This window comes from the organism of the source record quoted next, unplaced genomic scaffold, assembly GCF_019419815.1.
Source record: "Pyrus x bretschneideri cultivar Hongxiangsu unplaced genomic scaffold, Pyrus_bretschneideri_v1 Contig56, whole genome shotgun sequence".
Taxonomy (NCBI): domain Eukaryota; kingdom Viridiplantae; phylum Streptophyta; class Magnoliopsida; order Rosales; family Rosaceae; genus Pyrus; species Pyrus x bretschneideri.
In genome coordinates this window covers 901968-974056 of record NW_025999794.1, presented here as the reverse complement: position 1 = coordinate 974056, position 72089 = coordinate 901968, and the positions used below count along the sequence as shown (strand labels likewise).

The 72089-nt window shown below is 38.4% G+C and overlaps 2 protein-coding genes across 3 annotated transcripts; both read left to right on the top strand.

Annotated features, from left to right (window-relative positions):
• Nucleotides 1–25849: 25849 nt before the first annotated feature.
• Nucleotides 25850–30459, top strand: LOC103937052 (UDP-rhamnose/UDP-galactose transporter 4). Of its 2 annotated transcripts, none has more exons than XM_048570961.1 (6): nt 25850–26052; nt 26446–26702; nt 27702–27886; nt 27984–28184; nt 28560–28721; nt 29858–30459. In XM_048570961.1, the coding sequence occupies exons 2-6, from the start codon at nt 26573–26575 to the stop codon at nt 30176–30178; spliced, it is 999 nt and encodes a 332-aa protein (XP_048426918.1). In that variant the 5' UTR covers nt 25850–26052; nt 26446–26572; the 3' UTR covers nt 30179–30459. The 2 variants fall into 2 exon arrangements, with proteins under 2 accessions (XP_048426918.1, XP_009345238.1); XM_009346963.3 differs by having other exon boundaries at nt 25851–26052; nt 26485–26702.
• A 16149-nt stretch (nt 30460–46608) lies between these two features.
• Nucleotides 46609–50924, top strand: LOC103945246 (systemin receptor SR160-like). Its single transcript, XM_009355786.3, is given in 5 exon segments — nt 46609–48409; nt 48411–48431; nt 48433–48981; nt 48983–49645; nt 49647–50924. Coding segments are annotated over 5 exon segments (3582 nt in total). The 5' UTR covers nt 46609–47095; the 3' UTR covers nt 50682–50924.
• Nucleotides 50925–72089: the final 21165 nt, after the last annotated feature.

The window sequence follows — 72089 nt, the reverse complement described above, 5'->3', positions numbered from 1 at the left end:
AGATTAGAATCGTCATCGGTTCAATTTCTGGTCTGTTGGTGGACCAGCGGACTGGTCAGAACAAGGTATGGTCTAGTGGTTGTCGACTGTGGAGCCAAAAATCATAGAGCTGACACGTGGATTATTTTCCAACAAAGATAAGACTACCTCTATTAAATGAACAAGGAGCACCATATGTAGCTGAAGTCGAGCAGGCAGAGATCAACGACTGCTCAAGGCACCCCTGCCCATAGGAAAAGTCAAAGGTATTTATGACAGAATAATCCCTTATTCTTATCATAAATACATTCCTAATCAGAGAAGACCTCTTTCAAGCAAGTAATCATAATCCCATTTATTTAGGATATTTACCTAATTATTCTAAGATATTTATTTATAAAAATATCTTAGAATATTCTCACCCAAATTCAGTAAGCTTTAGCTACACTATAAATATCTTAGAATATCCTAGAGGGCTGGCCCATCTCCTCATTTTCTCCTATAAATACTCCATTTATCTCCAAAATTCAGTAAGCTTTAGCTACCCCTAAATAGGTCTTTTGCTACCCACAATCACTCAAACACATTCTTTACAGAATTCTAACTTTGGCATTGGAGATCCTTCAGCCAAAGCCTACCCCCCAATCATCGTGGGCGCATGAGGCTTTTGGCCTTAATCTTAGGTGTTATTATTTTGCAGGTGCAGATTCATCAATCAAGTAGAGGCAAAATTTTGCATCCACAAATTAATGCTTTCATTTAAAGTTCTAATCTGAAGACTCGAAGAAGACTCTCGGTTTCAACTTCCTTCGCTCGTAGATCCACGACTACGTTGGTAGGAATTTCATAAACCACAACCAATGGGACCTCTTACGTTGAAGGATATGGACTAACTGATGAAGATCGCGACGTAGCTCTATGCGTCACTCCTCGAGGCTTACCATGGCAAAGACTATACCTTTGCCACCACGAGGTATCGTGGCCATGCTATTAGTGACAATCACCGCTGAAGTGGCCCACAGGGTAACCTCTACTCAGCGCGACAAAACCCTAGGGCAAGAGGCCCATGACTCAAGCAGCCAGCAAACACAAACCCAAGTAGCTGATCACCCTTGGCAGTAGCCTTTGGTCATTGCCATATTCACTTGGATGCGAGCTACCCAAACCAAGGTAGCCTAGGCCACACCAACCGACCTGCTCCCACAGCTCTCCAGATGGTCCAGCATAATCCTAGACCAGTTCAACTAGCCTAGATCCAGATCCCAAGGTCGACGGTTAAACCAAGGGTATTTTCACCCCACCTTACTACAGATATGATCCATCATTTCTCAAACTTCGCACCCAGAGTCCATTACACTTCCATAACTCAAAGCAAACGTCTACCGTCTTATCTCTTCCACTCCAAATGGTGAACAAAAAACCTATCTCGTCAGGTTGCCAAACTGACAAGAGTCCTCGCGCAACAAACTACCTTGGTGAATTAGCTCCTGCAGCGGACCGAGATGCAGCATGCCCTAGATAAGGTGTCCTAAAGCAGGACAAGGGCAGACGATGACTTTTTTCTCTAACTACGTCCTGGTAAGAAACCCTTCGACCAGCCATGACCCAATCGTTCTGGCAGCGTAAACTTTTGCCTAGGCCCCTGAGATAGCATAGACTCTCATCTTAGCGCGCGGAGGAGCGTGCACTTTTGGTTAAGCCTTTGGACAAGCATACATTCACAGTTAAGGCCATACTCCGATAATCAACATGGACAACCTTCTAGGCGAAATGTTCATACGCGGCTAGGCAAAAAGCATCATCTACCTCACATCGGATTAGGCAGCACTGGGGACGGGGAGAAATAGTCGCACAATCCAGCTCAAGTTCAACTGGCAACCTACGAGTAATCCATTCGCCTGCCAAGAACGTACTACATGCACAGCACCCACAACATAGATGAGTTGAGCATAGGGAAGAACAGTCGAGACCAACAGGTCATGATCGGGGGCAGCCGGAATCCCCATTACCACGATAGAGGTAAATTCAGGAAGAAGTTAAGAGGTTTCTAACTGAAGATTGCAAGGATTCCAGCGCATCAAGATGACAAACGAAGCCATTCGCAAGGATGAGATCGAGCAGACAGAGCCCCCGCGTAAGTTCAATACACCATATTTCACCCTATTCAAGGAAGATTGAAACCCAGAAAGGCACTTGAAGCACTACCGCAGCGCGATGGTCCTTTACAGGGCAAACAATGCCTTAATGTGCAAGATATTCACCATTACTTTGCAGGGCAAGACGCATGATTGGGTCCATATCCTACTGTCACAGTCTATCTGGAGTTTTGATGAGCTTTTCGTAGTTTGCACTAAAGAGTACTCATCTTACTGCTCGATCAATAAAAAGTTCGATCATCTCTTCAACATTAAGAAGAATCCAAAGAGATGATTGGCTGCAAGGCGGAGAAGGCGGAAATAGTCAGTTGCAACAACTCAATCGTTAATGCAACCTTCTAAAAGGGACTCCTAGCAGATCATCCCCTATTTGGAGAATTGATCATGAAAGAAGACCTGACTCTGATAGACTCATTCACTTTGGCAGAGAAGCATGCGCTTTAGGATGAGGCCTAACAGGCAATTAAGGCACCTGAGCAGCCTCAGAAGGAGTACGAGGTAGCCCAAAAGAAAGTGGACAAAAAGCAGTCCAAGCGTAGAGACAAGTCCCTGGCAAGAGAAGGCCAAGCCACCAAGAACTATACTAAGTTCTCGATCCTAGTCAACCAAATCCTTGATAGGAGCATCTTTAGGCGACTTACTTAGCTTGTTTTCGTGCATCTATGTTGTTAATTCATAGTTGTTTTAGTAGTTTAAGCTATTTTCGTTTGTTTTTAGGTCCTCATGGCAAAGGGAGCAAGAAAGTGCATTTTGAGGCTATTTGGAGCATTTTTGGGCATGGATTGGATAGCTTAATCATGGAGCAAAGAGGATGGACGAAATTGAAGCCTTGTATGCTCTTTGGGACATAAAACAAAGGGCCTAGCCCAATCAAACAATCCTTTGAGCCATGCAAAACCTCTAGCCCAATCAAACAATCCATCAAAGCCATGCAAAACCACCATTCACACACACTTCACATAAACAACAAATCATTGCCGTGCCTTCCTCCACCATTCCAGCCACATTCTTCCACTTCCCACTTCATCATTGCACCACATTCTCCCTCTTTAATCCACATGCATTCATCATCATTTACCCTAGTTTTAATTCACATGCAAAGAACCATCCATTCCATCAAAAACACCCTTTGTCGTGGCTCCTCTCCCATTTCCAGCTTTTCCCTTTGCATTTCCCTTTCATTTCAGCCACATGTATTCATCATTGCAGCCACATTCTTCCATTCCCACCTCAATCATTCACCCTAGCTTTAATTCACATGCATTCCTTTCATTAATTCAGCCAACACATGCACCCATCACCTAACACAAATCCTTGGCCGTGCATTTCCATCAATTCCAGCACCTACACACCTTGCCACATGCTTTCCAGCTTTCCACCTTCATCATTAAGCCACATTCACTCCCATTTCTATCCCATTAATCCCTTAGCCGTGCATCACACTTCCATTTTCCATATTTTCCCCCATCTTGGCAGCAACACATCCACTCAATTCCAGCACATCCATTCACTCTTCATGATGGCAGCAACATTCTCTCCCTAGCTGTCATTCCACATGCAACTCTTCATCATTGCAGCCACAATCCCTTTCTCCCATCCATTCTCTCCCTATAAAAACATTCATTCCCATAGACACATTGATTCATTCCACACCTCCATTCATACACAACACAACACAAACACATTCTGAAATCTTGTGCCGTGCACTTCCACTTCCATTTCCTGCATCTTCTCTTCCATTTCCATCACTTCCCAACCCTCCAAAACACTATCCAACCATTCCTCCATACAAACACCAATCCAAAACACTATCCTTAGACCTTGTGCCGCAACAAAGAGGAGGAGAAGGGCCTAAATGTTCATACAATTCAAGTTTGAGTTGTTGGAATTTTTAGGTGTTTTCTTTTCCTTGATTTCAATGATTAAATTTACGTATCTTTGTTGTGTACGTATAAGGAACTAAACCCCCCATAGCTAGGGGGTGATTCGAAACCATGTTTACGCTTGCAATATGAATTGATTACCTTTGGTTGGCATTTCATGAGTTGTGGATTCAATTTGTTTAACTGTTTAATTGATAACCTATTTATGTATGTTTATTGAGAGTGCACGCTTAATTTTCATGCATGAATATGACGCTAGAATATGACGCTAGAATATAAGTGAGTTTCACCTAATAGTTATGAACTTATATTCACAAGTAGTGGAGGTTGCTTATAAACAATCACGTTAAGTAAATTCTTGGCATAAGTTTCATGCAATTCATAGTAACGAATGCCTCGTCAACACTTATAGTTTTCATGATGCTTAATGATTCTTGCTTGTATCTCTATTATGCAATTCATGTAGGGAACTTGTGGGGAATGCTTTGGGTTGTCATATGCAATCATCCAATTCATTAACTTAAGGAAAACTTGACGGTTAATTTAAGCGGACCTAATTAACCCGGGGTGTTGAGTTTGATAATTCATCAAAAGACCAACCGAAAATCATCTTGTATGTAAGTGTAACATGTGTGGAGAAGAACCTTCTAGCTAGCATTCATCCATATTTTCATCACATTCATATTTACATTTTGCCCTTAATTACAATCTGTTTAATTTCGTCAAAACCTCATCCCCCCCCCCCCATATTTTGTTTAGTCTTAATCTATCTTATTTTGTGTTTTTAAGTCTTTGGAGTCTTGTGGACTGATTTTGAGTTTTCGTTAAGTGAATTAAGTGTTTAAAGATTAGTTTTATTTATTTGAGTCAAGTGTTTAGCACCCCTAGTTAATCCCCGGTTAGAACGATCCCTACTTACATCATTACTACAATTATCACAAATAGGGTTTAATTTATGTGTCACATTCGTTTCGCATCAATCCTCCACGACCTTAAGAGTGAGCCTTGGTTCAAGCTGCCAAGATAATCCAGATGAGACACCTCCAAGCTGGATCACACCAAGTACTGCACGTTCCACCGATGTCTGACCAACACTTTCTATACCAAGAGGGAATACCTAAAAAAGCTGGTGAATGAGGGTAAATGTTACAGATACCTGGACAAGCCAGCTGCGCAACCTAGGAGGGACGCAGATGTAGATAAGGAGCCCTTTACCAAGACCATCATAATCAACTACATATTCGCTATGTCCAAATACTTGGGGGCCACAAACAACTCCAAGAAGAGGAAGATCCAATAGACTATAGCAATCTCTTAGGTTCAGGCAGCCTAAGCCAAACCTGGACCTATTGTTGGTTTCACCAAGCAGGATGCTGAGGGAGTTGACTTCCCACACGATGATGCTTTGGTAGTGTCCGTTCAACTGGCACACGTTATAGTCGACAGAGTAATGGTGGACAATGACATCATAGTAAATCTACTTTAGCTATCCATTATTCAAAAGATGGGCCTAGAAAGCACAATAATACGTCGAGCAAAGGTACTCACCGGATTCAACTAACACCTTGACTGTTATTGGCAACATAACACTCGATGTGAAAAAACCACCAGTAGTCTCAAAACAGACGTTCATTATAATCAGCGACCCATCTCCCTATAACAGGATTGTAAGAAAGCCATAGCTAGTGAAACTAGGTGCCATAACCTCCGTCGAGTACCAGAAATCCAAGTCTGCATCCCAGGAGGAGGAGTCAGATAAATCAAGTTTGACTAGGCCGCATCTTCATAATGCATGGTGCAAATGCTTAAGGAGTCAAAGAAGAAGTCCTTCACCCCCGTAGAAGCTACCGAGGTTCAAAAAGACAAGTTTGCTACCACATAGCAACCACAATAGGAGGATCAAGATGATGGAGTTTAGAAAGACACACCGAAAGAAGGACAGAAGCCCGAAAAGGATGCCGAATACATCATCCTTGATCTCCAGTAGTCAAAGAAGACGAATAAAATTGGCTCACAATTGAACCCAACCGCCCTTAATCGTTTCTTCTCGTGCTCATTCAAAAAGGCGCAAAGAGACAAGTGGGACGACAAGTGCGAGAAAGCATTTCAAGACTTCAAGAGATATATGACATCCCCTCTACTACTATCCAAGCTGAAAGTAGCTGAGGAAATATACATCTACTTGGCAGTCTCAGATGTAGCAGTAAACTCTGCCCTCATACGAGAAGTGTTAGGCATCTAACTACTAATATTTTACACTTTTAAAGCTCTCCTTGATGCGGAAACAAGATACCTGAGGATCGAAAAGCTAATTTTGGCACCACTTGTTGCAGCTTGGAAGCTCAAACCATACTTTCAGGCACGTAATGTCGTCATTTTGACTCAGTATCCCTTACAATTTATCCTACATGGTCTAGACACTTCTCAACGAGTGATGAAGTGGGCGTTAAAACTTGGCCAATACGACTTGGTTTACCGACCCTGCACAGCGATAAAAGCTCAGGCCTTGGTAGACTTTGTAGCAGAGTTCACTCCCAGCCTGAAAAACGTAACGACACAGCCTAAGACGCATTCGAGCACGCCTTAGCTGAACTAAGACAAGGACTTTTAGCGCCTGCATGTTGACGATTCATCCAACTATAAGGGTTCTAAAGCAAGCTTGGTTCTCATCACCCTAGATGGCTCGATGCTTAAGCTGGCAATCACTCTAGGCTTTAAGGCATCAAACAACAAAATAAAGTACGAGGCCTTAATGGCAGGCCTCCAAATGGCACAAGATCTGGCTATCAAGAAGCTCATAATCCATTTTGATTCTCAGTTTATCACTGGCCAGACTACGAAGGAGTATGCAGTAAAGTATCCACGGATGACACTATACCTCAAGAAGGTACAAAAGCAACTTGAGGTGTCTCAAACTTACACCCTCACACAGGTGCCACGGGCAAAAAACGTTTATGTAGACGCTCTGGAGCTTTAGGCTCCGGTTTGGACTACCAGTTCAGATGCTCTATCTCGATCAAGTATTTGGGAAAACCGAGTATAGAAGAAGAACCAGCAGCCGAGATGTTACAAGTTAATACAACCACAAGCTGGCAAGATCCCATCATCGATTACCTAGCCAATGGGGCATTTCTTGCAGAAAGATTGGAAGCTAGGAAGCTCCAAATAAAGACAGCACACTACTACATGTGGAACAGCATTCTCATCCGAAGGTCTTTTTTAGGCCCACATCTCCACCGCATAGCACTTCCTGACGACTTAAAAATTTTGAGCTTGATCCATGAAGAAGTTTATGGAAACCATGCAAGAGGCCAATCTTTAGCATAGAAGGTCTTTAACATCGGCTACTACTGGCCCACCGTACATCAAGAAACTAAGGAATTTGTTCAAAAGTGCGACAGCTGCCAACGTTTCAAGCCTGTACCCGCACTGTCTGCCAGTGAGCTTCACCCGCAGACAAGCCCCTAGCCATTGATGTAGTAGGCAATCGACCTAGTAGGGCTTGCTACTGAGGGGCAGGAGCATGATGATTGTGGCTACCGACTACTTTACTAAGTGGGTAGAAGCCAAGCCCATGACCACCACTACTCAAACAAATATAGAGAGCTTCATATAGAGGAACATCATTTGTTGATTTAGCATTCCACAATCTATCATCATTGACAACGGGTCGCAATTCGTGGGCAAAGACTTGGAAAAATTCTTCCAGAAATATGGCATCAAGCAGCACATGTCTACACCTAGATATCCCCAAGGCAACGGGTAGGCGAAGGCATCCAACAAGACAATCCTAGATTGCCTCAAGAAATCCCTCGCAGACAAGCAGGGGAAGTGGCCAAATGAACTTCTCGGTGTCCTATGGGCGTATCGCACAACGAAGCGACGAGCAACCGATGACCAAGACAGCCAATTTCGAGCCGTGACAATTTAGCGTCAAGAAAGGTAACATTCTTTTTGTCTCATCAATAAGTATGATTTTCGTTTTTTAATCACTTGATTTTGTTGAGTATTGAAGAAGTTATGAACGTTTAAAATTTACCTAGTTTTTGGCAAGTTTTCCAGTTTTCCTGCGGACCAGTCACCTGTCAGGCTATTTTCTAGCCATATCTGGCAACCCTTGGGCTTCCAAACAGGTATAATATTGTTCTACACTTTCCTATCTTCATTTTGATATATTATGGGTCAAATTTGGTTAAGAAACGATTAAGTTACGAAGCTTTGAAAATTGCCCAAACTTTCGGCCAAGAGCTCCGGGACACTTAATGCAATTTTTAATAGAATGATCAAAATAATGGATGGTGGACAATCTCAAGGACCATTTCTATTGATTTTCAATCTCAAAGACCAAGGTGATGTGTTATGCAAATCTCAGGTACCATTTTGGCTTAAAATGCTTATTTTTTGTTGTACATAACTTGCTAACACTCCCAATATCATTGCATGAAATTTAAATATTGAATGTTGTTGCAAGTGGTGAATTGCCTTAGTTGTTATGTTATTTTTCTTCAACCATTGCTTTACGTGAGTTAGATATCTATAAACTAGCTAGAGCAAGGGAAAAGAAGACAAGGGACCTAAACCAAGTGAGGTGCATTAAGAATGAGGATGGACAGGTTCTTGCTTCAGAGAACGCAATCAAAGACAGATGGAAAGGTTATTTTCATAATCTTTTCAATGAAGGACAAGAAATGAGTACTTCTTTGGGGGAGTTGAGTAACTCAGAAGAGTGTAGAAACTACTCCTTTTACCGCTGAATCAGGAGGGAAGAAGTGGTTATAGCTTTGAAAAAGATGAAGCATAGAAAAGCAGTGAGCCCAGATGATATACCGATCGAAGTATGGAAAATCTTGGGAGAGATGGGTATAACATGGCTCACAGACCTTTTCAATAGGATTTTGAAAATGAAGAAGATGCCAAATGAGTGGCAAAAGAGCACTTTGGTGCCTATCTACAAGAATAAGGGCGACGTACAAAATTGCATGAACTATAGGGGTATTAAGCTAATGAGTCATACAATAAAGCTCTGGGAGAGAGTCATTGAGCATAGATTGAGGCAAGAGACACAGGTTTTGGCCAACCAATTCGGGTTTATGCCAGGGCACTCAACAATGGAGGCAATCTATCTCTTACGAAGATTGATGGAAAGATATAGAGATAGAAAAAAGGATTTACACATGGTTTTTATAGATTTGGAAAAAGCGTATCATAGGGTCCCAATAGACATTCTTTGGAGGATTTTAAAGAAGAAGGGAGTACCAGTAGCATATATCCAAGCTATAAAAGATATGTATGATGGAGCAAAGACTGCCGTAAGAACTCATGAAGGACAAACCGAAAGCTTCCCCATAACTGTAGGGTTACATCAAGTATCATCCTTAAGTCCTTACCTTTTTGCATTGGTAATGGATGCGTTAACGGGGCATAGTCAAGATGATATTCCTTGGTGTATGCCTTTCGCAGACGATATAGTGTTGATAGATGAAACTCACGAAGGGGTAAACGTGAAGCTTAACCTTTGGAGAGAAGTGTTGGTATCTAAAGGTCTTCGCCTAAGCCGATCAAAGACAAAATATATGGAGTGCAAGTTCAGTGCCAATAGAGGCCAAAATGAGTTAGAGTTAAGGATCGGAGATCAGGAAGTACCAAAGAGCGACCGCTTTCGCTACCTAGGATCTATCTTGCAAAAGAACGGAGAATTAGATGGAGACCTCAACCATAGAATACAAGCTGGATGGATGAAGTCGAAGAGTGCATCTGGCGTATTGTGTGACCGCCGTATGCCACTGAAGCTCAAGCGAAAGTTTTATAGGCCGGCGATGCTGTATGGCATGAAATGTTGGGCGGTGAAGCATCAACACGTACATAAAATGGGTGTAGCGGAGATGAGGATGCTTCGTTGGATGTGTGGGCACACGAGAAAGGATAAGCTTAGGAATGAGGATATCCAAGGTAAAGTAGGAGTAGCTGAAATTGAAGAAAAGATGAGAGAAAATCAGTTACGGTGGTTTGGACAAGTGCAAAGAAAGCCTACTGATGCTCCGGTTAGAAGATGCGACTACGGGAAAGAGGTCCAAGGCCGAAGGGGTAGAGGAAGACCTAGGAAAACTTTGGAAGAGACTCTAAGAAAAGACTTCGAGTACTTGGATCTAACGGAGGACATGACACAGAACCGAGCGCAATGGCGTTCTAGGATTCATATAGCCAACCCCACTTAGTAGGAAAAGACTTTGTTGTTGTTGTTGTTGTATTGCTTTACGCGTTCAAACTATCTCCCCTCTTCTTCGTATAAACTAGTGTAAAATATGTCAGACGTTGCTTTTATTTTATTTTTTGTTTATTTATTTTAGGTTGGGAACGTTGCTCCTCTTGCACATGGATGTTATTGTTAATGGTGAAAGCCACTGAGAGAGTATGCAAAGCAAAAGGGCAGCACGTTGAGGGAGGGAGTGTCTGCTGCCTCGCCAACGGCAACGACTGACTGCTTTTCACGTCACTTGAAACCCTTCTATAAAAGGGAAACACCTCAATTCGCTTTTCTCTTTGTAACTAATTAAGGATCAGTCAGTTTGGTACTTAAAAAAGAGTGTTGATATCTCTACCCCTGTGTCTTATTTTTCCATCCATCTTTTAATAAAGATTTTATTCACAAGTTTGTCGCTGACAAAATGATGTATAAGGTCTTAGAAGCTTGGCCGAGTGCAACATTTTGATTTTTACTGCTCCAAAGAACTACTTTGCTCTCTCCAGCTCCTTTTTTCCTCGTCTCCCTCACAGTATTATCCTCCATTTCTATTTTGATACGGTCATTTATCCTGATGCAAACTTTCTTTCAAGCCACAGAGAGTTCAATACCAAATCTCCCAACAATCTAACCCTCGTCTGAAACCATGAGCCTGCTGACGGCGGCACTGACTGTCCAGATTGAAGGCTTGATTAAGTGGTATGATGGATGAGTTAGGTTTTAGTTTAATTTCCAATTTCAATTCATTTAGTATTATAACTTGATTTAGGATTAAGTTTAATTTTCAATTTCAATTTCCAAAGGATCGCTTTTGGATATATGCACTGATTGGAAATCCTTAGTTAAAATATTGATTAGTCCTTGTCCAATAGTTGTGATTTATGTCCTCAGAACCCCTTTCAGCTCAGATGGCGAATTGAGATGATAATTAGAGAGATGATTTGTTAGAATACGAGTCTTTTAGTTTCAAGCCATAACTTCATAACCAATATGTATAATGAACTTGAAGATTTTAGAGTTTTTGAGTTACTATGACACAGGGTTATCTTAGGAATAATAGTGGGTGGGGATAGGGTTTTAATTTTTTACTTTTGGTGGTGGGTGGGGTGGGAAAATAAGACATTTGAATGGGTCTAGTAGCACTTTTAAAAAATGGACCATTGGGAAATATACATATAATTTGGTATATGTGTTTTGCTAGGAAATTAAAAACGTAAATTTTTAAACAATAAATTGCTGACTTGGTCTTTGCATTATAAATTGTGTCATTTCACTCATTAAAATTTGTCAATTTTATCCTTACTATTAGATTTAAAGCTATTACATGCAATTTTTTTTATTAATTTAAATCTCATCACTTGTATGTGATACATTTTGGAAATTAATACTGTCATTTTCTCGTTTATAAGCTCCTAAGGATGCATATAGGTTGCAAATTTAATTGCCGATTTATCGTCCAAAGTTAATTTCAATCACCAATTTTTTTTTCTAAATGTTTTTAAACTCATTAAATATGCCGATCAACCTTCTAAAGCGTATCACAAGCAAGACGTGAGTTAAATTGCGACAAAAAATTGATTGTAATACATACTAATTTTGTAGTAGGGATAAAACAAATAATTTTAATGAATTTGATGACTTAATTTTTCTGAAAAAAATAGTTAAAGACATAGTTTTTACTTGGATAATAATTCATAATTCATGGATCCGCACATTACGCTCTTAATCCATAACATTAAATCCATTTTGTTCAAGCTTTTGAGTAGAGAAAATACGTTCAAATGTGGCAAAATAGAAGAAAGAAAGGGAAAAATATTCAACATTTGAAATTTAATCCATAACGTTACAATTTCAGAAAGCCAAAAAGTGCATAAAATTCCTGAAGTAGAGCACAAAGTCTAAGGAATTGTCTTGCTTTACAATGACTTAGTTGGCAATTTTAGAGTGACAGCTTGTGTTTTGAAAAAACAAGTCCAACAAGAAAATAAAAAAATCTTACAACATAAATTACACGCTATTTGTGATGAGTTAGCTATCTAATTATGGCTAGATCCGTTACGGTGGTGCAAAGAAAAAAAAAGTTAGTACATATGAGGAGAAAGAAGGAGAAGATTTTTTTTTGAGGAAATGGTACGATATTCATTGATTAAATTGAAAATTTACAAAATTTGAGAGTAGATTTCAACCTGATTTAAGAGAAAAAGAGCGTCCGGCACAAAAGACTACAAACAACAATTATTCCCAAAATTACAATCAACTTAGCCACACTAGGCTTGATTATTTGCAAACAGAGTATCGCGAATTTGTCCGGAGGTTCTTCAAACCAAATTCAAGAGGTCACAAAGGTCAATCCAAGTGTTATTTTTGTTAGGCAAATATCCAATCTTTCATAAGGATAAAGACGCAATTAGGCACCAAATGAATGGACCCAAAGAAAAGTATCTTTCATAACCACGCACATATTTATGTCAAAACTGTGTTGAAAGTTCAACTTGGTCCATCATCATTCAGCCCAAATTTCGGGTTTTCACGAAACTCATTTCTATCACCACATCAACAACAATGACTTTTAGTGGCACAAACCAACAAAGAAAATGACACTCATATGCCCCCATACCCTTTCCAAATAATTGTGCTCATATTAAATTTCAATTCAATCCCACCCGCAAGATTCATTGTTTCATACATGACCCTTCAATGATATTATGCTAATTCCTAGCAACATTGACAAATATCAACTCACTTGAGTCACACGGTACTAACCTACTTATAATCTAGTCATATTTTTCTTTTCAATACGTTCTAGGTTTCAAATTCGAATTGTGGTTTTATAATTCATAAAATGAAAAGTGTATTGATGCCAAGGCTCTAAAAGACGTTAGGCGCTAATTGGGCGACGGGTTAGGGCCTAGCGCCTAGACGGTTAGGTGGGGGCTTAGGCAGATTTAAGCAAATTTATTATCTAACTTATAAATAGGTGTATGCTTATATTAAAAACATACATAATTGTATTGGGATACACAGGGACGAAGCCAGAAATTTAACTAAGAGGGGGCACGACACACCCCAACCGAAATCAAGGCATGCTGGCCGTCACGTGAGGGTATGTAGCCATGTGCACAGTGCGGAAGCAAAAGATAATAATAAAAGTACAAATAAATAAAAACCAAACTACTAAGTAAACTAGTTAACGTACAAGTGCAAGTGTAAGTGTGAAAAACAATATTCAAAGCACAGAAAGCCTATTGCAATCCAGAGGAACAAACACTAACTAAACACACCCAGAGGTGGTCCTACACTGGTGATAATCTATCAGATATGCAATGGATTCTCGTAAGCCACCAAAAGAGCAAACCAAACTAGAACCTGGAAGGGCGCAAAACAAAAAGTGTGAGTTGGCAAAAACAAAGCTTTCCAAAATCATTTCATTATCAAAAGTTCTAACCCCTTGCCGTAAAACCTGTATGGTTTCCTAGAAAATAGAATATACACGTATATCAAAAACATGTTCAGAAATATGCCATGTCGAATGCCTCCACATAAAATGTAAGTAACCCAAGTAATGTCAATCAATGCAAGTAACATGTCAGCCGGAGTCACCTAACGTGACCTGTACGGCTGAATCTAGAGCTCAAATCCCCAACTCACTAACTATACCTGCACACAAGTTGGAACCACCTAAAGTGGTCTGTACGACAGGACTGGATGTAAATAAATACGCTCAAATGCTACGATCATGTGAAGACTGGGTGAATAATCGCGGGTCACCTACGAGTCGGAACCACCTATAGTGGTCTGTAAGATAGGACTGTGCACCTAACTTGGATCCAAGATAAGCGTGTGGTGCGGGAGGTGAACATCATGTGAAGGATTGTGCCCTACTCTGGGCGGGAGCACTAACACTGGGGGTGCAAGTTATGAGCTCTTTATGCATCTCACATAACCACTAATTCACAATCATAAGCCATAAACTCACTTGGCACTTACATATGCGTTTACAGCACTAAACATACATATATGCACTACTAATGCATAAATAAATAGGCAAACGCTATGCATGGCATTTAAAACATATAAACATTTCATTTCATTTTGTGGGAAAAACCACAAGTATATAGGTATATATGGAAAACCAAAAGCCCACTCACTGATATGTGGAAGGGTCGTAACCCCCTTGTCTCGAGTGACTGCGCTCGTCCTCAGGATAGGTTTCACCTATATGCGAAACAACTATAAAAACATCAATTTAAAGCACATAACCAAAACTAGGTAATAACTTCTCATACAATGCTCAAATGCGGTGTTTGGATATACCAACGTGATCTACTCAACCTCACGAACATCCCCATATTTTTAAAATAATTTTTTGACCTCCCACGCACCTCCACGCGCCGCCCAAGGCACGGCCAGACGTGCTAGCCACACGCGGGCACATGCTTGGCACAATTGGGGTAACCCTAACGGTGTTAAGGAATATTCTGTCCAAAAATGGAATATATCGTTATATATACCTGACGCCGTTAGTAACGCTGTTAGTATATTTCGTCAAAGTTGACGGAATATTCCTTGGCTTGTCCAGTGAGTCTCGTCGGCCGCCACCATCAGCCCCGCCATCTGCAACTTGAATTCTTTCCAGAAACTGGAAAATTTTCAAAACTTCATGTCTTCTTTATTTCTCAACCAAATTCCATGAAATTGGTACCAAAATGAAGCTTACAACAAGTAGAACAAAACCTAACCACTTTCAAGCCCTAAAATTCACGGAATCTCGCAGAAGAAACCACGAAATTCCAGCCAAACCTGCAACTCGCCATTCCTGGCCTTCCAGACGTCCAATTTCTTCCACAATGCTTCTCCGAGCTTTGTGAGAGTATTGTAAAGCTTCCTATGACCTTAAAAATTTCTAAAACCTCCATGATCACGTGTGCATGAACAGAGCACAAAATCGGGGTTCCCTGGTTCTTAGGTTTTCGAGGGTTTCAGGTCTAAAAACTGGTATAGATGAGTTCGTGATGACGAGATAAAGGTGATGGTACTAAACACGAGCTCGATCTGCAAAGAAATTGGTTGGTTTGGTGTTGTCCGTACGACTTGTACGGACGTTGCAAAAAATCAAAAGAAGGAGGAGAGAGAGAGAGAGAAGGCACGGAAGTGTGGTATAGGTGTGTGTGTGTGTGGGTGTGTGGTCCTAGATGAGTTAACAACCAAAAGAAACAACTAAAAAACACCCCACAATACAATTAACATCCAAGGGCATTTTAATCTTTTCACACCTTCAGTACAAATAATTCGGGGCGGGCTGTCACAACCTACCCCCTTAAGAAAATTTCATCCTGAAATTACACAACAATACCAACCAAACACTAGTAACCATAAAACAAGCAGGGATACAAATCTCTCATCCGGTCTTCCGTCTCCTAAGTAGCCTCTTCTACTGAGTGATTCATCCACAAAACTTTCACTAAACTCACAGTCTTGTTCCTCAGAACCTTTTCCTTCCAATCCAGAATCATTACTGGTTCCTCATCATATGTCAAATCTGGATTAATTTCCAATGGTTAAGGAAATATCACATGCGACAGATCCGCAATGTAATGACGAAGCATGGACACATGAAAAACATTATGCACTTTAGCCAGCTTAGAAGGCAACTCAAGCCTGTAAGCCACTTCACCAACTCGCTCAGTGATCAAATATAGTTCGATATACCTGGGACCTAACTTACCTTTTTTTCTGAATCGTACTACACCTCTCCTTGGTGAAAGCTTCAGAAACACCCAATCACTAACTTTATACACCCTGTCAATGGCATACATGTCTGCTAAGCTCTTTTGTCAATCCTGGGCCGCTTTCAATTAGACTTAATTACCTGAACATTCTGAGTAGTCTCGTCTACAATCTCGGGGCCCACCAAAACTCTTTCTCTGACCTCTGACCAACATAGGGGTGTACGACAAGATTTATCATACAATGCCTCAAATGGTGACATGCCTAAACTCGAATGAAAGCTATTGTTGTAGGCAAATTCCATTAAATCCAACCGCTTGTGCCAAGCATCGTCAAACTGCAACACCGAAGATCTCAACATATCCTCCAACATCTGAATGGTCTTCTCTGATTGTCCATCTGTCAGAGGATGATATGATGTACTGTAGAGTAATCTCGTACCCAAAGCTTCCTGAAAAGCCACCCAAAATTTAGAAGTAAATCTTGGGTCACGATCCGAGACAATACTCACTGGAACACCATGGTACTTCACAATCTTCAATATGAATAATTCAGCTAATCGGCCCAAAGAATGCTTTTCCCTCACTGGAATAAAATGCGCGGACTTAGTAAACTGATCAACTATCACCCAAATGCCGTCAAAACCATTATGTGTACGTGGAAGCTTGTAAACAAAATCCATCATAATATTTTCCCATTTCCACTCTGGAACGGGAAGCGGCTGCAACAACCCAAACGGCTTCTTCCTTTCAGCTTTAACTTATTGGCAAATGGCACACTTACTCACATACTCAGCTATCTCTCTTTTCATACCCGGCCAATAATAAAATGGTCGAATGGTATGATACATTTTAGTAGCTCCTAGATGCAACGCATAAGCTGAGATATGCGCTTCATCAAAAATTGCTTTCTTTAATTCCAAATTATTTAGCACAAACATTCTACTCTCCTGCATAAGCATGCCATCCGATTCTCAAACTCTGAAGTCTTTCCTTTTCCCCTGATTCCTTGCATGAATTATTTCCTGGGTCTCTTCATCAACCATCTAGGCTTCAAGTACACGATCAATTAAAATCAGCCTAACTTGAAAATTAGCAGGTAAGGCTACCTCCTGATCTTCTACCTCTACCACATTCGCACGACCAGGGTGATAATCAATCATGCAATCATAATCACTAAGCAGTTCCAACCATCTCCGTTAACGAAGATTAAGGTCTCTCTAAGTGAAAAGATATTGAAGACTCTTATGATCCGTAAAGGTCTTACATTTTTCCCCATAAAGATAATGTCTCCACATCTTCAAAGGAAAGATAATGGCCGCTAACTCCAAATCATGCATAGGGTAATTCAACTCATGAGGCTTTGATTGTCCTGAAGCATAAGCAATCACCCTACCATGTTGCATCGGCACACATCCCAGACCATTCAAGGAAGCATCACTGTAGACTTCGAAATTACCACTATCATCTAGGAATGCCAAAACAAGTGCATGAGTGAGACAATACTTCAATTGGTGGAAACTCTGCTCACAATTATCATCCCACTCAAATTTAACATCCTTCCTTGTTAACCTCGTCAATGGTAAAGCAATCGCGGAAAAATCCTTTACAAACCGTCGGTAATATCCTGCTAAGCCAAAAAAACTCCTCACCTCAGTGACGGTCCGTGGCTGCTCCCAATTCTCCACTGCTGCTACCCTTTGAGGATCCAAAAATACCTTGAGCAGATATGATGTGTCCCAAAAATGGCACTTGATTTAACCAAAATTGTCACTTGCTAAACTTAGCATACAGTTGGTGTTCCCTCAACCTTTTCAACACCAAAGTAAGATGTCGAACATGCTCAGATTTAGACTTAGAGTATACTAGGATATCGTCGATAAGACAATGACAAACCTATCCAAATACGGCTGGAATACTTGGTTCATCAAATCCATAAAAGTTGCTGGTGCATTCGTCAATCCAAATGGCATTACCAGAAACTCGTAATGACCATAACGAGTCCTGAAAGCTGTCTTAGGGACATCCTCACTACTGATCTTCAACTGATAATAACCAGACCTCAAATCAATCTTGGAAAATACACAAGCACCTCGAAGCTGATCAAACAAATCATCTATTCGCGGTAATGGATAACGGTTTTTAATTGTTACCCAATTCAATTGTCGGTAATCAATGCATAGCCTCAAAGTCCTGTCTTTCTTCCTCACAAACAACATTAAAGCTCCCCAGGGTGAAGTACTAGGCTGAATAAAACCTTGATCCACTAATTCCTGCAACTAGATTTTCAATTCCCTCAACTCAACAGGAGCCATTAGATAAGGAGTCAAGGATACAGGATTAGTACCTGGAAGCAAATCAATGGTAAACTCCATATCTCAGTCTGGCCGCAATCCAGGTAAATCGTCAGGGAATACATCAGGAAAATGCCTGACTACCCTTACGTCCTCCACGCTACTAGGAGCAACATCATTCAACACTACATGAGCTAAGTATCCCTAGCACCCTTTTGATAATAACCTTTTTGCTCTCACAGCAAAAATAACGCCATGTCTCACCCCACTCTGCTTACCCACAAAAGTAACCATAGGTAATCCAGGAAGATGGAAGGTAACTGTTTTCCCGTAGCAATCAATATTGACACGATTAAAATGCAACCAATCTGTGCCCAAAATCACATCAAAAGCAACAATATCTAACGGGATAAGGTTAGCTGGCATAACAACATCTTTCACCATCACTGGACATCCTGGATACACACAATCGACATAACATATCTCCCCTTTAGGCATAGCAAACTCTAATTCATACCCTAGAGGTGTAGGGCGAGGTTGCATCACTAGAGCAAATGTATGAGAAATAATAGAACGTGTCGCACCACAATCAATCAATACTCTAGCAAAATAATCAAGGATATTTAACATACCCATAATCAAGTCAAGATTATTTTGAGCATCCTGCAGAGAAATATTGTGGATGCGCCCCTGGGTCTGCTGTCGTCCACCACGACCTCTACTAGTCTGACCACCTCAACCCTGCACATTACGCCCCTGACTAAGCTAACCAGACTTCCTTGAAGATCCCACACTACTAGTAGCAATCTATCCCTACTGAGGTTGTCCTCCCTGGTACCACTAAGATCCACCCGCTAAAATGGGAAGATACAGCATATAAGCTCCGGAGTATTGAGGATACCCACTCTGAGAATAAGGATCTTGGGGATACGGATATTGTCCTAGAGCATAAGGAACGGCATCACCCTGATAATAGTAGGCACCACCATGACCTATCTAACCATAACTACCAGGCTCTGGAACCTGCTGAATTGGCGCAGGTGGTGGTAAGAAAGACTGTTGCGGCCTCTGCTGATTCTGGGGACAATTTGCAGCTCTATGTCCCATCTGCCCACAAGTGAAAGAACCACTACTGCCTCTCTTACACTTTCCAAAATGCCGATTGTTACACCTGCAGCACAATGGAGCTCTTCCTCTACCAGTATAGCCCTGTCTCTAGCCTCTAGGACCCTGAGAAAATCTACCACCTCTTCCCTGACCAGTGGCACTAAAACCTCCACTGGAAGAACTGGAACTAGTCCCACCTCGCTTAAAGCTTTGGGTCATGCGAGGTCCTAGAGATGCTTGACCTTTGCCTTTGTCATCTTTCCTTTATTGCCATCTTTTTCCTCTTCCTCACTCTCGCTAGGCATGTTCTCAGAATCCTCAATCCTCAATAGAATCTTATAGAACTCCTGATAAGAGTCACAAGGAGTAATGGCCGCCATAGAATGCCACTTATTCTTAGTACCCAATCAAAAACAACGAAGCATCTCACCCAGATTGGCAGCAACCTCCGGATAATAACGAAATAAATCAGTGAACCTCCGATAATACTCATTGGCCATCAATTTCCCTTGCCTCAACTCAGTAAATTCTTGCTTCTTACGATCAATGTACTCAGGAGGCACAAACATTTTCCTAAACAAATGCTTAAACACTTCCTAGTCAGCCCTTTCCTCTGGGGTCAAATGACGGACCTCCTGTTCCCACCAGGATGGCGATTCCTTACCCAAGAACCTTGAAGTCATCTCTACCCACCTTTTAATAAGAAGATTCCCCTAATGATGCAACACTCGAAAAGTCTTTTCGATATGCTCTAGCCACCACTCAACTCCCTCAAAACCTTCGTGGCCCTCAAACTTATCCAGCTTCAAATTATACATGGTCTCTAGAGGAGTCCTCTGGGGAGGGCAGAGGGCAAACTGAATAGCGGTAGCAATAGCTTCCCCCAATTAAGCAACATCGGGGAAACTAGGCTTAGCAGAGCGACGTGGTTCCCTACCAGGCGGCATAGTTCTGACAGAAGACACCAAAACAATTAGAACACTCACAAAATATGCAGGACTGTCAAACCTATACTCTGATACCAAACTGACACACCTCGACCGAAATCAAGGCGTGCTAGCCGTCACATGAGGGTGATGCAGCCATGTGCACAGTGCAGAAGCAAAAGATAATAATAAAAGTACGAATAAATAAAAACCAAACTACTAAGTAAACTAGTTAACGTACAAGTGCAAGTGTAAGTGTGAAAAACAATATTCAGAGCACAAAAAGCCTATTGCAATCCAGAGGAACAAACACTAACTAAACACACCCAGAGGTGGTCCTACACTGGTGATAATTTATCAGATATGTCATGGATTCCTCGTAAGCCACCAAAAGAGCAAACCAAACTAGAACCTGGAGGGGCACAAAACAGAAAGTATGAGTGGGCAAAAACAAAGCTTTTCAATATCATTTCATTATCAAAAGTTCTAACCCCTCGCCGTAAACCTATATAGTTTCCCAGAAAATAGAATATACACATATATCAAAAACATGTTCAGAAATATGCCATGTCGAATGCCTCCACATAAAATGTAAGTAACCCAGGTAATGTTAAGCAATGCAAGTAACATGTCAACCGAAGTCACCTAACGTGACCTGTACGGCTGAATCTAGAGCTCAAATTCCCAACTTACTAACTATACCTGCACACGAGTCGGAACCACCTAAAGTGGTATGTACGACAGGACTGGGTGTAAATAAATACGCTCAAGTGCTAGGATCACGTGAAGACTGGGCGAATAATTGCGGGTCACCTACGAGTCGGAACCACCTATAGTGGTCTGTACGACAGGACTGTGCACCTAACTTCGATCCAAGATGAGCGTGTAGTGCGGGAGGTGAACATCACGTGAAGGACTGTGCCCTACTCTGGGCAGGAGTACTAACACCGGGGGTGCAGGTTATGAGCTCTCTATGCATCTCACATAACCACTAATTCACAACCATAAGCCATAAACTCATCTAGCACTTACCTGTGCGTCCGCAGCACTAAACATATGCACTACTAATGCATAAATAAATAGGCAAACGTTATGTATGGCATTTAAAACATATAAACATTCCATTTCATTTTCTAGGAAAAACCACAAGTATATAGGTATATACAGAAAACCAAAAGCCCACTCACTGATATGTGGAAGGGTCGTAACCCACTTGTCTCGAGTGACTGCGCTCGTCCTCAAGATAAGTCTAACCTATATACGAAACAAGTATAAAAACGTCAATTTAAAGCACATAACCAAAACTAGGTAATAACTTCTTATAGAATGCTTAAATGGGGTGCTCGGATATACCAATGTGATCTACTCAACCTCACGAACATCCTCATATTTTTAAAATAATTTTCTGACCTCCCATGCGTCGCCACGCGCCGGCCACGTGCAGGCACATGCCTGGCACACGTGTGGTAACCCTAACGGTGTTAGGGAATATTCCGTCCAAAAATGGAATATAGCGTTATATATACCTGATGCCATTAGTATATTCCGTCAAAGTTGATGGAATATTTCTTGTCTTCTTCGGTGAGTCTCGCTGGCCGTCATCGTTAACCTCGCCATCTGCAACTCGAATTCTCGCCAGAAACTGGAAAATTTTCAAAACTTCATAACTTCTTCATTTCTCAACCAAATTCCACGAAATTGATACCAAAATGAAGCTTACAACAAGTAGAACAAAACCTTACCACTTTCAAGCCCTCAAATTCATGGAATCTTGCTGGAGAAACCACGAAATTCCAACCAAACCTGCTACTCGCCACTCGTAGCCTTCGCGACGTCCAATTTCTTCCAAAGTGCTTCTCCAAGCTTCGTGAGAGTATTCTAAAGCTTCCTATGAACTTAAAAACTTCTAAAACCCCATGATCACGTGTGCATGAATAGTGCACAAAATCGGGGTTCCCTGGTTCTTAGGTTTTCGAGGGTTTCACGTCTAAAAACTGGTATAGATGAGTTTGTGATGATGAGATGAAGGTGATGGTACTAAACACGAGCTCGATCTGCACAGAAATGGGTTGGTTTGGTGTTGTCCGTACAACTTATACGGATGTTGCAGAAAATCGAAAAAGGGAGGAGAGAGAGAGATGGCACGGGAGTGTGGTATGGGTGTGTGTGTGGGTGTGTGGTCTTAGATGAGTCAACAACCAAAAGAAACAACTAAACAACACCCCACAACACCAATTAACATCCAAGGGCATTTTAGCCTTTTCGCACCTACGGTAAGTATAAATAATTCGGACAGGCTGTCACAAGGCACCTTAAAAAATTTGAGCTCATTTTTTGGACAAATAAAGCTAGTTCTTTTACAAATGCTGAAAAAATTAATTACAAAATGCCTAATTTTATTACTCTATTGTCTAATTTTGTCTTTAATTGTTGACAATCTAATGCTCATTTGTACTAATTAACCAAATACATGGAACTCAACAAGGTTTAGACATTAGTGCAAGAGAAAAATATACAAGATGGAGGGGCATTTAAAAACTAAAAGAAGATTTTTATTATTTTAATATGATTAATTGAATAATTTGCAAAGCAAAAAAAAATGAGAATGATTAATTGAATAATTTGTAATGAAAAAAAAAGGGATGAGAGGGGGCATGTGCCCCCATTGGGCCTTACCTCCCTCCATCCATGGGGATACATAAATTGTAAAATAAAATAACATATAGAATATAAAGTATTAGAACATATTGAAAACATGAGGCCAAGTATATAATGAGTGTTATCCAATTATTCAACAAGTATCTTAAAATAATGTAAAAAAAAAAAAAAAAACAAAATGAAAAATGTAAGTTATCTAATTTTTGTCTAAGTGAGACTCGACCTAGGTGGGTGACTAAGCAGGTCTAGACGCCATTTGTCACATCCCGGGCCTGTTCCACCACCGTAGCACGATATTATTCACTTTGGGCCCCGACCACGCCTTCATAGTTTTGTTTCTAGGAACTCACACAAGAACTTCCTGGTGGGTTACCCATCATAGGAATGCTCTCAGCCCCAACTCACTTAACTTCGGAGTTCTGACAGAACCTGAAGTCAATGAGCTCCCAAAAGGCCTCATGTTAGGTAGAGATTGGAATATACATATAAAGGTTTACATGATTCACTCCTCAGGGCAATGTGAGATGTTACAATCCACACCCCTTAGGGGCCCAACGTCCTCGTCGGCACATCACAGCCAGGGCTAGGCTCTGATACCAAATTGTCACATCCCGGCCCGGGCCCCTACCACATCCTGGGCCCGCTCCACCACCGTAGCACGATATTGTTCACTTTGGGCCCTGACCACGTCCTCATGGTTTTGTTTCTAGGAACTCACACGAGAACTTCCCGGTGGATTACCCATCATGGGAATGCTCTCAGCCCCAACTCGCTTAACTTCGGAGTTCCGATGGAACCCAAAGCTAGTGAGCTCCCAAAATGGCTCGTGCTAGGTAGAGATGAGAATATACATATAAGGCTTACATGATTCACTCCCCTGCGCGATATGGGATGTTACACCATTTCTTAGTTTTCAAACGCTTATGAATTAATCAGGGAGGTAATTAGCTGTCTAGCGCCTATACAGGAATTTTTAGAACAGTGATTGACACTCATGATAATCCTAATATCTAAATGATGTACATTAATCAAATAATATGGTTTTGCAATTGATCATATTTTGTTGTAATTTTCATCATTATTGAGATCTAGATTGAAATGACCTTTTTGAGGCAGACTTTTTCATGAACATGTTTTCGTAGTTCTCTTTATTTAATAAATTGACGTACTTGTTTGAAAATGATGTACATGAAACAAAAACTCAATCATCATCAGTTCGAACTTAAACACTTTGTACAAGAAGGGTAAAGCCATGGCCAAAATCAAAGATATTAAAATTTACGTAAATTTCACTTAAAATTCCAATTGAATACGTTAATTACGATTTTCTCATAGCTTACAAAAGATAAAAAAAGATAAAGTAAATTGACGATTTGCCCCCTGAACTATTACTTAACTTTCGATTTCCCCCATGAACTTTTTAATTGGAAAATTAAGGATTTAAACTAATTTTTTTGACTGATTTGCCCCTGCTGTTAATTTTTCATTCATTCCATCCAAATTTATGTTAAATGGAAGCATGTGCACAACATATCAGGGTAGTTCGATCACTTCATTTTTTTAAAATAATTAAAAATCTTGGATTTGTAAAATATAAACCTATGCAAATATGTGTGATATTCTATAGCTTTTGTGTCTGAATGTCTATTGAAGTGACGTTTTTGTCCACAAAGGAAAGTCACATGGTGTGCATGTGTTTGAGCCCAAAATAATTTTATTGGGCCAAGCCTAGGTTTGTTTTTGGCCCAGTACTATTCCAGAACTATTATGGGCCGTCCTGCCGCCATAAGGCCGCCTAATCAAGTTGGCTGAGTCCTATTGTGAGAAGGATTTATTTGGATAAGCAAAGAGGGCGAATCCTGGTACAATAAGGGGTCTCAAAGCTGAAGGCACTGAGAATTAGGGAATAAATCTGGTTCATTATAAAGCCTAGTTCAGGAACCTATTGGAACTAGGATTGGCCGAATCATAATCCGATTGGGATAAGGAGTTCTAGCCTGAGTACATCTCTGGTTCGACCAGGAGTAGGTTCACTACTATAAATAAAGGAGGAAGTGCATCATTCAAAGCCCTCCAATTCAACATACAAATTGACCTGCGCAAACCTCTCAAACACCTTGAGATTTTTATTTTCTTTTTCCGCCAACACATCTTCAGTTTGGATAAACAGCACTGTGAATTCAATCGGCGACATCTTCAGTTTAGATAAACAACACTGGAGCCGTAGAATCAGCTGACCGAGGAACACCTTCAATTTGGATAAACAACACTGCTTCGAGATCGATTGGCTATTTATCCAAGTCTCAATCGATAAGGATTTTTGCGTTCTTGTTGGTGGAGGTCATCTCATCAGCCTTCTCGGCGAAGTGAGGTGCTACAGGTTACTACATTCGGCACATTGAAAGCCTAATCTGATATTGAACTTCGTAAAAGTAGTAGCCTTGTCTTCAGGCTCTAGAACCCAAAGGTCGAGACATGTTCCTTCCTCTACCGCAGTCGCAAGATCAAGAAGTCAGCATCACGTTCAACGCAACATCAACACATTTTACTCCCCGCCCGAGCTCGAGCGATGAGTTGGCACGCCTTGCACACAACCGAATAACGTAGTTAGCTTATTAATTACTCGGCTTGCATGCCACGTAAGTTTGGTAGCTTTTAGGGTCAATAGCATGTGATAAGAGTTAACATTAATTTGGTTGAAATCGAAAGTTACGTGATAGCTCAGAAGGCAAATTGGCAGTTTAGCCAAAAAGATATTCCGGCTCTCCCTGTACGACGGAATGAGCACAAAATGAAGCACATTCTCCTAATCTAAACCCAATTAAGATTTATTAAAATAAAACTAATTATAAAATAATAAAATAAAATGCAGAGAAAGAGAGAGAGTGTTGATTCACTTTCGCAGTCTAACGTCTCCATCTCTGTCTTTAATGGCGACGAGGACGGCGTTGTTCAATTCCTCAAACGCCATCGAATTCCGGACGTTGTTCTTCTCTCAAACACCTCCTATTTTTATTACCTCCGCAAATCCCCAGGCCTCCTCTCAATCTTCCTCTTCTTCTTCTCCGTCTTCGTCCCTCAGGTTCCTACTTTCAGCTTCCCACTCGCTTTTTACATTGAAGCTTTTCGTTTTCCCGGGAAGTTAAAGATTTTGCAGATTTTCTTTAATTGGGTTGCTGGCTGCTTCTTTGGATTGACTTACATTTACTGTTATCTGTTATGCGATTTGAAATTCGAATTATATTATCATACTTTGTTTCCCTCTGATTTTTCATGGATCTGTTTGGAATTGTAACAATGGCGCTTCAGACTTTGGAAATTGTTTTCCCTTTTGTGTTCCTTGTTATATTATTGCATTGAATTCGTGTTTTTTTTTTATTTTTTTTTATTTTTTGTGTGTAGAGATTCAAATCTTGGATCAATCTCGAAATTTAATTGTTTCTTCTGTGGTTAATTTGAAAAATGCTGATTTTAGTATTGAAGGTGTGTGACATTATGCCCTAATCCTACACAGATAGTGATTCGGGCTGGCGTATTGGTATATGAAGACCAAGTAAGCAGTGGAGAATCTGGTGATCAAGTAGGATCTATACAAGTTAAAAATGGCTTCAGCAGGCAAAGCTGATCGGAAGGCTTCTCTTGATGCTGCCTCATGGTTGTTCAATGTTGTCACATCTGTTGGAATAATCATTGTCAATAAATCGTTGATGGCTACGCACGGTTTCAGTTTTGGTAAGTTTCTGTTGTCCTGTTTTGTTCACTGAGTTTCTTCATTCGCATTCCCATATCGAATCAGTATTCAGTTTGATGCCCTTTTTTATAACATCTATTAATGTCTGAGGATTTTAGCTCTTAGAAATCATATTGAAATGGTGTAAAGGACGCTTCTTTTTTCTTTATATATTGTTATGTTTTTAAAATCGTTATGAAAATGTTTATTCTTGGCTTTCAGGTTTCTGTTTGCTCTCCTGAGTTGGAAAATTACCTTCTTTAGTTTTCAATGTAGGGAGTTGTCAGTAACTTTGAAGCCATACTTTCCTCAATGAATATAGATCACTTACAAAACAATAGGTAAGGGGGAGGGTTGGGGAGTTTATAGACATGGCTTATAATGAGTCGATGGATAACTAGATATTGGAAGTTGGAAGTAAACTTTGCACTCGTTTTATGATTGGCGTGTGGAGAAGGATCTATTTGATTTTGGATATAAATAAAACCTCTACGACTTAATGATGGTCCTGAAAATCATTGCATAAAGTTTACTAAAGAGGACACATATTTTTTTTTTTAAATGTTAATTCTACGTAATGGTTTTGGTTCTGATAGTTATGACTGTTAGGTGGTGCAGGAAAGGAAAACGAAAATGCATAGATATCCCAATTCATTATAGACTTGTAGGCTCTACCTCTATAATGATTTTTCTCAGATTTGTTGTAGTCTCTAGGCCCCCTTGTTCTTGTGAGCAGCAAGAGTTGAAATTTAGGGATGATGGTGAAATAATTTGGCATGCTAAAGTAGATGGATTGATGATAGTGATGATAAGATCTGGATATGAATGAACACAAAATAGGCAAAATATGAGAAGGGTCAGGTGGCCCATGCAGGCCTTAATTAGCTCCTCCTATGTAATCTAAGCCATCTTACATACTGCTGCTCCAAAAGAAACAAAAGATTTTATTTTTGTACCAGAAGATTTTCATCCATCTTTACATTTTTCTCTATGTAATGCAGCTACAACATTAACGGGTCTGCATTTTGCCACAACAACCTTACTGACTGTTGTTCTTAAATGGCTGGGATATATCCAGCCCTCTCAGCTACCATTACCTGATCTTTTGAAGTTTGTTTTATTTGCGAATTTCTCCATAGTCGGCATGAATGTGAGTTTAATGTGGAACTCTGTGGGATTCTATCAGGTGAGTGGTTGTAAACTAGTGACTATTACATGTTTTTTCTCTTCGTGATATAGATTTGATAAATTAACATGGTTTTGCTTTCAAATTTTATTGTCAGATCGCGAAGCTGACTATGATACCAGTATCATGTTTTCTAGAAGTTGTCTTGGACAACGTGCGTTACTCAAGGGGCACAAAGCTAAGCATAGCACTGGTTCTCCTTGGAGTTGCAGTTTGTACTGTTACTGATGTCAGTGTCAATGCCAAGGGTTTTATAGCTGCTTTAGTGGCAGTTTGGAGCACTGCCCTACAACAGCATGTAAGTACATCTTAACTGAAACTCTTGATCTTATATAGATAGGACCAGGATGGACTGGGTTAGGGGTCGTTGAGCTAGTCTTGGTCTCCTGAGGCTCAACATTTGAAATTACAACTTCATTGATGTTTCCATGTATTATTATTAATATGCATCCACTTAAGAAATGTTCAAATTGTTTAAACAGCTAACAATACAATAGCCATATTCTTTCTAGATGGGTGGGGCTGTGTGATGATGATTTTTCAGATCAGTTTGTGTATAGAATGTGTTCATAGACGTGGATTGACTAATGTTGGTCAACTCCAAGCTCTACTTTAGTCATTTTTTTTTTAATTTATCCCTTTGCGACATTGTTCACTATCTATGTTTGTGCAGTATGTACACTCTCTTCAACGGAAGTATTCTCTTGGATCTTTCAATTTATTGGGACATACTGCGCCAGTACAGGCTGCATCTTTGCTGATATTAGGCCCCTTCTTGGACTACTGGTTGACAAATAAAATAGTTTACGCGTACGACTATCATTTGATATCCATGGTAAGTTATAGATGATAATCTTATTATCTATAGATACAAGTATGCCTTCGTAGTTGAGCCCAATTACTTAATGATTCATGAACCTTTATGTGAATAATATTCATCCATTATTCATGCTCAGTTGCATGTGCTTTGAAAGTTAGGCCCATGTCTTTGCTTGTGACTGCATGTCTCAGCAATGTCAGCATATTCATTTTTTTCGATTACCCTTCAAAATAGATATTAGTGTTTTTTCCTTTGTATTCCATGACAAGTTTGCATGATATTTAAGTTAGTATATATTGCTAGATCCTTGGTTGCTCCAGTGTATTATGTTGATTATTGTTCCAATTGTGGTGTCAAGCTCTAATCGTGTGGTTGTGTTAATAACGTCATGGTATTTTTAAACATGGGCAGCTCCTAATCTGGTGAACTTGAAAAAATTTCTTGGCAAATTCCGTAAGTGATTTATGGTGCCAAATCAATTAACCTTTTGGCCTTTGGCAGTATTATTTACTAGGAAAAGAAACCATCTTTCCTCTCTCTGTATTGTATCAACTTGAAACTGTGCCAATATCAGCGCAGAAAACACATTACTACTTCAAGCCAACAATGGTGCACACATCATCTTATTGGCAATGTTACACCATTATATTTGAAACCCTTTGATGTCAAAACGTTATAAACACAAGTCCGTTTCTTCTGTGTGCAATAACGGCAAGATCTGTGGTGTCTCTCATTTCTCTGTTGATCTTATTGATGAATTTGTTCTTTTTCAACCTATGAAATTGAATAAAAAGTGATCATTTCTTAAGCATGGTCAATTGATTTTCATCTTTCATGTAATCCACAGTTTCTTCTTTATGATAATCTTTATAATGTACATGACTTTTTTTTCCTGTTGTTTTTTTCCCTCATAGGGCCTGATTGACACAAATAGTCCTGGTTGTTAAGCAAACTTTAGTTAGACCATTATACAATAGGTCATTTCGGACAAATAAAAATGAATTGAGATTGAATGTTCTTGTGTATGAACCATGTTAGGAGTAATATGCTGCAACTCTACCATTTTTCTTACAGTGGTTATTATGACATATGACTACCTGCATTTTGCTTACAGCGGAAATGACATTTGGGTGTCTATTTGTTTTGTGTAGTCATTAATTGTCCTGTCTTGCACCATCGCGGTTGGGACCAACCTCAGCCAGTTCATCTGCATTGGTAGATTTACTGCTGTGTCATTTCAAGTCCTTGGCCATATGAAGACAATTCTGGTCTTGATCTTAGGGTTCATATTCTTCGGGAAGGAGGGTCTCAATCTTCAAGTAGTCCTAGGTATGTTCATCGCGATATTGGGAATGATCTGGTACGGCAATGCCTCATCCAAGCCAGGAGGCAAGGAGCGTCTTCCAAGCAGCAAATCCCAAAAGAACAGTGGCTTATTATCAGAATCTTCTGGCGTGGATGAGAAGGTCTAGAATTCTGTGACAGGTTATGACAACAGTTGGAGGTACTTCGAAAGAAATAGAGAACGTATCAGGGTCAGATGATTTGAGGAGTTTCTTGACAACTTTAAGCCAGATCCTTCATCCCGCGGTAATACAGCATTTTTTGTTTTCACCATAGCTCGTCATATTCGTGTTGTTGAATTTACTCAATAGTGAAACTTCCATTGCATTGGATGGGTGTAAGAGTTCCCGCTTGGAAATTTACCTTGTACCACAGTTATTTTTTATAGTAATTTATTTGTTAAATGAAAGTCTGACCATCTCATGTTGTGAGGGAATAATAAGTTGTCCTTCGTATCAGCAATTTAATTTAAAAGAGCTCAATTAAAAGCCTGGTATTGATATATGTTGGGTGGGCTTTTACTATGCATACAGTTGAAATTCCAGAATAATTTAAGCTACCCCACAACCACAACTGAGTTTCTTGCTGATTCACGCTTGGTTGGTGGTCCTGGTCCTCCTGGACACATCTTTGAACGGGTACACTGTTACGGTCCTCCAAATGTCCTTATTTCATTGACACGAAACGGCATATGACAATATACTCATGCCATGTAAGCTGTTCTTCGTAAAATTGCAGCATATCCTACTCTATCTATAGTAAAGCATTTTTAATAAGAGATGCACAATGCTTTTCTTTTATGATATTTTGCATTTCTTGTTGGCCGGAAAACTTCGATATACATCATTTTTTACATCTTTAGAATGTTGACTCCATGAGTTACAAAGAGAAACATAAAATTAGATATCAAATATGAATCTATTCCATTGAAGCAAACTTCACATTCATGTCTTCCGAAAATGTAAAATAAGATGTAAATATGATTTTTTTTACATTTCAGATGTGAGGCTCTTCACTAGAAATACTCCAGAAAAAGGCAAATAAACGTAATATGGTTACACTAAAGAATTTAGCCGCAAACATGACTTACACAAGCCACACCTGTAAAGTAAATAAATATAAAGTAAAATTTTGGATAGACATTTATGTTATGTGATAACTACATTCCATTGGTGTCACCTGGTCTACTATCGATCACGGGCTTCATTTCAAGTTTTTAGCATGTCTAGTAGTGTTAGTGTAGGCCAATAATTGTTTCTTTTCGGTCAAACTTGATGCATGGTTTTTTGGTATATCTGTCATAACACGTATGGAAGCAAAATATAAAAATTTAAAAAGAAAAAAAAAAATAAAAGAGGGAGATTGCATTCTGGCATTGATTTGACTTTGATGTATTTAATTTGACGCTTCACCAATTTCACTGTTCCAGTGCAAATTCCAGATATGCATTTATGCCATTATAAATAAATAAAGAAAAAGAATGTGAATTTATATCATAATGGTAAAAAGTACAATGTGAATTTATTTTTTAGATTGCCTATTTATTTTCTGTGTTATAAATAAATAAAGAAAAAAAATGTAGGAGAAACAAATAAGGAAATAAGAGTGGAAGGAGCTTGGAGGAAGAAATGTGAAAAGAATGTGAAGTTAAAAGAGTTTAACATTGGTGAAATGAGAAACTTTGCAACAACTTACAAAAGGTTGGGCTACTTTTCATATTGCCAATTGAATTTACGGTAGAACTTCAACTTTTTTTATGGTATCAGAGCTGGTTGCCCCACGTCTGAAGCTCAACGACCACATGTGCTCCAAGTCACCTTGTTTGTGTTGTTCACAGTATTAAACTTGAAAATTCGTCACACGTGAAGGAGTGTGTTGAGAATGAATACACATTGATGAGATGAAGGAACTTGCATGGACTTATAAAAAGTTAGGTATATTGCCAATTAGTTTTATAATGAAACCTTAACTTTCTTCAAGATGTAAAGGGTTTAACACAGAAAAAAAATTGAATATATTTTAAGTTGTTTTCACTTTCTTTTGTTTTTTTTTTTTTTTCGTATAATCTAACTTCACTCTCCCTCCTCTCTTCTTCCTTCTCAATTCCTTATCTCTCTCACATACACATACTTTTGCTCTTTCTTGAGTATACATAACGAAAACTAAATGAACATGTAAAAGGGTGGAGTCGATCACGAACCGGCAAGAGGTTGGAGTCGTGAAATTTGGACTCCATCATGATGTCTTGCATCATATTACACAATATGATTATGGAGAATGAGCGAGATGGGTAATTGATGGGGAGTTCAATGACGACCAAGATGATCTAAATAGGTCAAGAAGGGCTCGTGCAAAAATATATGATGGGCCTAATTTGCCCTTCAATCCAGGAACTGGTAGTATCTCTATAAATGAGTACATGAGGCTATAGAATGATACGTTCTCGTGCTACAAACAGGTACCTACAACAGGATCTTGTTGCACATCTTTGGGCCAAAATAAGCATGAAGTAGACATTTAAATTTTATGTTGTTAAATGTTTTTAAAAGTGTTGTTTAAGTTTCGTGTTGTTAAATGTTTTTTTTTATATGTTGTATCATTTTTATGTTGTTTAATGTTATTTAATGTTGTTTAATAGTGTTTAATGTTGTTTCATGTTACTTAATGTTATGTAATGTTTAATGGTTTAGGAAGTTATAGGGAAAAAAACAAAGAATTTTTAAAATATGTTAAACAAATTTTGAAAGAAAAAAAAAAAACAACTGTAAAAAAAAAAAAATATTCAAAAATAACACCTAGCTGACGTCAGCTAGTTACCGTTGGTTGTTTGAATTCCAGCCTCGCTCAAGGCCGGCCGATTGGCCATTTTTTGTCCATTGGAGCACACGAGCCCTTTGGCTTGGCCCTCGGTTAGAGACGGTTTTAGGGCTATTTTTGGCCCTCTGGCCTTCTAGAACCTTCAGTTGGAGATGGTCTAAGGAACCATTCTTCCTTCAACATCATTCACTACACAAATGTCATAATAAGAACCTTTATTATCTTTTTTATCATTTAAAGATCATCTCTAGAAAAATTCAATCTATTTGGAGAGCGTTTAGTCATCCATATATGCTGAACAAATTGACGGTTATACTAACAAATAACACCTTCATGGTGAATCGTTAATAAGTTTGATTCATATGGATGACTACACATCTCCAAATTGAATACTTAATTTTTATTTCAATGATGATAAAGAGAACACGGTTTCTAGCTATGACGTTTATACAATTAAATGATGTCATGTCGTTTGTGAAAAAGTAATGATTTGTGACATGTGAAGTCGTGAGATTCAATCATTTAAGTATAAATTCTTAGATACTTGGGGAGAAATGAAGTTGGTAAATAGTTAGGATGTGAAGTTGGAACCTTTAGCAAGTCTAGTTCCTCAGTTGCCTACAGAGCCAAGGCTACCCAACAACTTGTTGGCTTACAACCACAACGTGGCTGGAATAGTGCACATTCCACTAAAGACACTGCTAACTCTATGCCTATTCAAACGAAACACTTGCGGGTCGCCTTCAAAAAGCTAGAAGAGAGAGACTTTTGCAAGAATAAGGAGTTGACATACCTGAAGGAGACTACATAGTCCAATCATTTGGACACCAAGATGAATTCCTATAACTCTTTAAGAAGATCTACGAGACTAAGGCGCAAGCTAGAGCACAATATCTAGAGACTCCTCCAATCAAGCAAATGTTCTTAGAACTCTAAGAAGATTCTAGACTTGGTCGAGACACAAGCAGAGGTCAAGAAGATTCAAGACTAAGATCACTCATCCAGAGAATGATCCATACGTCCACATGCCAATAAATAACCAAATCCCTGTACTCCTTGGAGATCCAACACCAAATTTTTCGTGAATGAACAAAACAAAATCACATCGACATGACAGAGACACTAACAAGACATTGGTCCACGAACTCACAGGCCTCGTAAAACCAGAAACACCCTTGACTACTAAACTAGATGCATCGACTATGATTGGAGCTCATCCTCGAATGACGTTGAGCAAAGAGGTATGCGAATCCAAGAAACTGTACCAGGACTAACTAAACAATGAGACCTGCAAATTCACTAGAGATCTTCCAGCTCCATAAGCCTTTGTCGTACCTCCACCAAATAAGTTCCCTTTGCTTGGTTTCAAGTTCTAAAGGGCATACATAGTGACGCATTGATGAGTAACATTTTTCCATTCAAATGCATGAATGAATGCTCTTACTTAATATACAAAGTTTAGAGCTCGGGATAGTTGAAGACTTTCAAACCTTGTACGAATTATTGGAACACCTTTTGTTATATGTATGTCCATAAAGCTACTCATTTGATGTAAATAGCTTTTGTAACACTTATGCTAAACTCTTATTTAGTTTAATGGAAGGCCAATGTTTATAATTAATCACTACTTAATGAATTATGTGTTTAATCAATAATGGAATCCAAGGAATGTAATCAACCTAAGGGACAAGTGATCTAAGAATGTTAGATCAATAGACCTTTCTCTTATACTCATTCCCAAAACATTCCTAGCCATAAGATTGTCAAGTCATTCGTGTTAGACATTAGCACAAATTCATAAGTGCTCAAAGGGTTCTTGAATATATTGAACAACGATCAAGAAAGATTTCTCACATGAATGTCATGTAAGAACATACAAGTAACAAAGTACATGCCTCATCTTAGGCATTGTTGGGGTCATTGTTTTATTCATAGAGACATGTGAGTGTACAACAAGAGATCTCTAACCTTCCAGAGTGGAACGAGACTACTCTAAGATATAACTCATGAATCTTCTAGCCAAAACATAGGGATTCAATCAACAAATCATTACTCATTGATTCTAACATCCTGGTGTTCTTTGATCTAAACTTAGGAGATGTTTACTCTCCTCAGAACGCCGCTCTTGTCGTTGAGGTACACATCTCTAACGCTATGGTTGGTTACTTAGCTGAGTCCTAGTGGATAATGGATCAGGAGTCAATGCCCTTTTCAAAGACGCAGCCGAGAAGATGAGAATTCTCGACACCACTAATAAGGGAAAAATTACCCTCCATACCATTAAGGGGACCCATGTCCAGCTTTTAGGTACGTTGAAATTGACAGTTTAGGCAAAGCCATACAACATTTTGGTGACCTTCCATATTATAGACTGCTAAAGTCTTCATAATGCCATTCTCATCTAGAACTTGTTCCACAAGATGATAGTCGTTCCCTCAACCTATCACCAGGTGCTTCGTTACCCTGCTCCGAATAGAATAAAAGAAATAAAGGGAAACCAAGCGGCAACGAGCTGCTATGATGTTGAGAGAACGAATATGATCTAGAAGGGTGAGTGGAGTTCCAACACTCCTATGGACAAATCAACATAACGGTCACAACTTGGGGGGGGGGTCAGCGAATGAGTTACAAGGAGTTCGATCTAGATCTTAACACCCAAGATGACAGCACTCCAGAGTCAAAGGTGGATAAGACGTTATGTATATCAACCTCGATCCCAACAAACCAAAACGCAAAGCAAGGATCAAATGTAAACTGACCGATCTAGAGAAGAAATTATTCACCAACTTCTTACAGGCCAATAAAGACGTGTTTGCTTGGTTCGCTAAAGACATGATTGGGATTGACCCCTCGTGATTTGTCATCGCCTCCACCTAGACCCAATTGCCAGACTGGTTATCTTACAAAAGCGAAATCATGTAAACAAACGAAGCAAGATCATAGAAACTGAGATCAACAAGTTCAAGGACACCATTTTAATCATTGAAGTACATCATCCGGACTGGCTGGGCAATGCCATGTTAGTACATAAGAAAATGGAAAATGGAGAGTGTGCATGGACTTCACAAATTTGAACAAAGCTTACCCGAAAGATCCACATCCTCTTCCACAGATTGACTTGCTGGTGGATTGGACCGTAAGGCATGAGTTGCTCAACTTTATGGATACTTATTCAAGATACAATTAATAAAAATGTATGAGATGGATATGGAGGCAACCTTCTTTATCATCGACCGAGCTACGTATTGTTACAAAGTTATGCCCTTTGGTCTTTATGAGACCATGATTTTCTAGGGCTAAAGTAAGGCTAATCTGAATATTTAGAAGTCCAGTCATAGACTCACCAGCTATGAGCAAAGCTGGATCAAAAGAAGTGGCGATGCCACCATCACCTTGTTTCTGAGCAATAAGCATAGTCTTAACGACTCTGCCAAATGACCATGCTTGTTCTACGTGTTGTGATCCCGATGTGGACTCAATCAGATCCTTATAAGTTTTCGAGTTCTTACAATCAAGGAATTGACATGCACCACAAGTAACCACAACTTCTAAGAGGGTGCAATATCTACTTTTAGAAATCCACTAGGATGTTCCTAGCTTAGAACAAGGATTCTATCCTAGAAAGGTCTTTCTTCCAACGGTATAAATATACCCATCTAGGGTTCATCTTTGGTAGCATAATCTTTATACCTGAATTCTTTTGTCCATTGCTTGAGTCTAAAATAGTTCACTAACTTAACAGTCAGAAAGCTTTTGGCTAGCATACGCCCCTCAGTTTTAGACTTGCTCATAGTTGTTTATTGTTTTGCAAGTTACTCGAGTTTGTGCACTTCCTTTGCATACAGTGGTGCGCGAATTTGGTTCCAACAATTGATGTTTTCATTAAGATAGAACTCTTATTCCTCTTGACTATATCACCCTACCAACTAACATGTCTACCGAAGAAAGTTTGGTTAATGCCAACGACGGCCTCGTCGCTCCCACGGTTGACGCAAACTAAGAATACGATGGGGTTACTGTAATAAACAAGGTGTAGGAAGACGTGATAAAAATTTATCTATATCTAGAAAGCGTCTGGCGAAGTCCAATAGCTAAAGAACCTACATGACTCACTGACATGAAAGCACGGTTGATGATCTGAAAAAGAGCTATTTTTTTGCTTCAAAGAATTAGCAACTTGAGGGATGGAGGTTATTGATCTAACTTCTGAGGAATCGCCTCAACGTCTTACCCCTAAGGAACACCGCAGGAAATCTAGAAAACTTCAAGGTCTTCACCCCTTCAAATACTTAAGGAAAGAAGCATTCCATAGAGTGAATTGCATATATGGTGAGTAAGAATATCTGCAAAACACCTAGAAAGAAAGAAAGGCAACTTGTAAGACACTAAGAATGATGGCCTCCATCAACAAACCATTGACCATCGACTCCAATATCCTAATGTCCTCCAATCAGGATCTAGAAGATGTCCACTCGCCCTATGATGATGCCCTTGTCATCAAGGTACAAATCTCTAACACTTTAGTAAGCCAGGTCTTAGTCGACAATGTATTCAGAGTTAACATTCTCTTCAAGGACGTCTTGAAAAGATGGGGATTATTGGCAACATCAACAAGAAAGACTACTTTTCACACCTTCAACGGAGCACCGGTCTGATCTTTGGGGATGGTAAAGTTAGCAGTCCAAACAGAGCCCTATATCCACTTGGTAACCTTCCACATCATGGATTGCCCAACTCTCCACAACACCGTCCTTGACTAGAATTGGTTACACAAAATGAAAGATGTCTCATCTAGTTGACATAAACTATTTTAATATCCTGTACTAGGTGGAGTAAAGGAAACAAAAGAAAACCAATCAACAACACATTATTGTGCTGTCGAAAGCATGAACATGATCCAAACGGGAAAGTGAAGGTTCAGTGCCCCTATGGAAGTGTCAGAATAGTACATAATTAGGGGGTCAGCAAACAAGCTACAAAGAATTCGACCTAGATCTTGAACTCCAAGATGACAATACCCCAGAGTCAAAAGGCAGACAAATATGTCGTATACATCAATCTTAATCTCAATAGACTGGAATGAAAGTTAGGCCTGGATCAAAACTAACCTATCGCGAGAAAGAGTTATTCATCAACTTCTTACGGGCCAACAAAGATGTGTTTGCTCGGTCAACAGAACACATGCTCGGAATTGATCCATCTACAATCTGCCATCGACTCCACCTGGACCCAACTGCCAAACCTAGTGCAAATGGAATAACAGAACATATCGAAGTAAGATCATAAAAGCAAAGATCGACAAGCTCAAAGATGCCAAGTTCATTGTCAAAGTGCACCACCTGCACTGGTTATCAAACGTGGTACTAGTACAAAAAAAAAAAGAATGGTAAGTGGAGAGTATGTGTGAATTGGAACAGACAGGCAATTCAGGCTAGGAAAGAAACCTTTCCTGAGTGCCACGTTGCAAGTATTAAAATCCTTGGCCCAAGAGTAGGGGTAGGGTAAAAAATATTTTTTTTCATTTTTTACAAGGTTTTTTTTAAGTACAATTCGAAGTTCTTAATCTGATAAATATGTTTTGACATAGTGGAAAGTTCTTCATGGGTTCAACGTTTAATTCCTAGTACTAGAGTAAGGTGGTAATCTAGATATCACAATGAGAACCTTTTTGAATGCTAAGTTTGGGAAGTAATGTTTTTCCAAACCAACATTGCTAGGGGCCGTTTGAGCTCTATACTGGGCCCACAAACTTACTCGTGTTCAGTTCCGTTGCTTATTTTGCTTCTAAAAAGTTTGTTTACTTTAGGAAGATTTATCATATTAAGATTTTTTTAATGAATAGAGAAGCACCAGATGAAGTAAGCGAAGATTCATACAAGCACATATTTATTATCAAAGTCCTAGGAAAAGGCACGAGAAAGTACAACTATATGGGGGAGACACACCCTCACTCCTAGCGAGGAAAACTTTCCTATGAAGACTATGAAGCACATTTAGCCAAGATCATCAATCCTAACGAAGTTTTGTCATCATCGTCGTCCACTACCAGTGTGTGAGAAAGAAAGTAGTGACGAGGAGCCCTCTGAAGAATCTCAACACTTTGTTGAGATTAAACCCATATGCAAAGACTGGGATGAGGGTATTACATAGAGATGAATGTTATGGAACAAATCATATGAAATGAAGGATACTATGGTGGGATTAACTTTTTTGCCTAAGCTTATTTAGCAATAGTGGGTAAGAAGGACATAGTTTTTAGCATCTCAAATTCTAAACATTGAAGGTTCAAAGAGAAAACCGAATTCAGAAAGAAAGCTATGGAAAGAAAGAGGAATCTTCATGGTATGGATAAAGAAAAGAGAGTTTGAGAAAAACTCTATCCTGGAAAAGGCTATTTAAAGGCAAAGAACCTGAGGATCTTGCCGATGATTATGAAACATTTTGTTTTTATCTCGAGATTTGTGCATACTGAGAAATAAGTCGCTAGAAGATATGAATGGCAACCCCTTGCGAAATGTGCCAATGTAGCCTTCATCATCATTACAAGTCTTATGGCACAACATTCAAGACCACACGTTAGAATCCAAAACGGCTCCATTACTCCACCAAGAATCGAATCAACACTTGATGATGGAAGATTGAACGGTACATATTCTAACTTACTCCGAAAGGCATGGTTTTTGGGTAACAATCCATCCTCAAGGTGAGCAAGTTGCCTTTTAGATGCATAGTTAGGGGCAATTATGGGACCATGATTTTATGGGGCTGAAGCAACGCTGAAATGAAGCTACAGTGCCACTATCCCCTTGTTCTGGGGTAATGGGCAAAGTTTAGCGACTCCGCTAGATGATCATGCTTATTCCGCAAGATAAATTATCTAATCCGGGTATGGACTCAATTAGATCCTTATAAGTCTTGAAGGTCCTACAATCTAGGAATTGGCGTGCACCGCAAGTAATCACAACTCTTAAGAGGGTGCAATATCTACTTTTAAATATCCTCTAATATTTTCTTGACTTAGAACAAGGATTCTATCCTAAAAATATCTCTCTTCAAATAGTATAAATACACTCATCTCTGGTAGTACAATCTTTATACTTGAATTCTCTTGCCCACTACTTCAATCTAAAATGGTTCACTAACTTGACCGTCGAATAGTCTTCAGCCAGCACACCCTCCCACACCCTCCTCCGGCAGTTCTAAGCTTGTTTGCTGTTGTTTATTGTTATGCAGGTTGCTCGAGTTTGTGCACTTCCTTCGCATACTATGGTACGTGAATTTGGTTTCAACAATCTTAAAAATGCAAGGGCAACTTATTAAAGGCTTGTTAATCAAATTTTCAAGGAAAGGATTGGAGAGATGATGAAGGTCTATGTGGACGACATGGTCGTCAAAGTAAAGAAAAGAATGACCATTTAGCCCACCTTTAAGAGTCGTTTGATCTACTTTGGAAGTACACATGAAGTAGAATTCAGAAAATTGTACCTTTGGGGTAGCATCAGGCAAATTCTTAGGCTACCTGGTTACCAAATGCCAGATCGAAGCTAACTTGAATCAGATCAAGGCAATCATGGAGATAAAGTCAACCTTAACTATGAACAAGATACAAAGCTTAGTATTCCACATACTATACTTATAGATAATGGGTTGTAGTTTAGCAGTTTTGAAGTCACAGATTGGTGTAAAAAGCTTGGGATCCATCATCACACTTCCATTCCAAGGTACCTGCATACCAATGGGCAAGCAGAAGCTTTAAATAAAACCATTCTACAATGTTTGAAGAAAGACTTGTGAAGAAAAAACAAATGACCAAATGAGTTGTCTAGAGTCTTATAGGCATATTGTACAACAGTTCGAAAATCTCCAGGAGAAACACCATTATTCATGACTTGGTTGTTATCCAAGTCCAAGTCACCACAATGCCGAATTTTCATACCAAGGAGTGAAAGACTCTAGAAATTGCATGAATCCTCAAGCCTCGATTTTGTTGAGGAACATCGAGAATGCACCCAAGTTTGACTTTCCGTATACCAACAACAAATTCGGTCATATTACAACAAAGACATCAAACCTCGAAGCCTACAAGTTGGAGACCTGGTCCTAAGGGAAGTTTTTGAAAACACGAAAATACTAAGGGAAGGCAAACTCAGAGCAAACTAGGAAGGACCGTACAAGGTTATCAGAGTAAGGGGCAAATGAACTTACAACCTGCAAAGCATGGATGGAACTTCGATCACCAAAAGATAGAATATTGCTAAGCTTAGACGATACTACCTTTAGACACCAAATCGAACTACATGCAATTTGATTCCCCTCCCAGGGATATATATAGGTCATCCATTCTTGACTCAATTGCAATGCTGCCGTTTACGTGAAGACAAGTCTATGGAGAACTCATCTCCTTAACGCCCTGCCATAAGCTGCTTGTCAAAGATGATACATGTTGTAATACTTATGTTATATCATCTTTTCTGAACTACACCAGTGATTTGATTCTCATTCCATGAGATATGTAGGCAATCCATCTTGGATTCAATTACGCCATCTTGTCAATAACCTTATTTCTGATATTAATAAAGCACGTCTCAAGTTTGTTTATCTCGTGATCAATGTTTATCTCTTCTTTCTTTTTTCGATGATTCAGGAAATACCTTAATCACTTGAGCAGCGAACAACTTTGAAACTTGTGTAATCGCAAGTTTAAAAATTCAAAGTAATAATGTCATAGGAGCCCCTTTTAGCCCATTCTATATTGTTCGGTTAGTAGCTTAAGAGGCTCAAGCTGTAATAAGTACGGCTACGATTGGTGAGCTATGGACACGGGGACATAGCCTCCTAATTCATAAGTCTAGGGCATCGTTCGGCCTCCGAAAAGATTATAAAACTAGAAGGTTGTGGGTTATAACATTCAAACTTGGGCTCTAAGCCATTCGAGGCAATAGTTGAAAGGGTGATCCAAAATTCATCCAACTTTGAACTCCGACCATGAGTACGACTACTTCTATCCTGGACCAACATATTAAGTCAAGTATGTCCTATGACATCATGTGTTAAGTAGGTCCGAAGAGGGCATCCATGCTAGGCAATCCCTAAGAGGAATTTTATTCCAAAAAAGCTCTAATACGTGAAAAATTCTTTAGCCAAGTCAGCTAAGGTAGTCGGATCGGAAACACTCAGGTTCGACACATAAGGTCTGATAGATTGTTAATGTGTTTTCGACTCACATGCAGGCCACCAAGTCTCTAAATAACCTTTGTTTAAGATTCACTGAAGAAAAATAAGCAATTTGAACTAAGTGAAGGAATATTTGTGAAAAACATGTTCATTTAAGCAACATCAATAGCATGCAATTAACAATTAAAGGCGGAATCATGCTTGTATGCACTTAAAAACAAAACATTTACCCATGAAATTCAAAGCCTAGTAGATAGGTGAACCAAGACTCAACTCAAAACAAAGTGAGTTGAGAAATCAATACCTTTGTAGATTCCTCTTTGCATAAGCAAAGGCTAATCACCCAAAGAGAGGGCCTTCATTCCTTGCATCTTAGATCCATGGATTTGGGTGGATGAAAAGGTTTCTCCAAGTTCCCAAAATTGAGAACCTCTAATGATTCATCACCAAGGCATAATGAAGAAGAAATGAGTGACCTTGGAGGAGTTTGATTGCTAGATGATCCCTCCAAGGTGGCCTAAATTTTAGAGAGAAAGGAGAGCTTGTGTTCTCATCCTTTCCCCAAAATTTACCATATGTAAATTTTAGGCTATAAAGTCCTTTATATAATCTCTTCAAATAAGTGACCTAATGGACCAAAAGCCCTATTCTTCTAACATGGCAAGCCTATAGGGTTTATTGGGCTTTCAAGCCCTTTGTTTATTCAAGTTGTCATACAACTTGAGTTAATGGGCTTGACATTCAAATCCCATTGGGCCTTGCGGCCTAAAACTAACCCGAGGTCTTTAACGAACTTATTCGTTTGATTAATTAACATATTAATTAATCCTAGCCTTAGATAAACAATTAAACCATTTAATTATTCTTACTCATCTCCGTTGTTTCTTCAAACTCTACCTTACACGGTGAACGATCCATTAGGTTCCTTTTAGCGAGGCAGTGGGCGATTAAAACTCTTTCTAATCGATTGTGAATTGAAACTTACTTTCAATTCTCCCGTTAGTGATAATACACTTTTAGGGCTTCCACAAACCATGGTTGACGCCTAGCAGCATGTCATGGTTACCCAAGCTAATCAGAAGAGGTGGAGAACCTATTCAGTTTTAGGATTACAAATGCAATACGGTCTTTCTCTAATACAATACTCTTGACCACATTGTTTGGTTTGATAGTTTATTCATGTCTACTATCCAATGTGAGTCTTGTGCTTATATGATTACCTTGAATGTGATTTGGAACACATTCCTAAATCTCATTCATACTTTGGCCAAAGATTCTTAATCATATCATAGAATATTCTCCCTCAAACAGTTTGAAGGTTAGAGATCCCTTGTTGCGCATTCACTTGCCTCCATGGCTAAGTGGCTTAACCCCAACGATGCCATGGACACCCTCCTGATGGAGTGACTTTGACATAATCAAAGATTAAGGACCTAACCACAAGACAACTGTGATGCCTCAGGTCAAAAGACTAATTTGCATTATCCCAACCATGAGTTCTCATGTGACATGAATATGAGAACTCTTCGTTGATCGTGTTCAGTGAACTCATTCTCTATTGAGCACCTACGTACTTGTCTTGATGTCACACACACCAATGACTCGAGACTAGTCACTCTCCCTGAGAGAAGACATAGCACGTACTGATCTTAACGGACTGTCAATGCCCAATTGACAATCCTATGATTAGGAACGTTTAGGATGTGTCAACGAAAGAATGGTCTCATGAATCTAACTTCTTTAGATCGCATTCTTCCAATCACATATTCCTTGGACTTATCGTTTAAGCATATAACATTTATATGAGACGGCTCAAACAATAATGTTTGCCCTTAATATTAAACTAGATTAGTTTAACATGTGAAATGTCCATAAAGTATCATCATATGATTGGTTTTAGGGCACATTTCCAACACTAAGAAGGAAATCCTTTCTTGGCATCATGTTGTAAGTATCAAAACCCGTGATTTTGAAGTGAGGCAAGGGAGGGAGATGAAAATATTTCAACTTGTTGCAAGTACAATTCAAGAGTTTCTCACCCTTTATTGCAAGTAAATATTTCAACTCGGTGACGTTCATTAGCTAGTACGGAGAAAAAGGTTTTCTATAGGTTTAGACCTAATATTGGAATAAGATGGTACTAAGATTATCGCAACGTAAATCTTTATGATACTAATTTTAGGAGGTCACATTTTTTCTAATCAACATCACCGAGGGGGCTTCGAGCTCTGTCCTAGGCCTATGAGCTTACTTGTGTTTTGCTCCGTTACTCATTTCTCTAAAAGTTCATTTACTTTGGAAATATTTATCGGATTAAATTTATTCCATGAACAAGGAAGCAAGGGATAAAAAGTTTCGTACAAATACATGTTTATTATCAAAGTCCAACGAACAGGACAAAAAAGGTACAACTATTTTTGGAGACAAGCCCTCAAAAGTAGATTTGACAAGGATCATCAACTTTGATGAGGTCAATCGTCGCCAAAAACTATCATGAGAAAAGGTGAAGAGGGCTCTAATTGAAAAGAAACCACTCAAGAATCTCAACTTCCTCTTGAAGTTGAAACCATATGCAAAGACTAAGAGGAGGATGTGGTGTATGGGAGGGTGAGGGATGAATGTTATGGAACATGCTGTAAGAAGCAAGGGAGGCTATTATAAGATTATGGTTTATCTTTGTCTTGGCTAATTTTGCTTTACAGAGACAGATATGGTTAAAGCAGGTTTCTTGGTTGGTAATTCTAATCATCGAAAGCGAAAAAAAGAAAATTGGGTTTAGAAAGTAGGTCATGATACAGAAGAAGATTGCTTCATGGCGTAAGTTGAAGTCTAGAAGCGAAGTAAGTTGAAGTCTAGAAGTGAAGTTGGTTTGAAAAATCACAATTGTAATGGAGATATTTAAAGGTAAGGTACCAATAGATATCACCTTTGAATTTGAAGAGTTTCTCCTAGAGATTTGTGTGTTTGAAGAACGAAGCCACTTGAAGATACAAATGGCTGCCCTTTGCAAAATGTGCACACACAACTCTTTTCATCATTGCGACCTTATGACACGGGTCTCGAGACAACATGTCTGAATTCAAAACATGTTGTTTACTTTACAAAACAATTTCAGCACTGTGAAGATAGAAGAATAAACGATATGTATTCCAACTTACTCCAAAAGATATGATTTTTGGATAACTATTTGTCCTCAAGAGGAACAAGATCCTTTCAGATATATAGTTAGGGAAAATTGAAAGACCATGATTTTCCAAGGCCAGAGTTAGGCGGATTGGAATACAAAAACATCAGAAGCCCGATCATGGACTCAACAACTTCGAGTGGAGTTGAATTAACAGAGCAGCATCATTATGTTCTAGAGCAGTGGGCGAAGTTCGAATGACTTCGTTGAGCTTGACCATGCGTGTTCTGCAAGATACAGGAATCTGAAAAAGGTTTTGCTAAAAGAGGTTTTGACTTGTTTTTATGAATTCATTAATGTCATGTTTGATTTTATGTTCCCCTTGACATATTGTATGTTTCTTGTTTATAAATAAATTCTCCTCAAAGTTAAAAAAAATTGTAAAATCTATTCACTTTTTTTTATTTATATACAATATTTAATAAATGTATCCTTATTTTAATCTAAAACGCACCAATATTTGAAAATAAAAATTTATAAATGAGATGTCTTAGGTTCAAGTTCTCGTCAAAGGTGAATTTGAATCACATTATTTTAGCCCATATCGTTTATTAAAATCAAAAGGGGTACCAATATTTTAAAATAAAAAATTTTATTTTGAAAAAAGAAAAAAAAATCTAATGAGCTCAACTCAAATTTGAAAATAAAAATAAAAATTTTACTTGGTATAATCTTCACATGATTTTTAGGTAGGGTTTACTAATTTTTGTTCTTATGTTTCCTAATTAATAAATTTAAGTATAAGATTTTAGTTAACCTGAATCAAAATTTTCTTAAAAATATACTAGCATTTACCTACATACTTTATGTGTATGAACACATTTTTTAGGAAATAAGAAGGAGAAAGGGAGAGACAGAGAGAATGTGGGGTGGGGGGGGGAGTGAGAGATTTTTGTTTTTAGTTTTCTATTTTTATTTTTTTAATTTTAATTTTAAATATTATAAATTTTTTAACATTATCTGTAAGTGAGGCTTTAATAAAAAATAGTAAAATTTGGATCTATGAAATTACATTATTGTTCATCATTTTTTTTGTGTGATAGGAGATTATGTTTTTTGATTGACAAAAAATATTTCATTAATTAGTAGAGATAAAAACATATTCTTTATCAAAAACACCCAATAAATAAAGGGATGGAATCTTGATAAATTGACAGTGAAAGATATTATTATATGGATATCTATGGTTTACTCTCATCTGAATTCCTCACGTACGCAGAAAGCCATAAAGCACGAAAGGGACGAGGAGAGTGTGATAATAGTCCCATAATTGTACTTAATTATTTTAGGAGAGATCAGGATTATCTTTTTTTTAATTAACATTTCTTAATCCATTCTTGATCTCCTAAACACCCTCACTAAACTCACCCGCGTTCAAGGAAACGAAACCTCTTCCCTCTCTCTCTCTCTCCCTCTCCCTCTCCCTCTCTCCTCGCTCCCTCTGTACAGAAAACAAAGAAGCAAAAATTTCGGAAGAAATAAATAAATAAACCGAGAGTTACCCTCAAAAGAATGATTGATTACGAAAGCAGTAGTTAGGATTTAAAAGTGATTTTGTAGAGAGAGAAACTGTAAATTCAGACAAGCAGCCAACCAGAATACCTTTCCTCTTCTGAGCCAGAGAAGGAGAGAGAAAGAAGAGAGAGAGGGGGGAGGGGAGAGAGAGAGTCACATGGCATGCGAGCAACCCCTGTGGCTGTGTGTGTCCACTCCATCCACTTGATAAATACCCCTTCTTACATTCCCCACTCCGACTTTTAACTCTCTCTCTCTCTCTAAACCAGCAGCTGTAGCTTCTGCGCTCTCTTATGGCAGAACTCAGAACCTAAAACCATACCCCTTCTTTCACGATCACCCCAAAACTCAAACTATGAAACCCCACAAGTCCATTTCTCACTTCCCCTTCCCCTTCTTCGTCGTCCTCCTCCTCCTTCCTCCGCCACCCACATCCTCCTCTTCTTACACAGACGCCCAGCAACTCCTCAGCTTCAAATCCTCCCTTCCAATCCCGACACTCCTCCCCAACTGGCTCCCCAACCAAAACCCATGTTCCTTTTCTGGTATTTTCTGCAATGGAACAAGGATTTCCTCCATAGACCTCTCCTCCGTCTCTCTCGCCACAAATCTGACCGTTGTTTCCAACTTCCTCATGGCCCTTGACTCCCTTGAATCTCTCTCTCTCAAATCTGTTTCTCTCTCCGGCTCCATCTCCCTCCACTTCCCTCCCGGATCCAAGTGCAGCCCTCTCCTCACCTCCTTAGATCTGGCTCACAACTCCCTCTCCGGCCCTCTTTCCGACGTCCCCAACTTCGCCGCCGCTTGCTCCGCCTTGACCTTCCTCAACCTCTCCTCAAACTCTCTCGATTTCTCCACCATACCCTCCTCATCTGCCTTCCCCCTACGCACCCTCCAGGTTCTCGATCTTTCTTACAACAATATTACAGGCCCCAACGTCGTCCCTTGGATCTTATCCGACGGTTGCGGTAACTTGCAGAGGTTGGTTTTAAAAGGGAACAAAATCTCCGGCGATATGAGCGTTGTCTCCACCTGCAGCAAGCTGGAGCACTTGGACTTGTCCTCCAACAACTTCTCCATTTCTCTTCCTTCTTTCGGCGATTGCTCGGCTTTGGACCACCTTGACATCTCTGGCAACAAGTTTTCTGGCGACGTTGGCCGCGCTATCTCCTCCTGCAAGCAGCTCACTTTCTTGAACCTCTCGATGAACCACTTCAACGGTCCGATTCCAGTCATGCCCACCAACAGTTTGAAGTTCCTGTCCCTTGGAGGGAATGGGTTTCAAGGTATAATTCCTACGAGCTTAATGGATTCGTGTGCAGAGCTTGTGGAGCTCGATCTGTCGGCAAATAGCCTTTCGGGGTCGGTTCCTGATGCATTGAGCTCTTGTTCTTTGTTGGAGTCGCTGGACATATCCGGCAATAACTTTTCCAGTGAGTTGCCCGTTGAGATTTTGATGAAGCTCGCCAACTTAAAGGCTGTGTCGCTTTCTTTCAACAATTTCTATGGTACTCTGCCCGATTCTCTGTCTAAGCTCGCCACATTGGAGAGTTTGGATCTCAGCTCAAACAACTTTTCTGGGTCAATCCCAGCTGGGCTGTGCGGGGATCCTGGCAACAGCTGGAAGGAGCTGTACCTTCAGAACAATCTGTTTACCGGCACGATTCCTGCCGTCTCTGAGTAACTGTTCTACAGCTTGTTTCTCTTGATTTGAGCTTCAATTACCTCAAGGGCAACATCCCTTCGAGCTTGGGGTCATTGTCCAAGCTTTGCGATTTGATCATTTGGTTGAACCAGCTGAGTGGGGAAATCCCACAGGAGCTGATGTACCTTGGGTCGCTTGAGAATCTCATTCTGGACTTCAACGAGCTCACAGGGTCGATTCCCATCGGTCTAAGCAACTGCACCAATTTGAATTGGATTTCATTGGCAAACAACAAGTTGAGTGGTGAGGTTCCCGGGTGGATTGGGAAGCTTCCAAATCTAGCAATACTCAAGCTCAGTAACAACTCATTCTCTGGTAGTATTCCCCCAGAGCTCGGTGACTGTAAGAGCTTGATATGGTTGGATCTCAATACCAACATGTTGAATGGCACAATCCCTCCTGCGCTTTTCAAGCAATCCGGAAACATTGCAGTGAATTTTGTTGCTTCCAAAACGTATGTTTATATCAAGAATGATGGTAGCAAGGAGTGCCATGGAGCAGGAAATTTGCTCGAGTTTGCGGGGATCAGAACTCAGGCAGCTGAACAGGATTTCGACAAGAAATCCCTGCAACTTCACTAGAGTATACAGTGGTAATCTCCAACTAACGTTTAACCATAACGTTTCTATGATTTTCCTTGACCTTTCGCATAACTCCTTGTCCGGTAGCATTCCCAAAGAGATTGGGAGCATGCACTATCTCTATATTTTGAATTTGGGCGATAACAATATATCTGGGTCAATCCCTCAAGAGCTTGGAAAATTGACCGGGCTTAACATTCTTGATCTCTCTAGCAATAGCCTCGTGGGGACTATTCCACCGGCTCTGAGTGGCCTTACCTTGCTGATGGAGATTGATCTTTCAAACAACCTTTTGTCTGGAATGATTCCAGAGTCGGGTCAGTTTTTGACGTTCCCTGCCAACAGTTTCGCCAACAATTCTCGCCTCTGTGGCTATCCATTGGCTTCGTGTGGGGGGGCTTTGGGGCCAATTGCAAATACACATCAAAAGTCCCATCGACGACAAGCATCCCTGGCAGGCAGTGTGGCAACGGGGTTACTCATCGCACTTTTCTGCATCTTTGGTTTGCTTATTGTTGCCATTGAAACCAAGAAAAGGCGAAAAAAGAAGGAAACAGCCCTTGATGTTTATATTGACAGTTGTAACCAATCAGGAACTGCCAATGGCTGGAAGCTAACCTGGTGCCCGGGAAGCATTAAGCATCAACCTTTCGACATTTGAGAAGCCCCTTCAAAAGCTCACTTTTGCAGATCTTCTCAAGGCCACCAATGGTTTCCATGATGACAGCCTTATTGGCTCGGGTGGTTTTGGTGATGTATACAAGGCCCAGTTGAAAGATGGCAGCACTGTAGCCATAAAGAAACTAATACATATCAGCGGACAGGGTGATCGTGAATTCACTGCTGAAATGGAAACAATAGGGAAGATCAAGCACGGGAACCTTGTACCCCTCCTTGGATACTGCAAAGTAGGAGAAGAACGGCTTTTGGTTTATGAGTACATGAAATATGGAAGCTTAGATGATGTTTTACATGAACCGAAGAAAGCTGGCATCAAGTTAAACTGGGCTGCAAGGAGGAAGATTGCCATTGGGTCCGCGAGGGGACTGGCCTTTCTTCACCACAATTGTGTCCCACACATCATTCACAGGGATATGAAATCGAGCAACGTGCTGGTTGATGAAAATTTGGAAGCCAGAGTCTCCGATTTTGGAATGGCAAGGCTTATGAGTACAATGGACACCCATTTGAGTGTGAGCACTCTTGCAGGCACCCCTGGTTATGTCCCTCCTGAATACTACCAGAGCTTTAGGTGCTCCACGAAAGGCGATGTTTATAGTTATGGAGTAGTATTGCTTGAGCTGCTAACAGGAAAACGTCCTACAGATTCAGCAGATTTTGGCGACAATAATCTCGTGGGTTGGGTAAAACAACACGCTAAATTGAAAATAAGTGATGTTTTTGATCCGGAGCTCATGAAAGAGGACGTGAGCCTTGAAATTGAGCTTTTACAGCACTTGAAGGTAGCTTGTGCTTGTTTGGACGATAGGCCATGGCGGCGTCCAACAATGATCGAAGTGATGGCAATGTTCAAGGAAATTCAAGCAGGGTCTGGGATGGACTCCCAATCAACCATAGCCACCGAGGTCGGAGGTTTTGGCGTGGTTGAAATGGTAGAGATGAGCATAAAAGAAGTCCCAGAAAGCAAGCAGTAGGCCGGAAAAGGAAAACAGCCGATTTTTCAAGAGAAATCCCAATTTCGTTTCCCTCTTGTTTACAAGTTGAAAGTGCATTGGAATTGGATGGAGCTGCTGCCTTTTCTCTGCCATTTAATGTATGTATGTAATTGCAATGTTGTTATTTATACAATAGAGAGAGAGAGAGAGAGAGAGATAAGGGTGCTCGTTGTTTTAACTTCTTGTTATAAATGTGTACATAAACAGCTGCAGTTGTTGATTCGTTCAGTTGTCATGCTGCTTTTGCTTAAATTTGCTTCCCAGGACTTATTGTGAATAAATTTAGATAGGAGAGAAAATCCTCCTCCAAATCCATGCCTATAATTTTAGGCCACAAACTATTGTCCCTAATTCATTTGGCCGTACATTGAGAATTAAGAAGTGAAAATTATATGTGGATAGTACTATCTTTATTATTAATCGAGCTCGTGTCAAAATTAAGTTTTATAATAGTCCTTTAACACTTGCCAATTTACCCACTTTACGATTTAAATCTATTTTCACTTAGTGTTACAGTCTAGTAGTCTTTTTTTTCACTTGTAAATGAGAGGTTTTAAGTTCGATTCTCATTAAAGGCAAATTTGAACCACGCTATTGCTAGTTTAGTGTGAGACTAAGTCCATCCCCTCTCTTTTAGTATAGATATATCGTTTGTTAAAAATAAAAAAAATAAAAAAAATTCAAAACTATTATATTCAATTTTTCTTCAATTTAAGTAATGTGATATGCATAAGGTATGCTTTCAAGAGTAGACTAGTATTTTAGAGAGTAGATTGGTAATTTAAGTCCAAAATGAGGAAGAAGAAAAAACAATCAAACTTAAACATGTGGCACATATTAGAGTGTGACTTTAATGCTTCATCCCTCAATGTTAATAACGTTTAGCAGCTAATTTTGATTTCTTCAACTATTAAATTTTATAATTTCAACATTAACCATTTATTGTTAGTACCACTTGCTGCGTTTGGTACGTAATATTGAATAAAAATGAACGTACCAATGGAAATTAGACCTGACAATTTTTTACACGACCCGTTAACACGACACGTAAACGACACGAAAATAACGGGTTTCGGGTCAACACGATAACTAATCGGGTCACACGATAATAACCCGTTAATAACGGGTCCTTAACAGGTTTACACGAGAGTGACACGCGGGTAATTTGTTTCGACACGATAAGAAAAATGCTATTTTGATGATTTTAATTTTTTAAACTACTAAAAAAAACCTACTATAAAATGCAATAGATATAATGAATATGTATATATTGTTTATTAATTATTATTCTATATAAACTTTAAATTTTAAGTTTTATTTATTTATTTATTTTTATAGTATATTATAGGCAAAGATTGAGATTAAAAATCATAAAACACATTAAAAATAAAAATATCAAGTAATATAAAAATACCAAACACATAAAAAAATTATAATAATTAATTTCCCGCCTAATATTTCAAAAGTTTCATCCATTTTCCGCCTAATGTTTGGGAAATTTTGCAGCCTATATCCATCCATTTCCCGCCTAATATTTAACCCAAAGAAACTCTAAGTGTTAGTTAATGCATCGTTTTGATGGGATACGCATCCTATGAAACAAATTTCAATGATCCAACCGTCAAACTTATTTATGTATGCTTCGAGATTGCATACGCCAAAATTTGCAAAAAAAAAAATTCAGAAATCAAGAAATGAGACAAAACTTTTCAACGGTTATAAACGAAAAATCACGATTTAACGGTTATTTTAACTCTAATTTTGATGATTTTTTACAGCTACACTCCTTGACCCTATAAGAATACAATGAATGAATTCGATCTTCAATTTAAAATATTTACACTAGTGGATATCACAAAATCTTATGTTATACTTGATGAAAATATAAATAAACTCTTTAGTGTTAGTGAATCTATCGTTTTGATGGGATACGCATCCTACAAAACTAATGTCAACTATCCAACCGTCAAACTTATTTATATATGCTTCAAGATCTCATACACTAAAAATTGAAAAAAAACAAACATTCAGAGATCAAGTAATGAGACAAAACTTTTCGATAGTTATAAATGAAAAATCACGATTTAACGGTTATTTTAACTCCGATTTTGATGATTTTTTACAGTTACACTCCTTGACCCTATATGAATACAATGAATGAATTCGATCTTCAATTTAAAATATTTACACTAGTGGATACCACAAAATCTCATGTTATACTTGATGAAAATATAAATAAACTCTTTAAGTGTTAGTGAATCTATCGTTTTGATGGGATATGCATCCTACGAAACTAATTTCAACGATCCAACCGTCAAACTTGTTTATATATGCTTCGAGATCGCATACGCCAAAAATTGCAAAAAACAAACATTCAGAGATCAAGTAAAGAGACAAAACTTTTCAACGGTTATAAACGAAAAATCACGATTTAACGGTTATTTTAACTTCGATTTTGATGATTTTTTACAGCTACACTTCTTGACCCTATATGAATACAATGAATGAATTCGATCTTCAATTTAAAATATTTACACTAGTGGATACCACAAAATCTTATGTTATACTTGATGAAAATATAAATAAACTCTTAAATGTTAGTTAATCTATCGTTTTGATGGGATACGCATCCTACAAAACTAATTTCAACGATCCAGCCGTCAAACTTATTTATATATGCTTCGAGATCGCATACGCCAAAAATTGCAAAGAACAAACATTTAGAGATCAAGTAACGAGACAAAACTTTTCAACGGCTATAAACGAAAAATCACGATTTAACGGTAATTTTAACTCTGATTTTGATGATTTTTTACAGCTACACTCCTTGACCCTATAAGAATACAATGAATGAATTCGATCTTCAATTTAAAATATTTACACTAGTGGATACCACAAAATCTTATGTTATACTTGATGAAAATATAAATAAACTCTCTAGTATTAATGAATCTATCGTTTTGATGGGATACACATCCTACAAAACTAATGTCAACTATCCAACCGTCAAACTTGTTTATATATGCTTCAAGATCTCATACACTAAAAATTGAAAAAAACAAACATTCAGAGATCAAGTAACGAGACAAAACGTTTCGGCGGTTATAAACGAAAAATCACGATTTAACGGTTCTTTTAACTCTGATTTTGATGATTTTTTTACAGTTACACTCCTTGATCCTATATGAATACAATGAACTAATTTGATCGTCAATTTAAAATATTTACAGAAGTGGATATATACCACAAAATCTTATGTCATGATGATTTATGAAAATTGAGGATTTTGTAAAAGGAATAACATGTAAGCTATGAGTTCCATTAGCAAAGTTACATGGTTGTTTAGATTTTTAAAACCCTCAAAATCTCATGAATAATGTTATTTATTTGAGTGAAAAATTAATAAAATTAATAATAATTATTGTAGAAATGTGAAAAATGTAATCACTCGTAATGAAAAGCTTTACAACTTTCATTAAGGGGTCAACTCCGAAATTTAGTATGCATATACTAATTTAGTATTGTGTTTTATATTTTTTTGGGTCAAATTATGTTTTTCATTTTCATTTTTATTGATTTAAAATATATTTTTCTTAACGGGTAACGGGTCGGGTCATATTACCTGAAAATATTAACGGGTTGATTTCGGGTCGGGTCATATTACCCGTTTACTTTAACAGGTATTACACGACACGACCCGTTAAGCTATCGGGTATGACACGAAAACGACACGAACACGAGAAACACGACACGAATGCCAGGTCTAATGGAAATGGTCAGATCTAAAAACATAGAATGCCAAAAACGATCCTTCATTGCATGATCTGTGGTTCTGGACCATTTAATTTCACTTGAATTTGAAGACTGTTTGTGCAGAACAGAAGCTCTTCCTTTCACCATTCACATCTGTGTGTGGACCATTGCCCATAACTAAGTGTCGACAGACTCGACGCTTGGAATTGGATTCAACGTTTCCTTCCTTGCCTTTTCCAAAAACCAATTTTAATACATAAAACAATTAAAATTTGTCTCTTTTTTGTCGACAATGTGCAATGGTGCACCACACGTGCTCACGGTCCAGAAGATTATAATTTTCGCTTCCAGCTGGGAACACGTGCTTCTCTATTTTATGCTTCGTTGAAAACCCTACCACCCCTAGAAACTAACAAATCAAACAATTAATTGGTGCTTTGATCAACATTATCAACTTGTTATGTGAGATCTTGACTTGGAACAGAGCCCCATGCCCCCACCACCCTGTCGAGTAAAAAATAATCGAAAAATTATGCAGTTTGACGTGTGGTCTTTAACTTGCAAGAGATGAGAATGTGTTTATTAAATTGACAAGACCCAAATTTGTTTCAAGTGCAATACAACTTTCAACAAGTTTCACTTTCGCTTTGTTGGTGGCTCCGCTGCTTTTGCACCTGCAAGTGGACCTGTATATGCGTCGGTTTTATTGGGACCTGAATTGTTAACTATGACTTCTCAAAGCTCCATTATCATGGAAGGATACAAGATAAGGGTATTAAAGATAAGATTAATAACTAATCATTATATTTAAGTTTCTCTTATTGAAGACCAACTCAATCAAGTAAAGAATCACAATCAAATCCAATTAATGATTCTAAGAAATAATTCAAAAATATTATTAATCAAATAATATCTTTGGGATAATTCGTCAAAGATGAACATTGATGTAAAACACATTGTATCATCTTTCTTAGAACTACATCAGTGATTTGATTCTCCAAACCCAGAGATATGTAGGCAGTCCGATCTAAATTCAATCACAACCCCCCATCAAACCCCATCTTTTATAATAAGAGTTTAGTTTGATTGTCGCTTGACTTTTGTTTGTTCGTTATTTTCTTTTTCTTTTTTGCAGTACAAGGAATCTCCCGATATCCCAAATATCACACAGCTTTGAAACTTTGCAAAAGTACAAGTCTAAAAATTCAAGGTATTAGAGTTAGAGTAGTCTCTTATAGTCCATATTGTGATCCGGTTAGTAGCTTGAGAGACTCTAGCCGTACTAAAAAGCAATTACATAAGGCGAACTATGAACATTTGGACATGGCCCTATTGTTCGAAAGCTTCTAGTGCACCATCCGGCTTTCAAAAAGTTTATTCAACCTAAGGGTTGTAGGTTATAACATTCAAACCTGGGCTTAGGCCTTCAAGGGAATAATCGAAGGGGCAAACCAAAAATTAGCCGAGTGGTGATTCTGAAGTTCGCCCCTGAGTACAATTATTTCTATTATGGACCAGCGTACTAAGTCAAGTACGTTTTGCGACGATCTCGTGCCTAAAACATGTCCCAAGGAGGTATCAAACTTAGAAATCATCATGGTGGAATTTTATTCCAAATGAGCTCTGATACACGAAAATTCTTTAGATAAGTTAGCTATGAATAATCTGATCGGAATGACTCAGGTACAATGCATATACGGTCTAAAAAAGGATTTTAAAGGTGTTTTCAACTCACGTGCAAGCAACCAAGTTCCTTATGAAACTTTTGTTTAAGGTTCAATACAACGAACACACAATTCGGACAAGGAAAGAAGCTTTTCGTGGTGACACATTACAATCATTAAAATCCACAACCTAGAATGAAGCATGGTGAACAAACAAATGAATACAAAGTCATGCCCGAAGAAAAAATTTGTCTCAAACACTTGAATTAATCTTCTATAAGTGTTAGCAATTACTACTTAGCCAACAAGGCAATCGAAACATGTCGGATTGACATTGAGATCTGGAAGTAATTTTTGACAAAGTTAATCACTTTCTCATCCTTAATCTAATCAATGCATCATAAGTCTCGGAGTACAAGATTTTCCCTAGGTCTTAGACCTTGAGTCGGAATAGGGTGGTATTCCGACCATCATGGTGAAAATCTTTATGAACGATGAGTTTGGGAGGTGACATTTTTTACTTCAATGTTGTCAAGGGAAAACAGAACTCAGGCCTCAATGCTTATTCATGTTTAACTCCGGTATTTAACTCTGAGTTCGTTTACTTTGGAAAGATTGTCTTAAATCTTATTCTGCGATAATGAAGTGAAGAATGAAAAGTTCTAAGTATTTTACTCTAATAAGATCAACTATTTGAGTAGATAACATTTAGCAAAAGTGTGTGGGAACATGTTTAATTATTACGTAAAATAATAGAAGTCTCATGAATGGTACAAAATGTGTACAATTTCGGGAGAGAGAAGCCCTCACCCCTAGCGCAAAATTTCTTTAAGTGCATAAAGAAAGCAGTCAAATTCTTTTCCAACGAAGATGCTTGTTGTTTGAGCACTCATAATTTGCCTTAGATGGATGCCAAAAAGGGCTTCAATGAAGAAGAACAATTTAAAAATCTTGACACATTGCTCAAATTGAACCTGTATACGTAGACTATGAGGATGATGTCACTTATAGTTGGGAAATAGAGTGCGAAAGCTAAGAAGGAGAAACCTAACAAGGGAAGGAAGTTCATTTTCAAGAAGTTGTAGCTCACCCATATCCTATTCAACAAGGGGTGTGTTATCCACACACCCCATTTTACTTCTCACACACCTCTTGAAGTGTTCTTTCTGATGGTCTTTACAACTTGTGATTTGGATGTTTCGATAAGAAGTTATAATAGAATAAAGTGGAGCTGTTCAGTTACAAATTTTGATAACAGCTAGTTTTTAGTTACTCCAATACTAATAGCTGGTTGTTATGAGTTATAAATGAGAGTCAATTCAAGGATGTAAATGTGTCAGATGTTAGATAAGTCCTAAGCCTTTTAATAGGAGACAAATACACTACATGAGGAAAAAAGAGAGGAAAATCTGGAGAGAGCAGGAGTCTTCAGCCTTGAGCAGTTTATAGGTTCTAGCTTTCCTAACTTTTTATGTATTTTGTTATGTTTTTAATTTATTTTATGGATACTTAAGGCTGCTTTGAAGCCCTAAACATGATTGAGTTAATGTTATGATGTGGTTTTAGTTTATCAATTTCATTTGCAAGTTAGAATCAGTTTTCTGTATCAATCATTTCAAGCACATATTTTCAAGCTTAGCTACCTTGTTTATGTTTTCTTTCTGTTGAGAATGATAAGGATGACTGCCATATCTTCTTTCATTCATTAGCAACATGTGGTTAGGTTCAGAACTAATCATGTAAATTAATTCCATGAAGTTCTAGGATAAATGCCATGTTCTAGGGTTCATGTGATGTTCATAATCCTCTTCATTCTTAATGAGTTTCTAGGTGCTAAATATGAGTATATGCCATGCTAGGTTGCACCTACAAATATAAGTTTTATGTATATGCCATGCATCTAACATGCAAAGTAAGAGAAGATTCATACAATCTAGTTATATGCCATGCTAGATATGTGAATGTCTTAGTTGTGCATTTGAAAGGGATAAGTTAAAAGATCATATCACTGATTCAGGAATGTTTAGAGGAAGGCCTTTGTTTAATTGAAGTCAGATTTATGTGCTAAAAACGTTTTTAACCTATTCCATGTCTTATGTTTGTTTTTAGATAGTTCTAATTTTTCCCTTGTCTTTCTGTTTTATTTGTTTTCCAAAATTACTCAAACCCTCCATTTTAAGTCATATGAGTCTTTAACTAATGCTAATTTGTAAGAGTCAAAGGTTTTACTAAGTTGTTTCTCAGTCCCTGTGGTTCGACATCCTTACTTGTGCCGCTATATTATCCTTATATTTGCACTCGAAAGGAACTTCAATAGAATGATGCACTCCCTTCTCTATTTATAGTAGCGAACCCCCCTCATGGCCAAACTAGAAATGTACTCCGATTAGAACTCCTCAACCCAATCCGATCAAGTTTCGACCAATCCTAACCCCTACAGGACTTTGAACCAAGCTCCTTAACAAATTCATCCACTAATTCTAAACATCTTCAGCTTTAAGACTCCTTGTTGCACTAGGGTTCGACTACCTTACCCTTATCTAAACCAATCCTCCTAGCAGCAAGACTCGGGCGACCTTGACTAGACAGCCCATTCCATGATTCTAGATGAATGTTACTGGGCCTAGAACAAGTCTAAGCTCGGCCCAAAATATTATTTTAGGCGTAAATAGAACCTTTGGGCAATGCTCCACCATGCCCAAGGTTGTTCACAATTGGTTATTCTTTTACATGTAGTTGAGCTTGCGCATCTCTTGATATATAGTGGTGTGCGCATTTGATTCCAACAGTTTCACTAACGTGACATGAGCTATATGGTCTTTTCAACAGTGAGTATAGGGATAAGTAAAAAAAAAATTGTAAGTTTTAATGACACGTGGGAAAATTGAGACTTTAACGGTTGCCAATGAGAGAACTTAGGTAATTTTAGTGGGGGTTTTGAACTTTTTTTCGTGTCACGTTGATTTCTATGGTTTCAGATGTCCCAAATGTGATTTGATAATGAGGTGGAAAGACCAATAGGTACTAGCCACGTCAACGAAATTAAGCTTTTCTCAACTTAGTTGACAAAATTGGGTAAGTGAAACACTAAAAATGCAAAAATGTTGTTTTTACCATTTATTTGTATCATCTCTCTAATAGAGACGAAACTCATATATGTTGGTGGACCAATCTCTATTTGAGAGATGAGACAAATTATGGTACAAATAGATGATAATGGTAGTATTACTCCTGAAAATGAGTAATGAAGTATAGCTAAAATAAGAAAGAAAAAAAAAATGAAAGTGATTTTCACACACCATTTTTTGCTTCTTACACACGCCTGTTTAATCCTTGTCGTTAATTCCATTTGATTTATTGAATTAGATTGCCATAAATAAATGGCTCGTTTGAGAAGTACTTTTAAATGACTGAAAGTGTTTAGAGAAAATATTTTAGGGTTCCTGATGCGAAAATTATACGCACACAAATTAAACCCTCTTTTTGTCAATTGTAGTATAAGTATAAGTAGGGATCGTTCTGGACCGGGGATTAGGAGGGATTGCTAAAACCTTGGAAACTGACTCAAAAACTTAAAAACAAGATAAAACACTAAACTAGACTCAAAGAATGTGAAACTAAACGTTAAAACACTAAGACAAACCAAAAGACTCAAAATGCTTTAAAAACACAAACTAAATTGATTTCTAACTAAATTGAACAATAAAGTAAAGGGGGATTGGATTTGGACGACTTTAAACTAAAAATGGAAACTTGGAAATAAAACAAATTGTAAATATGGATTTGACGGAAATGAATGGATAGGAAGCTAGCTAAGGGGTTCATCTCCACATATGTTATACTTGCATACAAAACGATGTCTAATTGCTTTTCAATAAACCATGAATTCTCAAGGCCCCGGGTTAATTAGGTCCGTTTAAATTAACCGTCAAGTTTTCCTTAAGTTAATGAATTGGATGATTGCATACGACAATCCAAAGCATTCCTCACAAGTTCCCTACATGAATTGCATAATAGAGATACAAGCAAGAATCATTAAGCATCATGAAAACTATAAGTGTTGACGAGGCATTCGTTACTATGATTGCATGAAACTTATGCCAAGAATATGTTTAACGCGATTGTTTATAAGCAACCTCCACTACTTGTGAATATAAGTTCATAACTATTACGTGAAACTCACTTATATTCTAGCGTCAAATTCATGCATGAAAATTAAGCGTTCATTTTTAATAAACATACATAAATAGGTTATCAATCAAACAGTTAAACAAATTGAATTCATAACTTATGAAACGTAATTAAAAGTAATCAAATCATATTACAAACATAAACATAGTTTCGAATCACCCCCTAGCTAAAGGGGGTTTAGTTCCTCATAACTTTGAAATCAAAGAAACACCTAAACATTCCAACAACTCAAAACTTGAATTGTATGAACGTTTAAGCACTCTTTTCTTCCATTTCTCATACGTACAAAACAAAGAGAATTAAAATGAAACTTTGAAATCAAAGAAACACCTAAACATTCCAACAACTCAAAACTTGAATTGTATGAACGTTTAGGCACTCTTCTCTTCCTCGTTGTTGTAGCACAAGGTTTAAGGATAGGTTGGTTGGGGGGATGGAAGTGTTGGGGAATTATGGAAATGGATGAGGATTGGTGGAAATGGAAGATGGTTTTTGGATTCTAAGGGAGAAAGGAATGTGTTTGTGGTGTGTTGTTGTGTTGTGAATGAGATGATTTTTGAATGAATGAATGCAAGGGTATTTATAGAAGGAGTGGAGATGTATATGGCTATTTGTTTAAGGTGTTTGTGGTTGCAATGATGAAGAATTGCATGTGGAAATAAAAGGGAAAATGTGGTGAAATGATGAAGTAGGAAGGTGGAAATGCATGTGAGATGTTGGAAAGGAAATGGGAATATGAGTAGGCCATGGCATGGGAGTTGTTTTGTTGGTGTAAATGTGCCATGGTTGCAATGATGAAGAATAAAGGGTGCATGTGGGGTGGAATTGAATGAATGCAAAGTGAATGAATAATGAAATGAGTTAAAGAGGGAGAATGTGGTGAAATGATGAAGTAGGAAGGTGGAAATGCATGTGACTTGTTTGTGGAATAAAGAATGAATGGTGGAATGATGAAGAGTTGCATAAAGAATGCATGTAGGGTTAGCTAGGTTGGCTTTGTTTGGGTGCATGTGTGTTAATGGTGGTTTTGCATGTGAATTGATGGATTGTTTTTGATGGAATGGATGGTTCTTTACATGGCTTTTGAAGTGATTGTGGGCTTTGGAATTGGAAGGAAATGCATGGCCTTGGGGTTAGTTTAAGAGAGAATGGGCTAGGCCCTTTGTTTTATGTCCAAAATGAATACAAGGCCTTCAAATTCGTCCAACACTTTGGCTCCAATCATATGCTATCCATTCCAAGCCCAATTTTGCTCCAAAATGCTCCAAAATGCATCTTTTTGCTTCCTTAGCCATATGAACCTAAAAACACACGAAAATGGCTTAAACTACTAAAATAACTATGAATTAACAACATAGATGCACGAAAACAAGCTAAGTAAGTCGCCTAAATATGCTCCTATCAGTTCCAAAAACACTTGAAGTACTTCATGCAAGAAACACTAGTTATGTGCTTTTCCAAAAGTAGTTGAAGCACTTCAAGTGGCTTTTTATTTATTTATTATTTTTTTTATCTTTAAGATTAACTTGCTTTTTTTATTAACGATCGATTTAAGAAACATCTACTATAAAAGCACTTCCAATTGTTTAAAATTACTTCCCAAATGTGCCCAAAAAGACGTGAATGAGAAGTTAAAAAATGTGTGTGAAAATCACTTAAAAAAAACACACAAAAAGATGTGGAGTTATTTTTAAGGATAATGTTAGGAAGATCAAATTTTGTAAACCATAAAACATAATTGTTAGGAATTGAATTATGAGTTAAATTTTGATTCAGATGCTTATTTTTTATTAACATCACGCCATATCACAAATTTAGTTTATCAAACATTATTTTTTTCTGGAAAACTACATGGACCTGAAGGTGCGGGGTGTAGTCTCCCGGTGGCCCGGGGTATCGTTATTCAACTTGAACGAGGCCCGTGTTTGTTTAATGCATTTTCTTTGTTAAATAACAATCACGAACCAAGCTCATGTTGCTATTTTTGAAGTATATTTTTTTCTTAAAGACAAGTAAGGTTAACGTACAAGTTAGTAAGGCTCACGTGCTTATGTTTATTTATCGTTCTCTCGCTCAAATTGTTTTATATGCTCGTCTTGTAATAATTGTCATGCAGAGTTTTGAACAAAAAAAAATTAATTAAGAATATATATTAAGTTTCTTTTTCAACCAACAATAAAAACAATGATAAAAATGGAGATTATGAAATGAAATGATTTCCCCTTAGCCTTAGCGCTTGTGATGATCCGTCCTTAATTTTACGATTTTATAAATTTTAAAAGAGTGATTTGACGAAAAATGCCCTAGAGGCGAGATTTTTGACTTTTTAGGGTTGACCATTGACTTTTTACAAAAATTGCCGGGGGACCTCTTTAGCGTATTTCGACGCACTGATTTCGAATTCACTGTCCATTTTCTAAAATTCGACCATTTTAAGATAGTTCCTTTATTAGCCGTACTTTGTACGAAAACGCGTAAGTTCATTAGCACGTTATATTTACCTAAATGGTTTTGAGGCGAAATGGATCACAAGGACTCTCGATACTATGAGGTGGGTTCGACTCGACATCATGATCTGTGATCTGTGAGTGGGTCTTTTCCTTTTTATAGTGTATATATATATGATTGATTGTTTCCATTTATGCATTTGAAAAAGAATTTCTTACGTATGCCTGGATTAGACTAAAGTTTATAAGAATTAGCGAAATGATGAAATTTATGAAATATGCTACATCTTACGGGATGCACAGGTATGCTTATAATCTTTGATGCCATAATTATATCTACGGCTATGAATGTTAGTATGTTGATTAAAACTATCTAATCACTGTGGCATGCTTATATTTATGTAGTTTGTTCATCATTGATGCACCCCGGTGTTAGTGCTTGCCTAGGGCCAGGGCCAGTCTTTCACGTGTATGTTCACCTCCGCACCGCACGCTCGCCTTGGAAAACCTTATTTTCAGTCCCACTCACCCTTCTTTTTCACCCTTCCAGGTTTAGTAGCTGTGCTCTCGTGTCGACGAGGATTCTTGGCAAAACTTCCAGTAGACGGTTACTTTCGATGGTATAATTTCTCATCCTATTTTAGTGTACTGTACTTATACTCTGTCATCACCTGTGAATTGGGTTCATTCCCGCTCACAGTGCACTCTTGTATTTAGGCACTTTTAGGTTTAAATTTATTCACATTTTCCACATCACTACAGTTTATGGCTTCATCACCTTCCAAGTGTCGGTCAACACAGCTCGATTCGGCGTCCTAGTGGACATTCCGGATTGAGGTGTGTCAACACTGGATATGGCTACAATTTACGATAATCGCTTGTACATTTATAAGATATATTGTCAAATTTGCTATCAAATGATTGACTTTAAAAGCGTACATTACATATCTAATAATACAACATAGTAGTACGTGATATGTGAAGTCAAAACTTGAAGATGATGATCCTCAATTCCTATACATTTAAATGAGAGCTTGAAGATCGATCCTGAAGTTCTTATGCATCTGAAAAGAACAAGAAATCAAAAAGTCATGTATAACCAAACCAAGACTTGGAAATCTATATTATTTCCCTCTTATTTATATATATATATATATATATATATATATATATTTGCTAATCTCTATTGTCAACAACAAACATGAGCTTCCTTTTCTCTCTTAATTCGTAGTTCTTCCAATTGTTATACTCTTCATTTCATTAATTTATAATATATATTTTATGATATACCAATGTTAATGTTAATGTGAATTACTGTTGGAGAGTAGCATGCATGCATGCATGCATCCATGGAACAAATTTTTTTTCCAACAAGGTGTTCCCTATTATTAATTTGATACATTGACAACTAAACTTTGGCAAGCAATGTGTCACATTCCAGTCCGGACAGGAACACTTCTCGGGCCCGATTCTACCGTAGGAACACTTCCTGGGAATGCTCTCGTGCGCTACTCGCTTAACTTCAGAGTTCCCATGGAACCCGAAGCCAGTGAGCTCCCAAAAGGCCTCATGCTAGGTAGAGATGGGAATATACATATAAGGATCACTCCCCTGGGTGATGTGGAATGTCACAATCCACCCCCCTTAGGGGCTCGAAGTCCTCGTCAGCATACACGCGGCCAGGTTTAGGCTCTGATACCAATTTGTCACATCCCGGCCCGGGACGAATCACTTTGCTGGCCCACTCCACCATTGTAGCACGATATTGTTCGCTTTGGACCCTGACCACACCCTCACGGTTTTGTTTTTGGGAACTCACGAGCAACTTCCCAGTGAGTCACCCATCATGGGATTGCTCTAGCCCCTTTCTCGCTTAACTTCGGAGTTCCTACGGAACCCGAAGCCAGTGAGCTCCCAAAAGACCTCGTGCTAGGTAGAGATGAAAATATACATTTAAGGATCACCCCATGCAGAGATTTTGACTTTATACAATGGGAAGAAGAAAGATGTTGATGTTGATCAAGGTGGCTAAACATTCGATGTAAGATGTTGATAATCCTATATTGTTATCTGTTGGTTGCTAGTATTAATAATTAAATGTGTGGATTAAAGGATGGTTATCATTAATTAGCATATCATAATATATAGACACAGACAATTGCAGACAATTTGCAGAAATCATAAAACGTACATTGTACCATGATATAGACATGTACGTACGCATACACAATTCTAAGAATAAGATGCTCTCCCATCAGTTGTTTGTATTTTATTTGTGAATTGTGCAGTTCGAGAGTTTTTCATACATTTAAATACGGTTTTCATTCTTGACCACCACGGGAAGAGATTCTCTCCGGATGTATACATCCGGAGCTTAGGGATCAAATGATTCTGGCCTTCAAAATTTGATTTTACGGCCAAAAGTAGAGAAGTTGGTTAAAACCTTTGAAAGCTATAATAATTTTTAGTCGTATGATCAAATTTTTAATGGTCCTGATCATTTAATCCTTGGAGTCCGAATGTATAGATCCGAAGAGGATCTCTTTCCGACTACCACAAACACCTTTATTTTTTTAATTTATAATACATAAAAGAATACTAAAAATATACTTTCTACATTTATACTTTACCATGTAAAGTACCGATTTGTACTCCGAATGCATATTAAAAATCTCTCGTGCTCGTGGAATTAATTCTTTTCAATTTGTTTGCCAGCTGCATATGGCACAGTATACAAGCATCAATAAGTTTCATTGGGTCAAATGCTAATAGTTAACTCGTACGATCGGTCCAATTCCAAGTGTATCCAGTTGGCAAAACCAAGTATTTCTATTTTATTTCTGCCACTTGAACTTATGTTACATGTATCCTTCGGTACTCGGGTATGTTCATAAAGCCTGGCCAATAAAAAGCAACCCATGCATGCACTCCCAATCTTATTTTTATAAAATAAATAAAAAAGAGCAACATATTGTGAACTTGAGAATATGCGAGTAGTGGAATAAAGTAAATAAAACACAATATTTATGAGGTTCAGTAAGTGCCCCTACATCTTCGGGGCAACAACAATACTTTCTTTCATTATCTAAATTAATAGGAGTAGAAAATAACTCTCACTATGAGTTATTTTAATACAATAATGGTGTTGGGGCCCAAAAATGTCACACAACAATCCAACTAAGTCTCAAGTCCCAATTGTCATGCCAAGGTTCTGGATCGATAAGAAATACATTTACAAACATGCCATGCTATGGTAATTAATCTGGATATTCACATATATCACAGCATGCTCATGCCTATTCATCATGCCAAGCTTCCTCATGCTAATCGATGCCCATGCTAAGCCCAAGTCACATACTTGGGGCTTGTCAAGTGGATCGTGGTGTGGATGGTTACGGAAGGTTATTGGGCCTATGTGGAATCGGGGTTATGAAAGATGAAATTAGTACCAGGTGGAATACCCTACAATAAAAATTTAGAAGCAACTGTACTAACTAGTTAGATGAACTAGTCAACTGAGTATAGGTTGTAAACTAATATTGCTAAAGCAAGACAAATGATCTCTAATTATTGTTTTAGCCTTTGTTCTTGAGTTAGGTTTACTTAGTTTACAAAGTGTCAATACCAGCACAACCTACAAAGTTTATCTCTAACATTGATTATTTGGACATAAAGGTAACTTTGCAAAGTATTGAACACAAGGAAGTTTTTGGCTGGAAAACCCCACCTCTAGGTTAAAAAACCGGGACTCTCCACTGAGTCCAATCCACTAGTGTAAACAAGGTAAGTTCTTACAAAGACCACACAAGCTTAATTCCTAGATCCCTATCTATGGAGCAGCCTTACCTTTGTACAACTTTGCCTTACACGAGATGAACTCCGTCGGTCTTCACGAAGTGGCAACTCCTCCTAAGCTCTTCCCCTTGTGGCACCAATATCAACACGATCAATCAAATGACATGATGTTATGATGTGCTTATGAAATGAGGATTCAACGACTAGTCAGGTTCTCCTGTCAAACAGTTGATGAATAACTTAACATGAATCCAAATGCTTTGTCTATGAAAGATATGAAACTTTGAAGATTAGACCAAGAACATAATGCGAAATCATGAATACAATGCAACCCTAATATGCAATGATTGGGTATTTGTGCACGAGATGGTTTTGTGGCTAGGGCTTCGGTTTTGAAACTTAAGAGGTAGCTCTAGGCTAAATGCATTCTTTTTCTTGAACTATCAATAACCTAGCCAAGAAACAAATGAAACCTTGAAAACCCTTATAATGGAAGAGATGGATGTTTCAGACAAGGGGAACAAGGAGACACGTGTCATGAGCCAAAGAGACCTTCCTAGATCAAGGTTGAGAGATCCACGCACGGGAAAAGGTGTTAGATAGCCCATGTGGGTTGTCTTATTTTGCGTGCCTAGACAATTGGAAAACAAACAAAAATTCTAACTAGACAACTACATTAGACAAAAGGATTTTGGAAAAAATAAGCTTGACATGCATATGCAAATGTATGGTTCAACCATTTTGTAGTGAAGATGGCTGGTGCCTTGACAATTTAATTCCAGCAGAAATCCTAGATCAACATTACACCCTAATTCTAAACTATGAGCATATGTGGTACTAGATACAAGAAGTGACAAGAGAATAACAAGTAACCCTTTGGCTTTCCTTGACAAAATAACCCCAAACCTATAACTAATTCACACATCACCCACACTCAATAAATCATGAAGTGACAAGAGAATAACAAGTAACAACTCCTGCAGCAAACATACATTTGTCGACAAGAGACAAGTGAGATTCATCATGGGTTATGAGATTAAAGCAACATAGTAAGCTCAAGTGATACCAACAGGTGTATATTCCAAAACACAATTTAAAAGATGCATTTTTACTATTTTTAAATTGGTTGAGATTTTGTCTCCCATTTTGTCATGGTAAGACAAAGGAAGAAAGTGATAAATAGATAAATGCAAAAATTGGTAAGGAATAACAATGAAGAGACAATGCAAATTTAGAACACCAAAAGAATTTAAAAATAGGTACAATTCTCGATACCAAATAAGACAAATATTTAGCAAATTAAGCTCATAAGTTCTAAGTAGCATGAAGGAACAACAACAAAAACAAATGTAGCAAGGTTAATTACATCAAAAGCCCAAGCAAAAATAAGTTTCAACTTCAGTAACATTGTTCAAGATCAACTGATAAGAAACTCTCCCACAACACTTGCATATTAAACCCCTATAGGTGTTCCCCCATAAACCTAAAAGTCATTCGATTGTGATGAGATAGGTGAGCGGACAAGAGATCCAGTAGCAATGGCATCTTCAATAGGAGCATCCCTACGGTATGGACCATGACCAAGACCTTGTTCATCTTCATCAGAGGAATATGAGAACCTAATGTGATTGCCCATCGAGGTAGGAGAGGAAGAGAAATGCTGGGTTGATGGACACTCATTTTCCTTCAAAAGTGTAGATAGAAGCCATCTTGGTAGCAACAACACTAGAATGGCTGAAGAAAGCTGCTGTGTGAAAGGATACAAAGGATGGATCCATGGGACATTGAGGGAGAAGTTTTGGAGGACACAAAGAAGGCTTAAGGACAAACGATTGGGGATTCAGGGAAGTCTGACTCAAATAAGGTGCTGAGAAGGAGTTACTGACAAATGGTGAAGACACAGAATAGCCAACCAAAGACTTAAACTCAACAAATTGCTTTCTACGGGAGTTAATTTCATATTCAAGAAAAGCAATTTTTCTATCTTGGGAGGCATTGGGTGGAGGAACTGGTCTGGGATCACCCTAAGCTAAACCACACATTACATTGCTTAGGTTCATCACATTTCTATCAAGGTCCTTAGTGGTTCTAGGGAAAAGATGATAAAAGAATATTTATGCGACTTTGTTATCTTATTTCTTTGAATTTACTTAGTTGATTTCGATTTATTATAGTAATTCAAGTTATTTTCATTTTATTGTAGGTCCAGTTAGTATAGATGACAATAAATAGTCAAATGGAGCAATTTGGAGTAATTTTGGACTTGGATTGGATAGCATGCGTTGATAGCATATGGGCCGGACATTTTTGGTGTTTAAAAGGTGTTAAACATGTGCTAAAATCTGGAGAAATTAAAGTTGAGGCTTGAAAGGCAAGGAATTACACAAGAAAGAGGAATCCTAGCAGGAGAGAAGTTTAGTGGTTGTTTTGGAGCTCAAATAAAGTTCTTACTTGTTTTCAAGTCCAAATAAAGAATCCAAGATGAATCTAGCTTGTTAGAAGACCAGGAATAGAATGGGAAAGGAATTAGGATATCTAGCCTGATTTAGAGGTTCCAAATAAGGCAAAAACATGCAAAATAAAGGCTAAGTTTCTAGGATCACTTTGGAATATCTTGCAGCATCTTTTACCCCATAAAAAACTTGCCCTTTTGGCCACTTTTACACGCCCTTTTTATCCTGGATGAATGACACAATTCTGAGGATCTATTTTTCCTCTTTTTTCATTCACTCTAATTAAAACCCTAGCCATGCCCTATATATATATATATATGAAGTGTCCAGCAACGTTTGAGGGGTGTGTCGCACCTACCATTCATCCATTGAAGTTGTTGAAATTTTCAAAGTTCTTTCTCTCTTTGTTTTAAGTTTCAATGCTTATTTTAGATTGCTTTTTAGTTATGATGAACATGTGTAACTAAGTTTCTTTTTAGGTAGAGGTGAATTCAAAGCCATGATCATATGTTCTATATAAATTGATTACATCCAGTTATTATTTCATGAAACATGAATGCAATTTACTTTTATGCTTTATAGAAAACTTATTCTTGTATGTTTATTAAGGATGCATACTTAGTTTGTGTAAACACGAAAATTCTATAATGAATGAGACGAGAACACATGTACAAAGTAAATTTGTATTGATTTGAATTTGTAGGTTACAATCTTTGAAATTTGATGTAGATGCATGATTGTTGATCCAAGGGTTGCAATGACTTGATCTCGAACGAACGGTTGAATGATTGTTTCAAGTTTTGAGCTTGAAACAAACGTGGGGATGGTCTTCACCTCAAGCTGCGACAAAGAGTGTGGATGCAAGATTTTGTTGCTTTAAGGGTCTTGGCGACTTGATCTTGAAACGAACGTTGCTACAAGTTTATAAGCTTGCAACAAAGTCTTGAAGGAATCGGCACAAGTGCTTGTTGATTCTTCAAGGAAGTGCTTCGACTTTGGTCGAGAGAAAGCTTTTGCTTTGGTTGAATGTTCTTCGAGGAGAGCTTTTGCAGCGTTTTAGTCTTCAAAAGTTTGGCAGAGGATCCTCTTTGTAGAGATTTTCCCACCCCAATGCTTGTGGGAGGACCTTGTATTTATAGGCTTCTCAAGGCTTGCCTTTGGGAGGCTTTGGCTTTGATTTGTGTCCTAATTTGTCCATGAGAGAATTTAGGCATGTTTTGTGTATTAGTTTCAGCCACTTTCCTTGCTTTAGCTGAATTTAAGAACCTTGTTGCCTATTTTTTTAGCAATCTTCAATTCTTACTTGTTTTATGAAGATGCTTTAACTTTTTATTTTTTCCAATTTTGAAAGATTTTGGACCTCCTTTGCCGAATTTAAAGGATGTTTCTTCTTTTAGCTGAATTTTGGGAATGTTTTATATTTCCCTTGCTGATTTGTGCCACATGTCATTGATGACTTGTCCATTTGTGATAAGTCATATGCCACGTGGAGCTTTATGATGCATCGTTTTATATGTAATGAAATTTACATGTCTACAAATGCCCTCACTTCAAGGCGCATTGTAGGCATGTGCTTGTCACATGTAGAAAACGTGTTTTGAAGTCCTGCAGTGTGAATGTTCTAACTAAAGGGTCGTTGAGACTTGATCTTAAATTAGTTTGTTTCTTCAAGGGCCGTAGAGGCATATTTCTTAAATTGCAATGATAAACTTCGTCAAGGGCCATCGAGGCATGTTTCTTGATCGAAGCATATCTTCATGGGCCGTAAAGGCTTGGTCTTGAATTGAAGTGGTGAATTTCGTCAAGGGCCGGTGAGGCATATTTCTTGACCAGATCATTTCTTCAAGGGCCGTTGAGGCTTGGTCTTGAAAGAAATAAAAACTTTTATTCAAGGGCCGTAGAAGCTTGATCTTGAATGAAATGAATAAAACGGCATGTACTTATTGTGCGTATTGATTTTCCATAATTTTTTACAAAATGCATTTGGCACATTCTGAACTTTTCCTTGTGGTTGTAGGAAAACAAACATTTTTCCTTCCTTCGTTAGGAATCCTCTTCAATTTTGGTAACGAAGGTGACTTCCTTCAAAATGTTGGAAAGCTTTGACGATTTCCTTCAAGGTTTTGGGAAGATTTAATGCTTATCCTTGGATTAGTAGGATGTGCATTTTCACTTTCCTTTTTTTTCTCTTTTCCCACGGCAAGGGGGAAATTCTTTTTTGTTTCTTGTTTTGATTTCCAATGGCATGAAGGAGAGATTTTTTTTTTCCTTTCTTCTTTTGATTCCAAGGCAAGGAAGGAGTTTGTTTTTTTTTCCTTGTTTTGATTTTCCACAGCAAGGAAGGAGTCTTTCTTCTTTGTTTTGGTTTTCTACAACAAGGGGGAAGTATTTTTATTCCCCCTTTGATTCCCCGTGGCAAGGAGGTATCTTGCTTTCCTTTTTTTTTTTGTTTTGGGAAACATGTCATCTGACTTGCACGTCTAGTTTGAGGTTGAATTCTCTCCTGGAAAATTCTAAAAACATATGAAAACTATAGCTTTGTCTCTTATTTTTTTCAGGCATATATCGCATGCCACTAGGAAAAATTGGGAAAGCCTTCAACCTTGCATTTTCCTACAGCTATGCAATCCTGACTGGAAAGCGACTTCTGTGAGAATGATTTTGGAAACTGGAACGTTTGGCTTTAGGGAAAATTATGAAATTTGGACACAATGATCCTCGTCCACTTAGCTTCCTTCTCCAATTGGCCTTGCATCAAATTGCTTTCGGAAAGTTAAATTATCACCAAAAACGTCCTACCTGCGCAGATTGGTTAAAACTTGCCATTTTTTCTTGGTGCATGACTTTTACAGTGTGGGGTAGTGCCTTTTTGGTCTCGACTTTCCTCAGGGGGTGACGTAGTTGTGCCTCTTGCCGTTGCTTGGAGCTGTTCACTTTACTGTGCTTGATCAAGCTTTGTGGCTGATTTATTTCATCGCTGCGACTTCATCAACATCATCCTTTGACGCTTACGAGGTTAGTCTTGCATGTCTTTTGGAAAAGATTTTTTTTTTTTTTTTTGTTTTTTCTTGCTATGCCCTACTC

Bases quoted from the DNA above. Each gene is read 5' to 3' on its own strand.
- LOC103937052 (XM_048570961.1), top strand. From the start codon at position 26,573: ATGGCTTCAGCAGGCAAAGCTGATCGGAAGGCTTCTCTTGATGCTGCC. The intron at 26,703-27,701 runs GTAAGTTTCTGT...TATGTAATGCAG, and splicing joins TACGCACGGTTTCAGTTTTG to CTACAACATTAACGGGTCTG. The intron at 27,887-27,983 runs GTGAGTGGTTGT...TTTTATTGTCAG, and splicing joins ACTCTGTGGGATTCTATCAG to ATCGCGAAGCTGACTATGAT.